The 62,709-nt window shown below is 35.6% G+C and overlaps 1 protein-coding gene across 3 annotated transcripts; it reads right to left on the reverse strand.

The window, feature by feature from the left end:
* Positions 1-26,154: 26,154 nt before the first annotated feature.
* On the reverse strand, positions 26,155-60,588 carry LOC121419901 (dynein axonemal-associated protein 1-like). 3 transcript variants are annotated; one of them, XM_041614382.1, is made up of 22 exons: positions 60,479-60,588; positions 56,394-56,687; positions 54,470-55,322; positions 52,834-53,020; positions 52,429-52,639; positions 50,217-50,275; positions 48,756-48,935; positions 45,328-45,421; positions 44,461-44,784; positions 42,096-42,395; positions 40,802-41,829; positions 39,380-39,552; positions 38,465-38,686; positions 37,284-37,555; positions 35,759-36,317; positions 34,578-34,940; positions 34,035-34,129; positions 32,276-32,426; positions 30,319-30,563; positions 29,032-29,117; positions 28,494-28,563; positions 26,155-28,076 (listed from the first exon to the last, which is right to left on the reverse strand). In XM_041614382.1, exons 2-22 carry the CDS (start codon positions 56,622-56,624, stop codon positions 27,978-27,980), a joined length of 5,802 nt encoding a protein of 1,933 aa, XP_041470316.1. In that variant the 5' UTR covers positions 56,625-56,687; positions 60,479-60,588; the 3' UTR covers positions 26,155-27,977. The 3 variants fall into 3 exon arrangements, with proteins under 3 accessions (XP_041470316.1, XP_041470317.1, XP_041470318.1); XM_041614383.1 differs by having other exon boundaries at positions 60,498-60,551; XM_041614384.1 differs by having other exon boundaries at positions 60,529-60,549.
* Between the last annotated feature and the right edge of the window lie 2,121 nt (positions 60,589-62,709).

Here is a 62,709-nt window from a genome sequence, read left to right on the forward strand (position 1 = left end):
CATGCATGTATGCGGTACGGGTGTCGCGGAAAGGGATTTTGCACACGAAAAGCAGATTTGTAGGGCCTGTAACCCCCCTGTTACACAAAGCTTAGCATTGATCGTAGAGCAGTTTTCTACGTTTGATTCTATTGACTGTAATGCACAATCAATCTTAAAAATCAAGTGTATGATTAAGCGTTAACTTTTGTGTTAGGGGATCCTAATACTAGCGTCCGTGATGATTGCGAAAGGTCCCAAATGTCGCAGTCAACGCATAATGTCGTAGTTTTTCTAACGCATAATGTCACATGTCGCAACGCATAATGTCGCAGCAAATCGTTAACGCATAATGTCACATGTCGCAACGCATAATGTCACAGCGGTATTTTCTTCAGGACTTGAGCTACAGATAAGATATAAAACATGCTTTTACTTAGTATTTTGAGACACGAAAAAGAGAATGAAATTATTTTGAAATCAGGATTACTCTTTGTATGGATATTTGTCGCTTTATTGCCATTTCGTCTACTGCCTTTTCCCACTATCGCATGGTCTGATATCATTTCGTCTACCATTAGTTAGTCAACTATCAACATAGTCCAATAACCATTTCGTCTAATTACCATCTCGTCTAATAGCCAGTTGGTCTAATAGCCGTTGTGTTTATTATCATTTAGTCTAATTGTATTTTTTTCAGTTGGTCCAATATCCATTTTGTCCAATATCATTACGTCTATTACCTTTTGGTCTAATAGCCAATTGGTCTAATCACTTGGTGTATTCTCATTTTCGTCCATGTTCCATTTGGTCTAACTTCAGTTGGTTCGCTATCACTTTGTCTAAATCCATTTCGGCTAATACTCATTTGGTATCGTTGCCACGGGTCCAATCACCAATAGGTCCAATCATTGGTTCTAGGACAATTACCCCACGGACAATCACCCTTCCGGACAACTAATCCCTGACAATTTTACCCACCCGAGGACAATTACCCCCCGGACAATTACCCCCTGAGGACAATTACCCCCCGAGGACAATTACCCCCTGAGGACAATTACACCCCGGACAATTACCCCCTAGACAATTACTCCCGGACAACTACCCCCTGTAAAACTACCCCGAGGACGATTACCCCCTGAGGACAATTCCCCCCCGGACAATTACCCCCCGGACAATTACCCCCTGGACAATTACCCCCGGACAATTACCCCCTGAACAACTACCCCCCGATGACAATTACCCCCGGACAATTACCCCTTAGGAAAATTACCCCCCCCCCCCCGAGGACAATTACCCCGGATAATTACCCCAGAGGACAATTACCAACGGGAACAATTACCCTGCCCCGGGGACAATAACCCCCTAGACAAAGGGAGTGCACAGAGTTAGGGCCTAAATAGTAAAATTACAAGTCGTTCTTGTGTATATTATCTTTGCATATTTTTTTTTTGCTTACTTTATTAAAACTAAAGCCACATCTTAATCTGGAATGTGCACCAATTGTTTCATAATTCTTAGCTTCTTGTTAGATGAATTGTTTTAAAATAACAGGTTTATAGGTTCTTCTTGTCAAAGTAGTGTTGATGGTTTGCGTTACCGACTTTCAATATTTCTACCTGTGAAGGAGTCTTTTTAATGTTTTATCTATTTTCCTGATTTTTTCCTGAAATTAAACCCCAAATTAATCAAGAAAAAAAATCAGATCAGTTGGAATCAGAGAAATTAGGCATTTGTGATTATTACGTCTAATCGTGTCTTTTCATGAATGTTCAATATTATTGTTCTATGAAAACTTAGTATATGTGGGCCAGTTTACACATTTTCTGATGTACATATGCGTAGCTATATAGCGCAAGCCCCCACCCCTTTTTTCATGATGCAGAAGGCATTGCTAAACAAAAAAAAGAAAAAAAGGCGGAAAAGGAAGAAAAAAAGAAGAAAATGAGAGAGAGGGAGCGAGAAAAAGGGAGAAAGAGCGATATAAAAGAGAAAGTTATTAACATAAGATAAAGTAGAAAATATATTAAAAACCTGTGCCACCGACCCAGACCATTATAATGGTTCACGCCCGGGGGGGGGCACTCAGTATATAATAATGTGCAGCGGAGGGGACCCCCATTTTTACACTCAAATTTCCGTTCCAAGGCATAGCATCTTTGTCTTATTGAGAAAAAGAACAAACAAAGCCGCTCCAAGGCAAAACATTTTCTTCTTATCGAGAAAAAAGAAGAGAGAAATCCGCTCCAAAGCTTGTCATATTTTTCGTTAAGCCGTTCCGGTCGCATTGATCTGCTACAATGAGCTGCAATTTTGGTGAAATGCGGCCGCAGAGCGCTGTCCGACCATCACCTCTGCGCGAGCGCACCCGGCGGACGTGCCGCCGGGCGAGCTACATGTGTACATCATGCACGCATGTCCGTTCAACAGGGATGCATCAGCACTGACACGCTAGCGATCCGTTCCAAGGACCCCGTTTTTTGTCTCGCCCGCGGCACACCCCTACCACTTTTTTGGTCGAGTGCCCCCTTCCCCCTGGGGTCACGCTTGATTCGATGCCAGAGAGAAGGTGGGGGGGATTTCCGGGGGTAATTGTTTGGCGGTAACTGTCTGGAGAATCATTGTCATCGGGGGCATTTGCTGGGGGGGGGTAATTGTCTGTGAAATCATTTTCCAGGGGATGATTGTCCGGGGGTAATTGTCCTCAGGGGTAATTGTCCGGGGGGTAATTGTCCTCGGAGGCTAAATGTTAAGAGGTGGTTGTCCGGAAGGTGATTTTCTGGGGGGTAATGTCCTAGAACCGGTGATAGGACCTAATGGTGATTGGACCCATGGCAACGATACTTAGCCGAAATGGGTTTAGACAAAGTGATAGCGAACCAACTGAAGTTAGACCAAATGGAACATGGACGAAAATGAGAGTACACCAAGTGGTTATTAGACCAATTGGCCATTAGATCAAAAGGTAATAGACGTAATGATATTGGACAAAATGGATATTTGACCAATTGAAAAAAAATACAATTAGACTAAATGATAATAAACACAACGGCTATTAGACCAACTGGCTATTAGACGAGATGGTAATTAGACGAAATGGTTATTGGACTATGTTGATAGTTGACTAACTAATGGTAGACGAAATGATATCAGACCATGCGATAGTGGGGAAAAGGCAGTAGACGAAATGGCAATATAGCGACAAATATCCATACAAAGAGTAATCCTTATTTCAAAATAATTTCATTCTCTTTTTCGTGTCTCAAAATACTAAGTAAAAGCATGTTTTATATCTTATCTGTAGCTCAAGCCCTGAAGAAAATACCGCTGTGACATTATGCGTTGCGACATGTGACATTATGCGTTAACGATTTGCTGCGACATTATGCGTTGCGACATGTGACATTCCCGACCTTTCGTTTGAGGACGCGTACGCTTATTTAGAACGGTAGTTCATTTTGGGAGAGACTTTTGGGCCGGTCGTCATGGTCGTAAAACTCCGTCCTGTAATGCAAATTGTGTGACATGGGATTTTTTTTCGTTTCGCATCTGGAACGGAAACATTCAATTTGCGTTTCGTGTGCAAAATTCTGGTTGCTACTATGGTAACAGCGATATATCTGATTTAGGACGACTTTCCAAATCCAAATTTGCTTCCTCCCAGAGCTCGAGAGGCCGCCCGGGGGACCCACTTTCATTGAATGGTGGATACCAGGCACGACCATACGTAAAAAGGGAAAGAGTGGGTATACGTATAGGCCTATGTAGCGTTATGAGGGTGTGAGAAACAATAATTAAAATACTGAAAAGGGATATATTTCCACTACTTGTAGGGTGTCACAACTTGTTGAGAGATGCATTTTCATAATCTGGAAAAGACCTTCCCTTGTTTAGGGTACTTTTCGAAACCCCATGGTCGCGCCTGGTACCCACTCATCAATGGAAGTGTACCCCCCGGCAAACCCCCCATTTCCGCGGAAAAGTAAAACATACTGCCCATTACATTGTGTGCTAGAGGCATATCGTTTATGTAGGAGGTGCTGGCAAAAGAAAAAAACTCCGCAAATTTAGACGGTTTATGGCCTGTTGCATGATGTGTACATGTCAACGCATGGGAAATGATTCGGATTGAGAGGTGATCTGACTCATGGAATCAATTGCCAGTGATCCACAAATAATGCACATTAAATATGCAATATCGATTCGATGGACTGTAATGATCTATATCTAAACCTTAATTCGGTAAGTTTTTCCTTACTCAATATGTACTCGATTTGTTTGAAAAACCACTTTCTTATCCATGTCATAATCTACATTTCGCATGTCTCCAGCCAGCTGGAGTCATAGCCATGATACAGGTACAGTCCCGCCGCGAGCTTCGGCAGGCAAATGGCATGGCATGGCATGCTGGTATCGTATGAAAGAGCTTTGCACACGAAAAGCAAGATCTATAGGGCCTGTAACACAAAGCTTGGCAATGATTGTAAAACAGTTTTCTACGTTTGATTGTATTGACTGTAATGTATAATCAATCTAGAAATTCGAGTCTATGATTAATCGTCAACTTTTGAGTTACCCAACTCTAATCTCGCGTTGTAGAGATTTGCGAAAGGTGCCTATTATGCGTTAGAAAAACTACGACATTATGTGTTGACTGCGACATTATGCGTCGGACGCTCTTGGCATAATGTCGCAGATTGCGACATTATGCGTTGCTGCGACATTATGCGTTGGTGCGACATTCCCGACCTTTCGTTTGAGGACGCGGACGCTTATTTACAACGGTAGTTGACTTTGGAAGGGACTTTTTGGGCCCGTCATCATGGTCGTAAAACTCAGTCCTGCAATGCAAATTGTGTGACATGAGATTTTTTTTTTCGTTTCGCATCTGCGACGGAAACATTCAATATGCGTTTCGTGTGCAAAATTCTGGTTGCTACTATGGTAACAGCGATTTATCCGATTGAGGACGACTTTCCAAAGCCACATTTGACTCCTCCTAGAGCTCGAGAGGCCGCCCGGGGGGCCCACTTCCATTGATTAGTGGATACCAGTAGCGACCACCCGTAAAAGGGGACAGAGTGGGCAGGTACGTTACGTATATAGGCCTATATAACGTTATAAGGGTGTCAAAACGATGTTTAAAATGCTGGAAAAAGGGATATATATTCAATACTTGTAGGGTTTCACAAGCCAAATACTTGTTAAGAGATGCATTTTCATAATCTGGGAAAGAATTGCTTCACTTGTTTAGCATGTTTAGGGTATTTTTCGAAACCCCATGGTCGTGCCTGGTATCCACTCATCAATGGAAGTGGTCCCCCCGGAATTTGAATCTAATCCCCATTTCTGGGGAATGTAAAACATAATGCCCCTCACATCGTGTGCGAGAGGCATATCGTTTGTGTATAAGGAGTAAACAAAAGAAACAAAAGAAACAAAAGGAAACGAGTTCAAAGGTATCGCATATGATGTGTACATATCAACGCATGCGAAATGTTCGGCTGGAGAGGTTGACTTATCCATATGAAATCAATTGCCAGTGATCCACCAATAATCCACATCAAATGTAATATCGATTCGATGGACTGTAATGATCTATATTTAAGCCTTCATTCAGTAAGTTTTTCCTCACTCAATATGTTCTCGATTTGTTTGAAAAACCACTTTCTTATCCATGTCATAAATCTATTTTAGGCCCTGCATTTTGAATATCTCCAGCCATCAGTCGTAATATACATGCATGCGGTACGGGTGTCGCGGAAAGGGATTTTGCACACGAAAAGCAGATTTGTAGGGCCTGTAACCCCCCTGTTACACAAAGCTTAGCATTGATCGTAGAGCAGTTTTCTACGTTTGATTCTATTGACTGTAATGCACAATCAATCTTAAAAATCAAGTGTATGATTAAGCGTTAACTTTTGTGTTAGGGACCCTAATACTAGCGTCCGTGATGATTGCGAAAGGTCCCAATTATCGGTTGTAACACCCCTTATGACTATTTCTGCTCGTTTTGCAGCTTTTCAATTCTGACCTCATCCAACACTTATGATTCATGCTCTTTTCGTGATGGCATGATCATAACACGCATGGTATCATTTTAAAGAAAATTAAATGATCTTTTGAATGATATCAAATATGCATTGTGTAAAATTTGGAGTTGTGAGAAATTAATGGCCAAACTCAGATTTCCAAACTTGTATTGCTCGTTTTGCAGCTTTTCTATTCAGACTTCATCCAACACTTTTGACTCCTGCTCTTTTTGTGATGGCATGATTATAACAAGCATGGTATCATTTTAAAGAAAATTGAATGGTCTTTTGAATGATATCAAATATGCATTGTGTTAAATTTGGAGATTGGAGAAATTAATGGCCAAACTCAGATTTCCAAACTTTTTTTGAGGGGTTTATTTGTAATCATGCTACGCTACCTAAAGCAAACAATTCGACCGCGAAGCGCGAGTTGATATTTTCAATAAATAACTCCCCCCCCCAAAAAAAAAAATGTTAAAAGCTCTTTTTTATGATTAACTGATGCAAGCCTATTTTTTGTGCGGACCTAGACACAGGAAATTTAAGCACTTTTTGTAATCATGAATATGATCAATACATATCCTGCGAGTATGAAGCGTGAGCCGCATATTTTTGATATTCAGGCCTGAAAAGGGATATATTTTAATGAATGTTTGTTGGAAGTAAGTAATCTCCCCTATACCCTAATGTAAACGCGAAGCATGGACTTATTTTTTCATATTCAGGCATTAGATGGTGACAGTCACTTTGAACTTATGTTTATAAGAAAAATATGTGATGAAATGGAAGAAAATAAATGTTTTATTTGAGTTGAATTTGAATTAATCATTAAAAAGATGCGTATATTACTAAATATAATAAAAGCTCGAAGTACGAGGAGAAATCTTTGATTTATATTTACCTAAAATTGGAATGTTTTAGCACAATGGGATTATATATCTCGTCAAAGTGACAATAAGAGCACCAGGAGTGAAAAAGAAGAGAAAGAAAGAGATGCATGTAGGAAAGAAATATATGAAATATTTTGTTTTTTAATTATATTGCATCACACTATGAAAAACAAAATATTGCTTACACATGAATCTCCTTTTCTTTTCTCAATATGTTTCTTTTTCTTTCTCTTCTTTGTCCTTTTTTTCCAGCCGATTGGAGGGGGCACTTGCCCCGAAGTTACGCCATTGTGCAGTGCTTCAAAAAAGTGAGAAATAAATTGTTCGTAAACACAATCACAACATAAAACAAAAAAAAATCATAAAAATCATGCACAATAAAAACATAATAATAATAATAATTGCAACCAAAAAACATGTGTTGCAATCAGACCCCCCCCCCCCCCGCCCATCGAGATAAATCAAATTGTGTTCTAATCACAGATATCTTGGAAATGTCTGCAATAAATTTTGTTTTCTTTCTGGGTTTTTTCATATGAAATAAATCATGTTCGCAATTCATTTCCAAATATTACCTTTTTAATGTAATCCAATGTTTTTAACCTGTCACGTTGGCCTTGGAATTCCAGTGTGTGTTCATGTCTGCACCATCCATGTTAGCCTAAATTTTTTACCAAATTTGGTATTATGAATATTCGAAATAACGAATTTGCACATCGTATGATTGGCAAATACATTTAATAGTGACGCCCTTTTTAGTAACGTAACAATAGCTTGAAAGGGGTTGGTCTTCCTTCCGTGTATCGCTCCGCACAATCTGAAAAGGATTTGTGTTAATCTTATTTTATTTGAATAATCATCTTCTTTGAGAAAATTACGCCAAATTTTTTTAATGGTAAAAAGTTCTTTATATGGAAACAATCGAATAAAAAAAGTTTTAAATTACAGAAACTTGTTACATGCGCACGTCACTTTTGAACTACTTTATTCTAAAGTGGAAGGATATGTTTCCATTATTCTATAAGTTTGGGTGACGGGGAGTTTTTCCGCGCACTCATAGCGAGAGATGCGTCGAGTGCACACAATTTAAGATGGAGGTGCTATTAAAGTGAGTAAACTTATTTTTTACATTTTCACATTCAAATTCTGTATATAGGCCTATGTGGTGTTTGATGTTTTTACCTCGCAATATCGTTCACACTTATTGGTTTTAATACGCCTAATCATTCTAATTTAACAGTCACGTTTGCGGATTTGATACTGATGCGGTTTATTTTAAGTAATGGGGAAGGTGCTACCTGTATTGAATATAAAAATTAATTCTGCTGGAAATAATAGAAAATTCCTAATGCGTTTATTTAGTTCAATTTTCTTCTTTATGTTTTCACTAAGTACAACCTAAGAGTTTTAAAAGATGGAGAACCATCCAACACATTCTCCTTTAAAAGAAGTTTTGTTTCACCAACCTCCTATTCATTGATTTTGTATGTAACTCTGCTGTTGTTTAAGTCTTTTTTTATTTTGTAATTTTTCATTATTCACCAATCAGACTTATTGTTTGTAAATTTGATATTGAATTTCTAATAAGACATAATTATATACAATATATATATATATATATATATATATATATATATATATATATATATATATATACACTAATGGATGCTAAGGAGTTAAATACACATATAAACTTGTCTCGTTGGGTAATCATGTATGGAGGAGTTTTTACAGAACATATTTGAAAAAAAAATGTGGGGAGGTATAATTTAATGTAAGTAAAGTGTGAGATGAAAGAATATATTTGAGTTTGTTAATAATGTACTGTATAGAAATCAATGGCATGAAAACCAGTCATTATTATTATCATTGATGATAGAAAAGGAGAAAAGAGCCTTCCTTGTATTCATTTTTGGAATGCATTATTTTAGCTTGCCTCTTAAAATTAATTGAAAACCATTATTAGAGTTTAAACTTGATTTTATAAACAACAGGATTAAACAATTTCATTTTGAATTAAGTCATAGGATACTTCAAAGTAGTGACAATCTTTTCAAATGGAAAATTAAAATAATATCTTATGTAATATTTGTAAAGTTCCAGAAACCGGTATTCATATTCTTTTTAGCTGTATAGTGGTAACAGTACTTTGGAAAAAAAAATTCTAAATGAATAAATGCTTTGTTAGATGTAAATATTGTTTGAACGAAAAAACATAATGATATGTCATGAAATAGATATGGATTTTGTTAACCGTATTTCAAATTTTCACAAATTGTAATTTATAGACATTATTAAAAAAATATTTTGGAAACGAAAAGCAGATGACTCATGCTTTTTATTTTATGAAAGATGTAAAGGTAGAAATTCGAAGTTATCTGAAAAGAAAATGTAATCAGAAGAGACTTGATTTAAACAGTTCCTGTTTCGTTATTTATGTGACTTTTGCATATGACGATTGTGAATATCATATGAATGAATAAAGTCCATCTTGTGAGAATTAAAGGGAGAATAATTAATTGCACAACAATTGTCCCCCCCCCCCTCCAAAGAAGATAGAAAAGTTTCCATTAAAAACAGGGAAACCGATAAAATGAAAGAAAAACATGAAAATGCTAATATGTGATATTAATTTTGTGTTTCAATATCTATCACAAAAATATTCACTCACTCGTTTTGTTACTTTTGCAAAAATTGCGACTGGGGTAATTTCACCCCATACGCCACGTTCTGTCTTTTAATGATTGGCTCTTTATGTACTTCACCAATCACTTATCTTGTATAATTGAAATCTGGGACGTTGAAACCACACAATCGTATCTTTAATGAAAAAAATATTTATCAATGATATAACTTCCTTCAAAGGTCTATCAAGATGCAGTAATAACATTTGAATAATTTTAATTCTATTTTTATTTGTCATTCATCTTCAGGTGCTACAGGTCATCTTCGATGAGACAACATAAAACAATGGAAACCAAACTTTCTAGGATGTGGGATGTATTCAAGGAGCGATATAAAGTCATTGAAATGTACTACAAACAAGGAATTTTAAAAAGCAGTAAACAAAATAGAAATGAGTTATTGGTGAGATATTTTGAGCGTTTAAATGCAATATACTACAAAATGTTGTCACAACGGGTTAGTATTGAATTAAGCATTGTCAAGTTAGACGAAAATAGGCACATAAGGTTCCATTTGAGATTGATAGAGAGTCTAGAGTTATCTGAATTTAAATCTAACAAGTTAAAACAAGATGTGTTATATAGTTCATGGAAAAGTGGAATGGAATGTAGTAGCACATGTTATATTATAATGACACAAGAAGTGACTGACATGAAACATTTTTATGATGGTAAAGATATAAATTATGAAATAAGCAAATCCTTTTTCATGAGATTAGTCAAGTGCAATTGGGACAAAATTATAGAAACTAATAACATATTCACTAAAATACCGACAGTGGACGTAGAAAGATATCAATTTGACGATAAATGTTTTAAGTATGACAATGACATGACGAAAGGAAGATATGCAAACCTCAGTAAGAATTTGAATTATTTGGTTTCAGAAACTGAAAATGAATTCACTAAAATACAGACAAAGGACATCGAACGATATCGATTTAACGATAAATGTTTGAAGTATGACAGTGACATGACTAAAAATAGATATGCAAACCTCATTAAGAATTGGAATTATATGGTTTCAGAAACTGAAACTGAATTCACTAAAATACAGACAGAGGACATCGAACGATATCAATTTAACGATAAACGTTTTAAGCATGACAATGACATGACGAAAGGAAGATATGCAAACCTCAGTAAGAATTTGAATTATTTGGTTTCAGAAACTGAAAATGAATTCACTAAAATACAGACAAAGGATATCGAACGATATCGATTTAACGATAAATGTTTTAAGTATGACAATGACATGACGAAAGGAAGATATGCAAACCTCATTAAGAATTGGAATTATATGGTTTCAGAAACTGAAACTGAATTCACTAAAATACCGACAGTGGACGTAGAAAGATATCAATTTGACGATAAATGTTTGAAGTATGACAATGACATGACTAAAAATAGATATGCAAACCTCACTAAGAATTGGAATTTTCTGGTTTCAGAATCTGAAAATGAATTCACTAAAATACAGACAAAGGACATCGAACGATATCGATTTAACGATAAATGTTTTAAGTATGAAAATGACATGACTAAAAAAAGATGTGCAAATCTCAGTAAGAATTTGAATTTTCTGGTTTCAGAAAATGAAAATGAATTCACTAAAATACAGACAAAGGACATCGAACGATATCGATTAAACGATAAATGTTTTAATTCTGACAATGACATGATTAAAAGATGTTATGCAAACCTCAGTAAGAATTTGAATTTTCTGGTTTCAGAAAATGAAAATGAATTCACTAAAATACAGACAAAGGACATCGAACGATATCGATTAAACGATAAATGTTTTAATTCTGACAATGACATGACTAAAAGATGTTATGCAAACCTCAGTAAGAATTTGAATTTTCTGGTTTCAGAAAATGAAAATGAATTCACATCTGTACAATCCAACTCGTACTTCACGATCTGGAAGTGACAATTTACTTTTAATTCCTCGTACCCAACATTCTTGGGGTATAGATCCTTCTCACATGCGGCGGCTAAGTTGTGGAATCAACTACCTTAGCCATTCCGCTGCATTAGAGTGCATGACACTTTTAAAGTGAATCTCATAGACCTATTTCTTCAACCTTTACAGTTTAGTGCCTTTGACAAGTAAATCCAATCTTTTGTTTAGAAATTAGTTTTGTACACATATAAAGTACACTCTAAATCTTGTTTTACTTTTGGACACATGTAAAGTACACTCTAAATCTTGTTTTAGTTTTGTACACATGTAAAGTACACTCTAAATCTTGTTTTTCATCACTCACTGGTCTGGCTGGCTTTCTATGGGGGTGCTAGAGCTCCTGTGAGTTATGTGCTGACCGGGCTTGCCCCTTAAATTGTCGGTGAACGGAGCAGCAGGTAGGAGGGCACCAGCCCCCACCACGATCTAGCTAGGAATTCCGGTGGGTGATACGAAACTGTTCTTTTTTTTTATTATGTACTTGGTTGTATTTGTTAAGATATATTTTTTATTTGTTTATATTTGTTGTTGTTTTCATATCCAAATGAACTGTTGCTGGGCTATCCGAATGATAGTTATTAAAATACAGACAGAGGACAATGAAAGATATCGATTCAACGATAAATGTTTTAAGTATGACAATGACATGACTAAAAAAAAGATCCTCAAACCTCAGTAAGAATTTGAATTATCTGGATTCAGAAACTAAAAACGATTTCCCTAAAATCCATTTAAATGAACTCTCTATAAGAGCAAGCTTAGTAACTGTGCAACTATTAAAATAATGTACAACAGTGATCATTCCAAGAAGAATAATTTCTTCAAAAATATCTTGACAAAACTAGATGTATAAAATTAAATCTTAAAGGATCCCACACTAGATATCACCGGGAAAGGGACAAAAAAAATCTCCTTTAAATTAATATCCTTGATGAAATCATTTGTAATCATTGAAGATGACCTGTAGCATAAAGAATACTTTTATAGAGTGGTAAACGTTGATATGTAACATTGCTCTGTACGGGATGCGAACTGAGGATACGAACGGAGGATGCAAACATAGGATGCAAAGATAGGATCCAAAGATAGGCGAACTTACTTACGGCAAACAAATGAAGGATAGTGATGGAAATAAAGGGTCAGGGGTGGGTGCTCTTCAAAGCCTGTTGTGAGTATCAAAAGAGGAAAATTGTTTTTTTTATTTACTAATGTTGCAGGCATCCACACAACTTAACTCATATCATATAGTTACCCCACAGTGCTTGGTATTAACCGATCAAAACAGTCTTTCAACTTAAGGTAATACAGTGTGTCACAGTGTGTTTACAGTGTTTTCTCATTGTTTACAGTGTGTTCATTGTGTTTACAGTGTGTTCATTTTGTTTACAGTGTGTTCATTGTGTTTACAGTGTGTTCATTGTGTTTACAGTGTGTTCATTGTGTTTACAGTGTGTTCATTGTGTTTACAATGTGTTCATTGTGTTTACAGTATGTTCATTGTGTTTACAGTGTGTTCATTGTGTTTACAGTGTGTTCATTGTGTTTACAGTGTGTTCATTGTGTTTACAGTGTGTTCATTGTGTTTACAGTGTGTTCATTGTGTTTACAGTGTGTGTGTTTACAGTGTGTTCATTGTGTTTACAGTGTGTTCATTGTGTTTACAGTGTGTTCATTGTGTTTACAGTGTGTTCATTGTGTTTACAGTGTGTTCATTGTGTTTACAGTGTGTTCATTGTGTTTACAGTGTGTTCATTGTGTTTACAATGTGTTCATTGTGTTTACAGTGTGTTTATTGTGTTTACAATGTGTTCATTGTGTTTACAGTATGTTCATTGTGTTTACAGTGTGTTCATTGTGTTTACAGTGTGTTCATTGTGTTTACAGTGTGTTCATTGTGTTTTTGATGTGTGTTCATTGTGTTTACAGTGTGTTCATTGTGTTTACAGTGTGTTCATTGTGTTTACAGTGTGTTCATTGTGTTTACAGTGTGTTCATTGTGTTTACAGTGTGTTCATTGTGTTTACAGTATGTTCATTGTGTTTACAGTGTGTTCATTGTGTTTACAGTGTGTTCATTGTGTTTACAGTGTGTTCATTGTGTTTACAGTGTGTTCATTGTGTTTACAGTGTGTTCATTGTGTTTACAGTGTGTTCATTGTGTTTACAGTATGTTCATTGTGTTTACAGTGTGTTCATTGTGTTTACAGTGTGTTCATTGTGTTTACAGTGTGTTCATTGTGTTTACAGTGTGTTCATTGTGTTTACAGTGTGTTCATTGTGTTTACAATGTGTTCATTGTGTTTACAGTGTGTTCATTGTGTTTACAGTGTGTTCATTGTGTTTACAGTGTGTTCATTGTGTTTACAGTGTGTTCATTGTGTTTACAATGTGTTCATTGTGTTTACAGTGTGTTCATTGTGTTTACAGTGTGTTCATTGTGTTTACAATGTGTTCATTGTGTTTACAGTATGTTCATTGTGTTTACAATGTGTTCATTGTGTTTACAGTGTGTTCATTGTGTTTACAGTGTGTTCATTGTGTTTACAGTGTGTTCATTGTGTTTACAGTGTGTTCATTGTGTTTACAGTGTGTTCATTGTGTTTACAGTGTGTTCATTGTGTTTACAGTGTGTTCATTGTGTTTACAGTGTGTTCATTGTGTTTACAGTGTGTTCATTGTGTTTACAATGTGTTCATTGTGTTTACAGTGTGTTCATTGTGTTTACAGTGTGTTCATTGTGTTTACAGTGTGTTCATTGTGTTTACAGTGTGTTCATTGTGTTTACAGTGTGTTCATTGTGTTTACAGTGTGTTCATTGTGTTTACAATGTGTTCATTGTGTTTACAGTGTGTTCATTGTGTTTACAGTGTGTTCATTGTGTTTACAGTGTGTTTATTGTGTTTACAATGTGTTCATTGTGTTTACAGTATGTTCATTGTGTTTACAATGTGTTCATTGTGTTTACAGTGTGTTCATTGTGTTTACAGTGTGTTCATTGTGTTTACAGTGTGTTCATTGTGTTTACAATGTGTTCATTGTGTTTACAGTGTGTTCATTGTGTTTACAATGTGTTCATTGTGTTTACAGTGTGTTCATTGTGTTTACAGTGTGTTCATTGTGTTTACAGTATGTTCATTGTGTTTACAGTGTGTTCATTGTGTTTACAGTGTGTTCATTGTGCTTACAGTGTGTTCATTGTGTTTACAGTGTGTTCATTGTGTTTACAGTGTGTTCATTGTGTTTACAGTGTGTTCATTGTGTTTACAGTATGTTCATTGTGTTTACAGTGTGTTCATTGTGTTTACAGTGTGTTCATTGTGTTTACAGTGTGTTCATTGTGTTTACAGTGTGTTCATTGTGTTTACAGTGTGTTCATTGTGTTTACAGTGTGTTCATTGTGTTTACAGTGTGTTCATTGTGTTTACAGTGTGTTCATTGTGTTTACAGTGTGTTCATTGTGTTTACAGTGTGTTCATTGTGTTTACAATGTGTTCATTGTGTTTACAGTGTGTTCATTGTGTTTACAATGTGTTCATTGTGTTTACAGTGTGTTTATTGTGTTTACAATGTGTTCATTGTGTTTACAGTATGTTCATTGTGTTTACAATGTGTTCATTGTGTTTACAGTGTGTTCATTGTGTTTACAGTGTGTTCATTGTGTTTACAGTGTGTTCATTGTGTTTACAGTGTGTTCATTGTGTTTACAGTGTGTTCATTGTGTTTACAATGTGTTCATTGTGTTTACAGTGTGTTCATTGTGTTTACAGTGTGTTCATTGTGTTTACAGTATGTTCATTGTGTTTACAGTGTGTTCATTGTGTTTACAGTGTGTTCATTGTGTTTACAGTGTGTTCATTGTGTTTACAGTGTGTTCATTGTGTTTACAGTGTGTTCATTGTGTTTACAGTGTGTTCATTGTGTTTACAGTATGTTCATTGTGTTTACAGTGTGTTCATTGTGTTTACAGTGTGTTCATTGTGTTTACAGTGTGTTCATTGTGTTTACAGTGTGTTCATTGTGTTTACAGTGTGTTCATTGTGTTTACAATGTGTTCATTGTGTTTACAGTGTGTTCATTGTGTTTACAGTGTGTTCATTGTGTTTACAGTGTGTTCATTGTGTTTACAGTGTGTTCATTGTGTTTACAGTGTGTTCATTGTGTTTACAGTGTGTTCATTGTGTTTACAGTGTGTCACAGTGTGTTTACAGTGTTTTCTCACTGTTTACAGTGTGTTCATTGTGTTTACAGTGTTTTCTCACTGTTTACAGTGTGTTCATTGTGTTTACAGTGTGTTCATTGTGTTTACAGTGTGTTCATTGTGTTTACAGTGTGTTCATTGTGTTTACAATGTGTTCATTGTGTTTACAGTATGTTCATTGTGTTTACAGTGTGTTCATTGTGTTTACAGTGTGTTCATTGTGTTTACAGTGTGTTCATTGTGTTTACAGTGTGTTCATTGTGTTTACAGTGTGTTCATTGTGTTTACAGTGTGTTCATTGTGTTTACAGTGTGTTCATTGTGTTTACAGTGTGTTCATTGTGTTTACAGTGTGTTCATTGTGTTTACAGTGTGTTCATTGTGTTTACAATGTGTTCATTGTGTTTACAGTGTGTTCATTGTGTTTACAATGTGTTCATTGTGTTTACAGTGTGTTTATTGTGTTTACAATGTGTTCATTGTGTTTACAGTATGTTCATTGTGTTTACAATGTGTTCATTGTGTTTACAGTGTGTTCATTGTGTTTACAGTGTGTTCATTGTGTTTACAGTGTGTTCATTGTGTTTACAGTGTGTTCATTGTGTTTACAGTGTGTTCATTGTGTTTACAATGTGTTCATTGTGTTTACAGTGTGTTCATTGTGTTTACAGTGTGTTCATTGTGTTTACAGTATGTTCATTGTGTTTACAGTGTGTTCATTGTGTTTACAGTGTGTTCATTGTGCTTACAGTGTGTTCATTGTGTTTACAGTGTGTTCATTGTGTTTACAGTGTGTTCATTGTGTTTACAGTGTGTTCATTGTGTTTACAGTATGTTCATTGTGTTTACAGTGTGTTCATTGTGTTTACAGTGTGTTCATTGTGTTTACAGTGTGTTCATTGTGTTTACAGTGTGTTCATTGTGTTTACAGTGTGTTCATTGTGTTTACAATGTGTTCATTGTGTTTACAGTGTGTTCATTGTGTTTACAGTGTGTTCATTGTGTTTACAGTGTGTTCATTGTGTTTACAGTGTGTTCATTGTGTTTACATGTGTTCATTGTGTTTACAGTGTGTTCATTGTGTTTACAGTGTGTTCATTGTGTTTACAATGTGTTCATTGTGTTTACAGTATGTTCATTGTGTTTACATGTGTTCATTGTGTTTACAGTGTGTTCATTGTGTTTACAGTGTGTTCATTGTGTTTACAGTGTGTTCATTGTGTTTACAGTGTGTTCATTGTGTTTACAGTGTGTTCATTGTGTTTACAGTGTGTTCATTGTGTTTACAGTGTGTTCATTGTGTTTACAGTGTGTTCATTGTGTTTACAGTGTGTTCATTGTGTTTACATGTGTTCATTGTGTTTACAGTGTGTTCATTGTGTTTACAGTGTGTTCATTGTGTTTACAGTGTGTTCATTGTGTTTACAGTGTGTTCATTGTGTTTACAATGTGTTCATTGTGTTTACAGTGTGTTCATTGTGTTTACAGTGTGTTCATTGTGTTTACAATGTGTTCTTTGTGTTTACAGTGTGTTCATTGTGTTTACAGTGTGTTCATTGTGTTTACAGTGTGTTCATTGTGTTTACAGTGTGTTCATTGTGTTTACAGTGTGTTCATTGTGTTTACAGTGTGTTCATTGTGTTTACAGTGTGTTCATTGTGTTTACAATGTGTTCATTGTGTATACAGTGTGTTCATTGTGTTTACAGTGTGTTCATTGTGTTTACAGTGTGTTCATTGTGTTTACAGTGTGTTCATTGTGTTTACAGTGTGTTCATTGTGTTTACAGTGTGTTCATTGTGTTTACAATGTGTTCATTGTGTATACAGTGTGTTCATTGTGTTTACAGTGTGTTCATTGTGTTTACAGTGTGTTCATTGTGTTTACAGTGTGTTCATTGTGTTTACAGTGTGTTCATTGTGTTTACAGTGTGTTCATTGTGTTTACAGTGTGTTCATTGTGTTTACAGTGTGTTCATTGTGTTTACAATGTGTTCATTGTGTTACAGTGTGTTCATTGTGTTTACAGTGTGTTCATTGTGTTTACAGTGTGTTCATTGTGTTTACAGTGTGTTCATTGTGTTTACAATGTGTTCTTTGTGTTTACAGTGTGTTCATTGTGTTTACAATGTGTTCATTATGTTTACAGTGTGTTCATTGTGTTTACAGTGTGTTCATTGTGTTTACAGTGTGTTCATTGTGTTTACAGTGTGTTCATTGTGTTTACAGTGTGTTCATTGTGTTTACAGTGTGTTCATTGTGTTTACAGTGTGTTCATTGTGTTTACAGTGTGTTCATTGTGTTTACAGTGTGTTCATTGTGTTTACAGTGTGTTCATTGTGATCATTGTGTTTACAGTGTGTTCATTTTGTTTACAGTGTGTTCATTGTGTTTACAGTGTGTTCATTGTATTTACAGTGTGTTCATTGTGTTTACAGTGTGTTCATTGTGTTTACAGTGTGTTCATTGTGTTTACAGTGTGTTCATTGTGTTTACAGTGTGTTCATTGTGTTTACAGTGTGTTCATTGTGTTTACAGTGTGTTCATTGTGTTTACAGTGTGTTCATTGTGTTTACAGTGTGTTCATTGTGTTTACAGTGTGTTCATTGTGTTTACTGTGTGTTCATTGTGTTTACAGTGTGTTCATTGTGTTTACAGTGTGTTCATTGTGTTTACAGTGTGTTCATTGTGTTTACACAATGAACACACTGTAAACACACTGTAAACACTGTAAACACAATGAACACAATGAACACAATGAACACACAGTGTGTTCATTGTGTTTACAGTGTGTTCATTGTGTTCATTGTGTTCATTGTGTTCATTGTGTTTACAGTGTGTTCATTGTGTTTACAGTGTGTTCATTGTGTTTACAGTGTGTTCATTGTGTTTACAGTGTGTTCATTGTGTTTACAGTGTGTTCATTGTGTTTACAGTGTGTTCATTGTGTTTACAATGTGTTCATTGTGTTTACAGTGTGTTCATTGTGTTTACAGTGTGTTCATTGTGTTTACAGTGTGTTCATTGTGTTTACAATGTGTTCATTGTGTTTACAGTGTGTTCATTGTGTTTACAGTGTGTTCATTGTGTTTACAATGTGTTCATTGTGTTTACAGTGTGTTCATTGTGTTTACAGTGTGTTCATTGTGTTTACAGTGTGTTCATTGTGTTTACAATGTGTTCATTGTGTTTACAATGTGTTCATTGTGTTTGCAGTGTGATCATTGTGTTTACAGTGTGTTCATTGTGTTTACAGTGTGTTCATTGTGTTTACAATGTGTTCATTGTGTTTACAGTGTGTTCATTGTGTTTACAGTGTGTTCATTGTGTTTACAGTGTGTTCATTGTGTTTACAATGTGTTCATTGTGTTTACAGTGTGTTCATTGTGTTTACAGTGTGTTCATTGTGTTTACAGTGTGTTCATTGTGTTTACAGTGTGTTCATTGTGTTTACAGTGTGTTTATTGTGTTTACAGTGTGTTCATTGTGTTTACAGTGTGTTCATTGTGTTTACAGTGTGTTCATTGTGTTTACAGTGTGTTCATTGTGTTTACAATGTGTTCATTGTGTTTACAGTGTGTTCATTGTGTTTACAGTGTGTTCATTGTGTTTACAGTGTGTTCATTGTGTTTACAGTGTGTTCATTGTGTTTACAATGTGTTCATTGTGTTTACAGTGTGTTCATTGTGTTTACAGTGTGTTCATTGTGTTTACAGTGTGTTCATTGTGTTTACAGTGTGTTCATTGTGTTTACAATGTGTTCATTGTGTTTACAGTGTGTTCATTGTGTTTACAGTGTGTTCATTGTGTTTACAGTGTGTTCATTGTGTTTACAGTGTGTTCATTGTGTTTACAATGTGTTCATTGTGTTTACAGTGTGTTCATTGTGTTTACAGTGTGTTCATTGTGTTTACAGTGTGTTCATTGTGTTTACAATGTGTTCATTGTGTTTGCAGTGTGATCATTGTGTTTACAGTGTGTTCATTGTGTTTACAATGTGTTCATTGTGTTTACAATGTGTTCATTGTGTTTACAGTGTGTTCATTGTGTTTACAGTGTGTTCATTGTGTTTACAGTGTGTTCATTGTGTTTACAGTGTGTTCATTGTGTTTACAGTGTGTTCATTGTGTTTACAATGTGTTCATTGTGTTTACATACATACATACATACATTTAATATTTATATAGCGCTTTTCCATGTAAACATGCTCAAAGCGCTTTACAGTATCATATTATAATTATGTTGAATATTCTGCTCTCCAAGTGCTAACAATATTAATCAAATGGATATTACAAAGAAAATAAATAGGTCTTTAGTTTGTTTTTGAATAATTGCAGTGAAGGACATGAGCGGATGTTGATAGGGAGATTATTCCAAATACTGGGACCTGTGAAACCTATGCATTGTTGACCTTTCTTGGACTTCATTCTTGGGACTTGTAAAAGAAAAGGGTCTGTTCTAGAACGTAATGAATATTGACTTTGTTGAACTGGGGAAAACAGACATGATATGTATTGTGGTGTTAGGTTATTCATGGACATGTAAACAAGCAATGCAATCTTATATGTAATTCTCTTTCTTACCGGTAACCAATGAAGTTCTTTGAACAAAGGAGACACATGATCATATTTTCTAGCCATTGAAATAATACGAGCTGCACGATTCTGAATTCGTTGTAGTCTATCTAAGTCGGAAACATTAATATTAATCAAAAGAGAATTTGCATTATCCAGACGGCTTAAAACCAGTGAGCGAACTGCATGATGGCAAGCCTCATACGTCAACATTTTCCTGACCCTAGATATATTGTATAAATGAAAATTAAGTGTTTTACAAAGGGAATTTATTTGATGAGTCATCGTCAGTGACGAATCAAATTGAACACCTAAAGTTCTGACAGATTCGGCAGGTTCAATGATAGCATCACCAATTAACAAATGAACACGGTCAGATAAATAGTGCCTAAGTTTCGGCGAAATTATCAAAAGAGACTCTGTTTTTTGTTCATTCAATAGTAACTTATTTCTTATCATCCATTCATTAATTTCCTGAACACATTTCTCAATCAAGGTGTGATCATTACAGTGTGTTCATTGTGTTTACAGTGTGTTCATTGTGTTTACAGTGTGTTCATTGTGTTTACAGTGTGTTCATTGTGTTTACAGTATGTTCATTGTGTTTACAGTGTGTTCATTGTGTTTACAGTGTGTTCATTGTGTTTACAGTGTGTTCATTGTGTTTACAGTGTGTTCATTGTGTTTACAGTGTGTTCATTGTGTTTACAGTGTGTTCATTGTGTTTACAGTGTGTTCATTGTGTTCAGAATGTTTGCAGCGTGTCGATTGCGTGAACAATGTGTTCACTGTGTTTGCAGTTTGTTCACAGAATTGAACTCGATGTGAAATAACCTTCAGCGTGATTGACATGTTAATATCTTTACTCCACACTGTGGACAAATTGTGTAACACTGCGTTCTTTCCAGCGGGGATACAGATTAGTGGTTGCCTGACATGGTAAAAATTAATTTTCCTGACCTCACAAGGAAGTCCTACCTGCACCTTCTCGTGGTGAAGAGTGTTAAGATATCATGATCCGTCATGTGACATCAGACATCTTATGAAATTTGTTAGAATAAATCAAGTGGACCATCTTAGCATCTCAAAATGATGTTTTGTTACTCCAGATATATTTCTTGTGATTTAGAAATCGAATAAGTAATATTGAAGCAAAATGTAAAATTTCTATTCTATCTCTTAACGAAACGCACTTGTCACAACTCAATGAGTTACATTGATGGCAACATGAATTCATGATATCAACCAACGTAGGAGGGCGCTTTATTATCAGAGTAATTGATAAGAGTGACAGAGAGATAATGAGCAAAGAAATAAAATACATATGAATATTATTGATCAGATCACAGTAGTGGGGGTCTATGAAAAGTAGAACTGCCAACTTCAATTAGAAAAGATCCTATTTTTTAATTCTCTTTATTGTATTTTCAAACTGAAAATATTATTTATAAAACACACTGTATATTCTTACTGAAATAAATATTATAGGTCTTACTTAGCTATATCTTTTCTCTTGTAAATTGTATTTCTTCAATTACATTTTTTTTACCTTACACATCAGGGTGTATGATAGTGAGGGCGAATGTATTTTGATATGAAAATAAACAAAACATGTGTATCAAAGGGTCATTCATACAAATTTAAAATTTCAATTGGACATTTCCCTTAATAAAGTTCCCTGGGTTAAAGAGGTCAGAAAGTAATTAAACATAAAATGAAAAGTGGAAGGGCATTGGATTGTTCATAAACTCTGGATTTTTGATAAATTGCCATTTCTAAAGCGTTTTCAGATGCTTTTCTGTATTTTCCTATATTGTCAATAAGCAAAGCATATAATTTTGGTACTACACTCATCTTGCATTTGTTTCTAAAATAAATTTTAAAGTAGATTTATAAAGTAATTTACATCAACTAAAAGAAGGAAACATGAATCAATTTCTTCATTCAACATTTTCAAATATATCTTTTAATAATCATCTTTAAGATAACGGTACTTGAAATGAGAAGAAACAACAATTTTAGAGCAAATTGCAGCTCAGATCAATAGAGTGATTCAAGCTACACGCAGCAACATATATACAAAATACAAGGGTTTCACCAGAATATTTGAATGGAGGGTGACCTTACTTCGACATCATTTTTGTCTCGTGATAAAATATGGATGTTATAATAGTTACAAAGCCAAGCACTTTCTATTCAATCTCTGTTTGGGGTTATTTTGCAATTCTTTATCTTTCAATCAACTTTTTTTTCCATTTTAATTGATTTTTATTCCAGTTACTTGAAAATAACAAGATATTAAAAAATCATATTGAGAAAGACAATGTAGATATTTGTAATAATTGTTATGTTTCCAATCCAAAACAAATTAATCATTTCCTGCAATACATTAAATAATATCAGCAAAATATGAATGGAAATTAAATTAGGATACATTTGACATTTAAAGTAAATTATAATTTCAAGTTGGAGTGATAGAAGCACAGTTTGGTAGAAGAAGAAAGTATGAAGAGGCAAGTTGAGACTCGAATTGAATTCACACACTTCTTCACATTATTTACATGTCAAGAATTTGGACGGAGATTCGTCAAGATGATTCAAAATATAATCCACACTTTGAAATTGATATAATTTATTTACATTTTCATGAGTACAACTATCAAAGTTTTTATATGTATGTAGGTTTGATGGGTATTCCAAAGTTCATTAGTACAATTATCCAAGTATGCATTCTTGTTTGATTTCATCAAACCTTCATTAATATGATTTACTTTTTGCTGGTTTTATTTTAATCAACTACAAATGTTTCAAGTTGAAATGATTTCCATTTAAGCAGATTCTTCAATAACATCCATAGCACTATATTACATTTATATATCTATACATACCTCATCTTATATTTACAAACAAAACCTCAATTAATCTTATTTAAATATATGGAAGTATATACAGATAAATATATACATTATGTACAATATCTTCAGCATAAACTTAATCTATTTCATTTGAATTTGATTTAGCTCAAGCTATGGTAATTATTTCTGATCATATATATAAGGGTTCCATTCTAGATAGATTTGCATCAAACGCTGCTTGATTTTCAACCAATCCAAAGCACATATGAGGAACTTGCCTTTCATTATTTAGCTGCTAGCTGCTTTAAGAAGCAACTTTTTTTTCTATAAAGTGCCTTTGATAATAAAGAAAAGTACATTTAAATTAATCAATTAATGCTTAAAAACAGATTAAAAGAATGAAATAAATGATGAAAACAATGACAAACAATACCACACTTTCAATAAAAGTCCTTCTCTGTATCCATCTTTCACATTATAACCTTGTCCTTATAATGCAATGCTTGTGTAATTAGTCTGTCTTTTCATATATGAAGTCCTAAAAAATACAAATTAAATTCACAACAATCTTTGGTGAAAAAAAGTGATAAATGAAACAAGTGTAAATCACACAATATCAAGAGAATGGGTACTCAATCTGAATATCAAAACTCATAAAAATTCCAGTTATAAAGTGACTAAAGCTTTGATTGAAATGGATTAAAAGTTAAATTCACAGCATGTTATATCATCAAAAGTATAAAAGCCACACAACAACAGAATCATAAAACAATAAAAAGAAATCCCCAGAATGAATAAGTTGTATGGACAATTTGTATGTTGTAGCTCTGCAGAAGGAATAACCGTAGTTTCTGGGGATTAATTCAACAATTTCTGACATTTTTAGTGGAGCCAACACAGTTCAGCAGATCAACCAATGTACAGAGATTGAAGCATTTTGTCTTCTGAGTAAGATAACATTCAAAGAGTCAAATTATTACCAGATTATTGAAAAACATGTTACATATCTCTTATAAGTCAAACATTTATATGGTCAAAAAGATTCTACTATTAGTTAGTTTCCTATGCATGAATATTCCATGCTGAAATCAAATAGAAATATTCCATCTAACTACAATTATTAACCTCATTGTAAAATCATTCCAATTTAGATTGCCTTTCAGGTGAAACAAGTGGAATGCCTCTGGCCGTCTCACCTGCATCACGCGATTCAACATAGCAGCAGTGCCGACTTTCAAAACTACTATAACTCGCACAAGATGTTCAGTGATACTTGGTTACTCTTATTTCCACGTTTTATGAACTAGACCAATATACTTACAGAGATAGGATGGTAATTCAACAAATACCCCCTATGTGGCCAAAATTCATTGACCTCACATGACCTTTGACCTTGATAATGTGACCTGAAACTTGCACAGGATATTCAGTGATACTTGATTACTCTTATATCCAAGTTTCAAAAGTCAGATCAATAAACTTGCAAAGTTATGATGGTAATTCAACAGATACCCCATTTTGGCCAAAGTTCATTGACCTTTGTCATGTGACCTAATATGCGCACAGGATATTCAGTGATACTTGATTACTCTTATGTCCAAGTTTTATGAACTAGACCAACATACTTTCAAAGTAATGATGGTAATTCAACAAATACCCCCAATTTGGCCAAAGTTCATTGACCCTAAATAACATTTGACCGTGATCATGTGACCTGAAACTTGCACAGGATGTTCAGTGATACTTGATTACTATTATGTCCAAGTTTCATGAATCAGATCCAAAAACTTTTTAAGGTTTGATTGTAATTCAACAGATACCCAAAAATTGGCCAAAGTTCATTGACTCTAACTGACCTTTGACCTTGGTCATATGACGTGAAACTCATGCAGGATGTTTGATGATACTTGATTGACCTTATGTCCAAGTTTAATGAACTAGGTCCATATATTTTCTAAGTTGTGATGACATTTCAAAAACTTAACCTCAGGTTAAGATTTGGATGTTGATTCCCCCAACATGTTCTAAGTTCATTGACCCTAAGTGACCTTTGACCTTGGGCATGTGACATGAAACTCTAATAGGATGTTCAGTAATACTTGATTAAAATTATGGTGAAGTTTAATGAACTAGGTTCATATACTTTCTAAGTTATGATGTCAAAAACTTAACCTTAGGTTAAGATTTGATGTTTACGCCGCCGCCGTCGGAAAAGCGGCGCCTATAGTCTCACTCTGCTATGCAGGTGAGACAAAAAATGATTGAATGGCTATCATACTCTACTATTCATTATCTTTGACCATACAAAGATAATGAAATATTAAGCAAATGAAGAAGTGTTTGAAACAGAAAATTGTCAAATAGCATAAAGAACAGACAAGCTGAATGTTTTTTGACATGCACTCATTGGAGTAAAATTACACAGCACTCGAACAAAGCAATTTAAGTAGAGCCGAAAATATAATAGACGGTTAATGAAGAGTTGTGACTGATTTTACTTTGATGAGTGCATGTCTGATCTTAATGATATCTTAACCATAAAAAGGACTGGGGGCTATGATGGCCCCCTCAACGTTTCACACAATATTTCCATGATACAAAATGATTAGCGCCACAAAATTTTAGGACTTTTTGTTTAAAGTCTCATGCAACTTTTGAGACCAATTTTGTGACATACAGGTATAGCATCGAGACATAATACGCACACATAAAAAACCCGCCAGTAAAGTGGAAAATGGAGTTATTGGTCAAGCAAGAAAATAGGAAGGTGGCGACTTCACCTTTGACCTTCTGGCCTCAAAATCAATAGTATTGCTGAGATCTATGCTAGTATCATACACACCAAATCATATGAGCCTACAGGTAGGTTAAGTCAAACTAAAGTTATCGCATTTACAAGGACTTCAGAAGGGTACAATCAAAGTAGGTCACTGTGACCTTGAACTTTGGACCTTAAAAATCAATAGGCTTTCTGGGATCCATGCTGGTATCATACACACCAAATTATATGAGCCTAGGTTAAGTCAAACTGAAGTTATCACGTTTACAAGGAAAATTTAAGGGACTGACAGAGACACCAAGCATGATACCATAATACATCCCGTCTAGGACAGGCGTATAAAAAAGTGTTTTGGAATAAACAGGAAAATCAAACAAGCTTCATTCTGAAATTTTCATGGAATTTGGAGGTAAACTAACTAGATTTATCACTGAAAGTGATTAATACCCCCGCCCTATGTTGTTACCATGACAACAGTTTCCGACAGATAGAAACAATGTGTTGACACATAGAAACAATGTGTCTTGCCCATCTTTACCCAAATACCAATGTGTGAGCCAAATTTCAGAAGAATTGGTTGAAAATTGTAATTAAAAAAAAGCAATTAAAACTGCAAGTTTTTTACCTAATGTTACATTGCCATAGCAACATGATTTCTGAAAAACACAAAATATATATCTTAAACATCTTTACATCAATGTGTAGCCAATTTCATGAGAATGGGTTAAAAACTAAGAAAGTGGTTTGAACTGCAAGATTTTTACCTTATTTTTGCCAAAATATACTGTTACCATGACAACACAATTTCTGACACATGCAAAAAGTGCATCTTGCACATCTTCACCCCAACATCAATATGTGTTCCAAGTTTCATGAAAATTGGTCAAAAACTAAGTAATTTCAACGCAAGTTTTTGCAACAGATTAACCGACCGCCGTAGGCAGATTCCTATATACATGTACCCCCTTCAAACTTTGTATGGCAGGGGTAGAAAAATTAATAGCATTTTGTAGTTTCAGTTACTAGTATTTTATCACAAAACAACAGGAACTATCACTGAACGTCTTGCACATCTATACCCCAATATCAATATGTGTTCCAAGTCTCATGAGAAAACTGAGCAAGTAGTTCGATGTGCAAGATTTGCAACGGACAGACCACCCGCCCGACCGTACACTGATTCCTATATACCCCATTCAAGCTTCGTTTGGCAGGGGTATTTTACATGAACAGCAGAGTGGAAAAGATGATGGTGGCATTAATTCACTAATTCTATTGCATTTTCTTACATGAAAAAAATAGAATACTTCACATTTTGCTTATTTTACAAGGAAACATCTCTCTTTAATTACAGTAGGAGTTCATGGAGAAACAAAAAACACAAGAAATTTCACTATTTTTATCATCAAATATCCCCCAATATAGTCGATGGGTAACATCATCGGTTCCCTCACTTGCATACCGACCAAGATGTGCATCACTGTTGTGTGGAATTAAGCAAAACCTTAAAACATAACTTTCTTATTCAACACCCAATTTCAACAAAACTTTCAAGGTTTGCCTGTTTTTTTTTTTTAATTTCAAATCATTGTTGAGGTGGACTTGACCTTTAACACTCAAATGAAAAGAAAAAAAAGTACTACTTTCATAAGCTGCAACTATCAAGATTTTAATTTAATAGATTTTTTTAATGTCTCTTAAGTGAAGACAAATGCAAAGATTTTGAATGTGATTTCATTTTGTCTTTTTGCACATCTTCTTCTAATGTGAACTCAACACAGTAGCTGAGTTAAATTTCATTTCATTCAACTTGTTATCAATATACATTACAGGTACATGTACAGTACATCTGTATTTATGATAAACCAATCAAATTGCTAGATTCCAGTAGCTTCTCATTAGCTTTATATAATTACCATTTATGATAAATTTGCTAGACCCCTGGATCCCTTAACATAAACATTAGCGATTGATCATACAGGTGATTGCAATCAATTAATGTAATCAAATCAGCCCAAATATCAAGATGAGAGAAATCCTAATGAGGCATCGTCTGATACAATCTCTCCTTGACTCCCTGGTATCAACTCATTAAAAAAGAACTCAAGATGCTTGATTGCCTGTTAAAATAAAAAGCAAAGAAAGACACAATGGAAAGCTAGGAATCAGTTTGTATTCAATATTGTTGTCTTCTCTACTTTGTTCCCTCTGCCTCTCTCCCTTTCCTTTCTTTCATGTTACAGAAGCAGATACTTTGAGTGCGTTTGTCTTTTTGTAAATGTATGATACATAACTCACTGACAGTTGTATGAGGGATGGATAGAACTAGGATGAAAATAATTATGTTGTTGACCAATTTCTATAATATTATATTGGATGGCTCAGAATGCAATACTAGAAATATTACAAGAGTTTGGGCAAATGGGACTCCGACTTCTGACCAATCCCATAGCAAGATTCTTAGTGTGTGGAATATAAAAACCTTTATCACACAAACTAATAAAACATATTTTGCAACTGATCAGGAGGTATCTTACTTCTTTGGTATCCTTAGGTCTCATGATGTGCTTCCCATATTTGTTGATAACAGATTCTTTATCCAGCATGCTAAAATAGAATACAAAGATGAGTTTTTATATTGATGTCATTCAGATATAGGACAATTCTTCTAAAGACTTTCTCAGGAAATCATTGTTAGTTAACTATTCTTCAATGCATAATACACTGCAGTTAATATGGAGTGTGTAAAGGTAAAAGTGAAATCTATTCATACCTCTGGGTTTCTCATAGGAGACGCCTTAGACTTCAAAATAAAAAGTGTCAACTCTTACAAGTTTTAATGAAATCATGAACATATAGACAATTACTAAAGAGGATTTAGGCACTTAAAAATTTACAATGACTAAAAAATGATCTAAAAAAATAAGACTTTTGCCCCTAAATTTACACGATTTTGTTTACATAAAAAAGCTTTTACAGCAAGAATAACCTTGTAGGTTATCTATTTCCTTCTAAATGATATGAATTGTTTTAATCAAATGATCATTTTCTGTCTCAAAAATGGTTATTACTTACTTTCCAAGAAGAGAACCTAAACAGCTAACAGCATTATCTCTTTGTATTGCTAGAACAATGCTTGGTCCATGACAGAGAAGTTGACCCTACCAACAAACATGGGAAGTAGAGAATTTGCAATTACTTTATAATTTAGGTTGATTCAGAAAATTGTGTGCAAGGTTATGCACAGATTACTTTTGAATAAATCATTCCAAGATGGATTGCTTAACCTTGGAAGATTCTTTTTCCTCATGTTTGAAGCAAAGTGTGACTGTGTGTTCAGTCACCTAAATTATTTGTTGTCACTTGATTTATGTAATTGAAAATCAGAATCATATCACTATTCATAAAGCATGTATACCATCGATGATGAAGCTTGCAGTCTAACAAGTGAAGGTTTACTAAAACAGTTAATGCTTTGATAATGTCCTTGGTTGATAATTGTAACTCAATACTGTATGGCCTTCAAAAAGAGAATTGCTTAGGGTACAAAGAATTCAGAATACAGCTGCGAGGTTGATAGTTGGTGCTTGTTCAAGATATCAGATCACACCTATCCTAAAGAAACTTCACTGACTTCCAATTGTTAAACATGTTGATTTTAAAATTCTCATTCTGTGCTTCAAAGCCCAGAACTATCTTGCTCCATCCTACATCTCAAACTTGATTCAAAGGCACAATTCAGTACGTACACCTTGATCCTCTTCACATACCTTCTTACAGTATATCCTGTTAATTTACAAACATATGGTAATGGAGCATTTGCATCTTCAGCACCAGCAACTTTGGAATTTGGAACTTAAGAAGTACATCTTCCCTTTATCAGTTTGAGAGCACTTAAAAGACCCACCTTTCCAATTTCTAGTATTATATGTATGCTATTTTGTTATTTAGACTCTATAGTTATTGTTGTAGGTCCAGTAGATGGTATAAGTTAGTTTACTATATTTTATTCTAAAGCGCGTAGAGAATTAAGTATTAATTATTATGCGCTTAATAAATCTAACATCATTATTATTATCATTAATATGTCTTGATTGTTGGTAAAGAATAATTTCTCATGTAAGATGAACATGCTAAATGATTTGATAGAAGCAAAAGCTGCCATTCCAAGGGTCACTTATAATTATAATTTGCTTAAACACTAAGGTATGGCATCAATCCTCACAATACATCATCCAAAGTTATATACTTGTTTTGTTGTTTTGTAATAATTTACTTCTCCATCAGTTGGTTACTAATGACAGATAAATCAATCTTTACTATTAAAAAAAAAAACGAACAACAAAGGTTTGATTATCTCACCAGATTGGGGAAAGCCCCACTGTATATTGAGACATACTCCTTAGCCTGAGCCTGGGTAAACCATAGCATCCTAGCACCAACGATGATGAACCCACGATGACGGAGACAATCAATGACATCAACATATCCCTTACGATGACCACTGACATTGAGAAGCTGAAGAGGTGGGGTCAACAGGATGCAATTTGTCTGACACAATGCACTATGGGAATGAAGGGTAAGGTCAGCAGTACTTGTACCAACACCTGTATCAAAATAAAACATGATGGTACAATCAATGGAGGATGATAAAGTATGCTATGACATTTGTGATGATAGTGATTCTTTTACCAGATTGCAAAAAAAAGAATGACTGCTTGTAAACAAGCAACAAGAGGACCAAAGGCTTCATCTCCTCTCCAAGGGACCTGGTTATGAGGATAAATAAATTAACAAATAGCAAAAGCATGCCCAGTGGGAATTAAAGAAGGGTTACCAGAATCCAAAACCCCCATGTGAGTTATCACATTCCTACGCATGTGACAATGTACTACAAATCTATCTTTACTGTATAACCCATTATAAAAAGTAAAGTGTTACAAAATGACCCTAAACACCGGATCAACAGCAAAACGTTGGCTGTGGAACGAGTCATGAAGGGTTTTTATTTTGCCTATTTCATAGATTTTCTGCTTTTTATAAAAATAATTATAAAGTTTGGAGAACTAATATTAAAGATTATTGAACATCACATTGTTTGAGTTTTACTCCCAGGTCTACTCTGAATAATATCAGTCCTCTAAATTAAGATCTTTTTAATTTCTTAATATTTTAGCAGTTCATCTTCCATAAGATATCCTGCCCTATAATTATTCACAAAAACAACACCATATGATATGATAATAAAACACAATGTTTATTGACCCTACATGACCTTTGCCCTAGATACTGTGACCTACTCCAGACAATCAGTGATACTTGATTACCATTATTTCCACATTTCATGAACTAAATCCTGAAACTTTCAAAGTTATAATGGCAATTCAACAAATACCCCCAACATGGTCAAACTTAATTGACCTTAACCCTATATAGCCCGGGCTATTTTGAAATTGCATAGCCGGGGGGGGCCTATTAGGAACCCCCCCTCAGATCTCGGCCGTTTATCGACCGATTGCGACCAAATTTGGTGTGTGGGTGTCTCATTATGTATTTTACAAGAATGCGTTGTCAAATTTGTGATATTTATTATCATTTTTTATTTATCTAATTAATTATGCAAATATTCAAATTTTTTCAAGGAATTTTCATTTTTTTGTAGTTTTCCCCCCATTTTTTGAGAAAATGCAATGGAATCAAGCATGTTAGTAGCCAGTCATGTAATCTAAAAGACAGCTCACTCAACTGTATTGAAATTGTATAATTATTAGATTATAATAGTAATTAATTATGCGCATATGCTAATTTTTCTCAATAATATTCTTGTTTCCTTCCGTGTTTCCAAAGTCTTATGTATTTCTTTGTTTTTAATTTATTATGTATTTCTTTGTTTTTTTTAATCTAGAACAGTTGGTGATAAACAGAAAGAAAACCAGGAAAAACAGAAAAAAACATTCATCTGACAACACTTCTTGTAAAACCCATACATTGTACACACAAAAGTCAATGGAAATTGCCATTTTCGGTGACATTGGTCACGAATATGTGCTATATCTCCGCAAGTGTACCCCCGATTTTCGCAAACAGGGTCTCAAAATGTGCGGGAGATGTAAAAGAAAAAGGTCATGAAATTTCAACGTACTATTTTGTGCATTTAGAAATTATTGCGAAAAATGTCGAGGGGGGCCTTTTAGGGCCCCCCCCCCCCCGGCTATATAGGGTTAAATGACCTTTGACCCTGGTCATGTAACCTGAAACTCGGGCAGGATATTCAGAAAAAATAATGCATATAGTGGGCAGAGGTAAAAACTGAACTGACCTATGCTCCTTGGGCTTGTGTCTCCATTGTGTGATATTAAACTCTCAGATGAAGATAGACTGGTGTCTCTGGGTGATCCTATCCTTAGCATGAAACTTCTCTTAGAGGCTTGACTGGTTCCTAACACAGTATCTACAGCTGGACAGGCAATCTATAATGACAATAAAAGTTGTTAAAAATAGGAATATACTGAAGTCTTGTTATTGAACAAAATACCTTAAGAAATTAACATATGCCCATCTCTTGCCTATTTCAAAATAGTTTTAAAAAATAAATTATTAACACCTATAAACGCTACAATATTAATGAGAAAATTGCCTTATAGCCTACCCACATCTGTAGATATCTAAATACCCTCTCCCTATTTTATAATTACTATGCTAAGGTTTGGGAGCTAATCAGTTGAAAGGCCATTGACCTATGCTGGTTTCCCCCATATTTTGAAAAGGGATGAAACAACGCTGCACCAACCTTTCACATAGCAGAATTTTTGCGAATAATTGCACATTTATGAAATTTTACCTGTTTTGGTAAGCATGAAAAGCTGCAAGCATCTATGACCATGGTCTGATGAAGCTCGCAGCTTTGCAAGGGTAAGTTTATCCCAAAAACTTAAATTTCATGATTGTGAACAAGAATGTTTCCCTATGTCATCACAACAATCAAATGAACTTTTTCAGTGCAAATCAAGAAAAGGTTAATTCATTTTTCAAAAGGTAATATTCAGAGATTGTAGGGATGCCAGTTGATCAGATGGCCTGAAAATCACCTTGAATACAATATTTTGTACACAAAAGTAATAAAACTATGGCATGAAAATAAATGGCCAGAGCCTGAATTCAGGCTTTTGCCTGAAAACTGGCATCCCTGTAATTACATTTCATATTAATCAAAATATGAAAGAGCAATCTTCATTTCATACTTGATATCCTATTTGTAAGGTGTCAATGAAAAGACAAAAAACATTATGGTAAATATGAAAGGTAATATTCAATAATCTTTGAAAACTAGCTTTCTCAATTTGAATTTTTTGTGTCAATACAAACTGTACAATGGGTCAAATACATGAAAAGCAGCGACTGCTTCAAGCACAAGCAAAAGCTAGCCAAGCAAAAGATTAAGCTTCAGCAATTGCTTTATTTTGTATGCATAACTCCTTGCTAGTGCTTGAACCCTTGAACTTGCCTTCAGAAAGCAATTGCTAGCGGTTTGAAAAATAGCCACATAACCCTGGTGCAAACAAAATTCGCAGAAAAGGGAGGACTCAAACACAAAGGTGTGGCAGTGTAAATTACCGCTTCTTTCCTATAACATCTTTTCCTCAGATGTGTCAAAGTAACTCGTTTCTTTTTGATAAATTTATACATGTGGCATTTGGTTTGCATTTATCAGGAACACAACAAATACATGTAGGTTACAGTACACCGTGAGGTTCTCTCTTACATGTAAGTGCATAAACATGATTAAGGACGTGAATACCCTGATCAAGCAACGCTCAAGCTGCTCTGACGGAGCTTGAAAAAACCCAAGCACATGCTTAAACGCACAAGCGAAATGCTAGCTTCATGCATACGCTTTTTAGCAATATCTTAATCGTCAAGGAAATGCTAGCAGTTAAATAGTGATTGCTTGAACTTACTAGGAAAAGAATTTGCTCACTAATTTTTATGCATGCAGAATCAAGCAAAAGTCAAGCAAATGCCTAGTAAAAAGAAATTGCTAGTTTTTTCATGCATCTGACCGTATGAAATGAACAAACCTTATCAGCCTTGAGATCTGATGTTAGTCTACAACATAATCCTTCAGGGAAGAATAAAATCTGCTCCTCAACTGCCTTCACATACGTCATGGAACCTGCAATCATTCAAAAAGTTCCATCAGCTCTTACAGTTCTTATAAATTAAGAATTGGCAGACAATAATTATAATAAGAGAAAGTCGAAATTGATTGTTATATCACTTTAGATATATTCTGTTTGTTTCTGTTTGTGGTAACTCCCGTAGGAGCTCGGCAAGACAGCATTTTTTGCTGGTAAACGCCAAGCTGGTATATAACCAATTACCTTGGAAACATTTTACGTCTAGGTTAATCAGTCAATAGTGGCTGACGTAATAGATGAAAGATATCACTCTTGGGCCTTTTTAGTGGAGACAATGGCAGAGTTGGGATTCGAACTCACAACCTTGCGATTATGAGTCCAATGCTCTAACCACTGGACCACACGACCTGTGTATATATGCAGAAGAAATGATGAAATCCACACTTGAAGACCAGCACACTGACAACCAAACAAAGTACATACCGTGAAGTGCATTGTTGATTGGGTCAGCACCAAACATGCCTCTCCAAAGGAACTCATTCTTCTTCTTTGCTTCTTTTGGATTGTTTGGTCCAAGAAGACTCAATAGCTTCCTAACAGCATTCTCCCTCTGTAGGACCAGGACTAGGACTGGACCAGATGTAAGGTGGTCCAGATGCATGTTACAGATGACTGAGTTCTCTGCCTCCCTCTCTGGTACCAAAGCCATGGCCTGCCGATCATTAAGGGTAAGAAGACGAAGGGCCACAATGATGAAATCTTCTTGACAAACTCGTTTGAGGATCTTGGAGAAGTTTTTGAGTGCTCCTGGTTTGATCACAAGTGTTGTCGTGATAGGTCTTGGGCCTACATGTACAACCAAAGTTAAACAAATGAAAAACAACACAAGTCATGGTTTTGATTCTATTTCTGTAGAATCCATAAAGATCAATTTATTTCACCTTGTGAAGTTTTCAATCAAAGTACAAGCAAGATGAAAACATCTCAAGTAAAATCCTTGTTAAGCGTCTGGCTTTTAATGGTTCCTTCAAAAACTGTAAAATTGAATTTTTATATTATACAACTTCTAAGTTTTTATTTACAAGTACTAGTAAATAAAACAAATACATGTAGTATTTAAAATGACAAAGATATAGTCTTTCATACAGAAACAAATAATATAGATTCATAGAGCATAGAAATTATTTACTAAAGTACAAGTATATATTCTACTGCGCTACATAAGACTAAAATAATAAAAAAATCCTAAAATACTTGTTATTAATGAAATACATGTGTTTTGAGTTGTTTATGGATGGCCAATGAAATTTAACACTTTTTTTTCAACATGTTTCTATCATCCTTCATCAATATTGTAAAGATGAAAATCTCAATTAATGCTGTAGGTTCGTATTGAAAACAAAAAAAGGAATAAATTCTAATAATAACTTTTTTAAAGAGAAAAGATATTAATTTATGTTACAGCCAATAGAAATGGGGTAGTACAGGTTTCAAATGAGGGTTTGACGTCATTTGTAAATATATTTCGAACACTTAGAAATAGAATTCAAGGATATAAATCACACACATGATGGGCTATGTATAAGTACAATTTCTCCTGTTTAACTCAATTTGACCAAATACCCATTTGCAATCATGTAGTCTTAAAGCAAAGAACAACAAACCTGCAAGCATTGTCTTGAATATTGATTCTTCAACCAGCACTGTTCCTTTTGTCTCTCCTGCATTGGCCTTATACTTTGTCTTCTTTGAACTCATGCCATGATCTTCAGCCCATGCAAACCTTGCATTAGAGAGTTCCTCAAGGCTAGGGCTACGTAATGGAGGCTGGTAAGGTAGGTTAGCTCTCATACTGGGATCAGCAAAAAGTTCATGATCACGGAAGAACATTGATGCCTGACGGAAAGCAATCTCAGCAGATGCTGACATCAACCTCTCCATGCAGACCTCTAGTTTGGCCCCACGCCTGAAGTCATTTGGATGTGTTGGGATCTTGAGTACAGATCGGACATGGTGGAAAGCATTAATCCCACGCAAGACACAGATAACAGCAGGGTTAGAGACCAGAGTATGGACACTTGGTTGCCAGCTACGGTCACCAACCTCAAACGGTGTTAATTCTTTAGCTTGGAAAGCAGTCAAGGAAGGTAAGAACTTGATACCAAGGAGTTCTAAACCTTCACCAGGATTGGCTCTAGGTGTCATCAGGTTGTTGGTTGATGTCTGGAAGATAACACACAAAGAAGTGATCACTGGGCTGTTACAATATTGTATCACAAACTCTAAAACATGCTTCATAAAAATACTTTGAATACAATTATTTATAAGCATTTTGCTTAGCCAAGTAAAATACTTAGTAATTTGCTCTGAATTGAACACAGGATCAACAAAGTTATGAAGTCTGAAACACAGGTACACTAAAAATTCACTGACAGAGATTAGAGCATGTGGGCATGTGACTTTTAATTATTTAGAAAAGCATCCATCAGAGTACCATGCTTATTTCTCACTTTCCTCCATAACTAAATGGCTTATATGTTTTATTAATTCATACAAATACTTTGGTGATCATTCGTTCTTCCTATGATGTGTCTCAGAAGTAGAGAGTCTGCCTCAAGAACAGACATGGGTTTCATCCTGACTGAGTCATACCAAAGACTCAAATACTTTTAAAATGGGACCTTTCTTCACAGAGAGAAAAAAGCATAAAGAATGATACCATTCAAAGTGCATTATGTGCTGCAGTTTCTTAATAAAAGCTGTTTGATTAAAACTAATGCCCCAAAAATGTTTTTGTCTGCTTTAATGGAAGTACAAAAAATAGTTTGTTCAGTTATTTCCTTTTTTTGTTTATTTTTCCCCCATCTCATGTATGCTGTTCTACTGCAAACATTTTTTTCTCTCTTTTTTTGCCTAATCATTACACAGTCTAAATTGGCAAAGGCATGAAAATAACATAATCACTGTTAAAAATGCAAATTGGTGACTTCTCATTAAAATAAGCATTTATCATCAAGTTTGAGTTATGTTATATGTCATATCCATAATATATCATAATTCTATTAATATGAAAATGAGTATAAAATTAATGATTGTTGCCAATTTGAGGAGGTAAAAAAAGAATCATTTTGACCCTGTGAAAATAATGTACCTCTAATAACAATGATATATCTGACTACAATCACTTACCACTGGATAGACACCAAGCAGCTTCCCAAGTGTGTTACCAAGGAGTTTTAATGTCTTAGCTCCTGAAAATGTAACAACAACAATCTGCTCTAACTCTGGATTAGAGTAGAATGAAGATGGTACAGACACTCCATGATACACATCATGCTCAGGAATACGACTGAAATCACCACCAAGATTGGAGAGGAGGTTGTCAGAGAAAGGCGTTACATGGAAACACAAGCTGGATTTGAGGTTGGTTTCTGCATTCCCTTGGATGGATGACAATAGACCTGTCAACAAAAGATTTAAAATTAAGATTATTATCAAAATAGTAAAAGGTATTCCCTTCAAGAGGTTTCATCAGTATACTATTACTTTCCAATTCTCAACAGTGTATTAATGGACAAATTTCTGTTTCTGCTGAAGAAACTCACCTAGGAAGTCAGCAGAATTAACGCCAAGACAGTATAACAAATTACATAGGAAACATTTTACATCGATCACTCATACTGGATGACCTTGTAGATAACATGAATTACTCTCAGAAATTTTTGGTTTAAGTGGACAAAATGGAAGAGCAAGAGTTAAACTCACAATCATAAGCCAAATGCTCTAAGACCTGGGACCACACGACCCTTGAATTGAGAAGTCAAGTATGTTGAGGTTAAAATGTGATATCTATGACTGATATAGATCCTAATCACATGATAGGCTGGAATCTATCATATGAGCAGTCATTTATCTCAACTTACTTTGCTAATAACTGGTACTAATTACTCCTTATAATGACCAGCCATGGTTCTGAAATGAGGATGGTTTATCAAATGAGCATCCCAAACCTCTATCTTTAAAAAAAAACAATACACATTATTTTTCTCTGGGATTAGAATAATTACCTACATTTATTACCTTTAGAACAGTCCAAACACTCTTGTTAATGACTCTGGCCTGTTGGAATTATTTCAAAGATACCTTATGAATGTGATAATGTCCAAGACAATGCGTATTAATTCTATTCTACTCTACCACATCTATTCTTACACTATTCAAAGGATTCCTTTTTTTTAACTTTAATCTGGGTAAATCCATTGATTTATTACATAGAGGAGGATTAAGGTTTATCATGTGGTTAGTCTAGAAAAAGACTGTAAAAGAGACCATGTTCAAACACTTTATTAACCACGTGTCCTGATTCCTACCTTGTCTAGATAGTTGGATCATAAGAGCATAGATTAATCCACCAGCATTCCTCATAGTATTCTCTGCTCTTAAATGAATCAAGATTGATGGAAGAGGAGGGTTAGTGGAGGCAGGTAAACCAGCTTCTAGACGCTTTCTCAATGCTTCTTCACAATTCTTGGGTGAGGTTGGAGTAGAACACGACATTGGACTAAAGACAGAAACTTGTTTGCCCTGTAAACCTGGATATATAAAATCATTTAGAACTTAGTCAAACAAGTTAGAATTGATCTTGAAAATCATAACAAAACTCTTTTATTTCCTGAAAGAGGATGTGTAACATTCATAAAAAATAGCTAACCCTGTCAAGAAGTAGAACCACAATTAAGATTGGTTTCTCCTTTCAACGCAGCCACGTTTTACATTCTGAGAATTGGTTTGATTCATGTCTAATTTCTCATTTGTTTTATGAATGCATTTATATGGTAAAAAGCTAAATAAATAATAATAACAACTATGAATATACTGACAAGTCTTTCAGGATGTAATTAGCACACAAACTATAATTATTAATTTAGACTCAACAACATGATGTCATTTTCAAAATTTAGGTTTTCTTTTCTTTTGTTTCTGTGCAATAATTGGAATTTAAAGAAATCGCGAAAATTGCAGCTTATTCGACTTATCATAGAAAAAGTTTTGTTAGATATATACTAGATCTTTGGCACTAGGTTCATTAAGATTAAAATCTAAATTTACTATCATTACCATGGAAACCTTGATTGTGATCAACTGCTGAGCCCTGTTACCATGTTAGTTGCCATAATGACACCTGTGCTGGTAAAACATTCCAAACAATATCTTCTCAATCTTATTTTCCCAATTTTGCTGGTCCAGCTACAAGATTTAATGAATTGCATTGTTTGTAAGATTACCTAGTGAATTAGCTCTTCTAGAGTTGAGTCTGACTCTCTTGATTCCTCTCAATTGATAACCTCTCTCCTGACAGCTTGATAAGATCACACCAAGACACATAGGAGGTACCAGAGGAGACACCGATAGAACCATATCACCAGTGGTGCTGGCTACTAAGGTACTAGCTGACAACCTATGCAAGGACAGGAAGAAGTACTAATCAATACACCATGATACTGAAAGTCAGAGCAGTGTTAATCATGCAGGAATTGTCTTCTCATTGATAATTCTAATATTCATCACATACAAAACAAGGAATGCAGGAAACCTTGGAAAGGCGTAAAGGCCCCAATCAACAAAGATTGTTTCAATTGTACCAAGGTATAAAACCATGGACTAAGGACATCCTTTCACGCATAAATTCAGTACCCTTTGCCCATTTATAATTGAACGGTGCATAATCTATGGTTTTGTATGATGGTACAACTAAAACCAACTTTGTGAATTTGAGTCAAGTAGTGACATTGAAAGGCAATATGTACAGTGTGTTTCCTTTAGTGTTTCCTCTCAGATACGTGTGAGGAAAAATAATGAGATGATAGCAAGACGTTTGTTATGGTGCCTAGTAAATGATACACATCCTTTTTTAATTAGAAACATTATTTTTCAACATGATATAGTTGATAGAATTACTGAAGTTGCTAGAAATTATTTGAATATCCAAACAAGGTGTGAATGGTCACAAATAAAAAAATCTAAAAAAAAGTTGAAGAGTGTTGAAAAAGTCTGAAATAGAAAGAACTCTCATACTTTTTGTACAGAGGAAAGCCAAAAATAAGCTGAAATTAAGCTGGAAAAAAAATCTGAAATCAGCTAGAAATCTGTACTCTCACACCCCTGATTAAATATAAAATAATTCTATGACAACCTAGCTGAGATTGTGTGGCTACATTTCTACAGGGTATTTTACAAAGAGCAAAGTCTGACTAAAAGGTAAAAGGTACATGATATTCAATATGGGATTTAATTGATGAACATGTAGCATGCATCCCTTGAGTATGACCTGATCAATACAATAATGCACTATATACCACAAACAGAATTCCAGTTATGATTTTTTTCCCAAGTTGAATCTTTGTGAACATCCTCAAGATATGCAAATATCAAAGTTCAAACATTTGTTGAATCAACATTTTTTTTTTTCATTTTGACCTATGTATCAATTACTACAAAGAACCGAAAAATAGGTGGAGTTTTCAAAAGCATAGTGACATCATTAATAATGTGCTATTAAAGTGATAAGCACACCAACAAAATCATGTGCTATTCCTACAATGAGGGAAGGCATTCTTATATTAGGTGTGGTGAATACTCTCAAGCACTATGAAAGATGGATTTTGCATATTATGAATATTTATTATTATTTTGAAATTTAATCTTACCCTGTAGATTCCAGGTCTTCATTGCTACTGCTTGACCAAGAATCTTTCCTTGATCCCTTGCGGCTTTTCTTCTGTTTAGGACTCTCTGATCTTACTCTCCTATCCAGCCGTGATGGTACGGAGTCTGTAGCTTCAACTAAGCGATCATTAGTACCTCTTGCACCAAACCAAAGTGAGAGTTCATAATTGATACGGCTTGGATTCCGAGGACAGATAATAGTAAGGTCATCACGAGTGGTCCCACCATATAAGGCCATCAAGGAATATGGATCTGTTCTTTTTGCAAGTTGAGGATCAGAGGGCCCCACTGCATCTAGCCATCGGGTACGGGCCAGGTTGCCTCTGATACCAAGAACGACTACCGGCATACCTGATTCATTACCACACTGCTTTGGTCGAAGGACACGAGGACTTGATAGAAGATCTTTAGAGTTGTACATAAGCCTGAGACCAGAGATGTCAAGTCCTTCCTGAAGGAGACGATATAACACCCCTGCTTGTCTGGACGGAAAGTGATATATTGCATCATGAAAAACAGTCAAAGTGTTCTGTATATCACCATTATTACTGTATTCATCGTTAGTCAACTGGTCATATACCGATTCCTCTGCATCCAATGTTCTCCAGAAGAAGCCTGGAGTGGATGTGAAAGCACCTTCTACTGCGCAAGGAGAAGTACTCAGTGACACGTAAGTAGCAAGGGGTTTGCTGCTGACTTGAGGGTATGGTGGGATATATGTTCCAGTGTCTGTAGCGCCCTCTCGTGTTGCCTCCATAGGAATGGGTTTTAACTCTAAAGGTTCACCTGAGAACTCCTGAGCAAACCTGAAGGCAAAGGGCATCCATGGGGCCAGGGTATGAAGGTTCTTGCTGGTAAGGAACTTGGAGACAGTCTGCTGGAAGGGGGTCATGTCACGCACCTCGTTTCTCAGCTTGCCTTTCTTGGCTTTGATGGGTGAGTGCTTTGTGGAGTCCATACAAGGAGGTGTGATGGCCACCAATAATTGTAGTTTTCCATCTTTCCATATCTGTTATAACAACAAAGTAACGTGCAGGAGTAAGTCATTAAACATGAAATGAGAACAATGACTTCACCAAATGAACTTTGCAAATATATTGGTAACATAAATATCCTGGAAATCAGCCATGTTGCTAATGTAGTAGCAGCAGCAGTAGTAGTACTAATCTATTGGATTTGGGAACCAAGGCTAATCTATTAACATTTTAAATTCCAACTGGTTTTATACAGGAGTTACTGACTTGTTACTATTAATAAACCCCTTAGATACTTTACCTGTTGCAGACCAAGGACTCTGAAAGGAGTACTATCTATCCCACTTGCACCACATGTAGCCTGAACAGTAGGGTCGTTTAGGTAGTCCAGGTCCTTAGGAACCAAGGAAAGGAACCAAGAGAGAAGGACTATATATGTTCCAGAGATCTGGCTATCCAGCTTCTCTAAGGGTTGCTTTCCAGAGCTCTTGTGGAGGAGAATATTTCCGACCGTTGTCATGGTGACAGTAAGGAGGGCTGTTTCATGAGTCGGCTTCAGGATCGAGGGTAATAGGTTAGATTCTGGTTTGTATGATGCTTCCTGTGTTTGAAAACAGTTAAAAAACATTATGAAATAAGAACCTTTAAATCAACAAAACACAACAAAATAACCATGTCCACCTAATGCTATAGTCGCAAAAAAAAATAACTCCAGACTGAAAAAAAAAGATAATATTATTACAAATGACATGAGTCAGTTTGTGATGTTTGGATGACTGTGGCATGATGAAGTAGAGTACTCCAAGTGATACAGTGTATATGTTTGGATGACTGTGGCATGATGAAGTAGAGTACTCAAAGTGATACAGTGTATATGTTTGGATGACTGTGGCATGATGAAGTAGAGTACTCAAAGTGATACAGTGTATATGTTTGGATGACTGTGGCATGATGAAGTAGAGTACTCAAAGTGATACAGTGTATATGTTTGGATGACTGTGGCATGATGAAATAGAGTACTCAAAGTGATACAGTGTATATGTTTGGATGACTGTGGCATGATGAAATAGAGTACTCAAAGTGATACAGTGTATATGTTTGGATGACCGTGGCATGATGAAGTAGAGTACTCAAAGTGATACAGTGTATATGTTTGGATGACTGTGGCATGATGAAATAGAGTACTCAAAGTGCTACAGTGTATATGTTTGGATGACTGTGGCATGATGAAATAGAGTACTCAAAGTGATACAGTGTATATGTTTGGATGACTGTGGCATGATGAAGTAGAGTACTCCAAGTGATACAGTGTATATGTTTGGATGACTGTGGCATGATGAAATAGAGTACTCCAAGTGATACAGTGTATATGTTTGGATGACTGTGGCATGATGAAGTAGAGTACTCAAAGTGATACAGTGTATATGTTTGGATGACTGTGGCATGATGAAATAGAGTACTCAAAGTGATACAGTGTATATGTTTGGATGACTGTGGCATGATGAAGTAGAGTACTCCAAGTGATACAGTGTATATGTTTGGATAACTGTGGCATGATGAAATAGAGTACTCAAAGTTATACAGTGTATATGTTTGGATGACTGTGGCATGATGAAGTAGAGTACTCAAAGTGATACAGTGTATATGTTTGGATGACTGTGGCATGATGAAGTAGAGTACTCCAAGTGATACAGTGTATATGTTTGGATAACTGTGGCATGATGAAATAGAGTACTCAAAGTTATACAGTGTATATGTTTGGATGACTGTGGCATGATGAAGTAGAGTACTCAAAGTGATACAGTGTATATGTTTGGATGACTGTGGCATGATGAAGTAGAGTACTCAAAGTGCTACAGTGTATATGTACGATAAGCCTTTGTCATAGACAGCTGTCAAATTTAACAGCATTCAAGGAATCCTCCACTATACGTATACAGTGACTGAATACATATCTTTTACATTATTTCCTTATGATGATTCATATAACATCAATTCGTTTATTTCCTTTTTACTCTGAGCTCTAAATTTTATTATTTCCATTCCTCTCTCAATTGATCATTTGAATATATTTATTTAAATATTTTTTGTTGTTTTAGATAAATTTATAAATTGCTTAAAGTCCTTTTACAATTTCCAGCAGGCATCTTTGCCAGACGTAACATGGCCTGATGGGTGTCTCATAAAGCTGTTTGTAAGTTACTTTATGCATGACTGGTGATGCTGAATAATATATCCCTATGTAGCTGACTTAATACCTAAGAACATATTAACAGACGTGTGAAAAGCCATGCCATACTTTACAAACAGCTTTCTGAAATGCCCATCAGAATTGAAATGGCCTTTGTTTTGTTTTTTGACCGAGAACAAAAAATACTTTATGCTTTGCCATATCGATGCACTTGACTTGTGTATTCTCTTAAATTCTCCATTATGGCTGCTATGATTAATAGTGCTTTGGATTTGATAAAGTAAAGAATTATTTATGTATAGGACTGCCACATTATGCTCCTAAAACCAAAGATAAATAAATGTTGTTGAAATTTTGTGAAATCATGAAACCCAAGCTGGAACACTGAAGATTGCCAATACAGATATGCACAATTATTATTTCTTTGAAAACTGACTGGAATGCATACTTATTTCTCAACAATCAAAGCACTAACCAGATCAAAGATCACATCAGTTGCCTTTGCAATCTCCTTGTGCTTTGCTGACATAGTCATTTGAAGACGTAACGTCTCAAGTTTCTTCTGAAATTTCATATGTTCCTGACGTTCTTTTTCCTTCTGTTCCCGGAGCTTCCTGGCCAGTACCATGTTATGGTCCCGATCCTGGTCCTTCTTGTTTGGTATCTGGTCCTTGTGGTTCCCTTGGTCCTCTCCAAGACTAGTCCTACGTTGTGGGGTAAGATTACCCTGGCTAGAGGGTGACTGGGGAGGGGTTGGAGGAAGTTGAAGGTTGTAGGTTTCCCTTGGTACTGGTATTGGCTAAATGAACAAACATATATCATCATTATGAATGAAGGTAAATCATCAGAATATTCTGACTATTTCTTGATATTAGTTGAGAAATCTAGTAAAGACTTTGTATGTGAAGTGTCATCAAAGAAACACTGTAAGAAACCCAAATCGACTACAAATTTGCTTTTAATCAAAGGACTTATGCTTTATTTGGAATTAAATACAGATTTATTACAATGCTTAGTTAACAAGTGAAGGTAGACATACCTCTATGGAGTTCTGAAAAATATCTTGAATCTAAGGAAGACTTAATCTCTTAGCTTTAATCAATAGGTTAACAAAGAAATTTTCAGTCAATTTCCTAATTAGGAGAGAGATTTAATTTTACACAGCAAGAACTGTGTGTAATTTAAAATGTGAATTCTTGTTACTTCATAAATCACGACTGGTCAATAGAATACCAGTCATTAGCCTGTTGGCTAACATAACTGATTAGTCACATGATTGATTTTAGCTAATCTTATGATAAGTGGCCTTATCATACTTTTAAGATTTAAAGAGATTTCATACCTTTACTACTGGTAATGTCTGTGTGCTGCTTTCTGCCCTTCCTTCATCATGTACAATATGTATGACTCTGTGTTGCTTAGCAACAAGGTTCCTCCTTTATACATTGATGAAAATAGGTAGTATATCCAATTAGAAGCTTGTCAGATTTGAATTATTTAAGCATGTATACTGAATACATGTACCTCATGAGAAAAATAACCATTTTCAAGAAAAATAAACAAGAAAAGGCAAATGATTATAAATAATTGTATCAAATATCAATATTGACTAAAACTTTAAAAATATGTCAACAACTTTCTGAAAATGAGCATAAAATAGACCATTCTTAAATATCGGATGCTTTCTAAAAATCAGCATGAAATCATGTATTCTAAGCATCATAAAAATTCATCTCATACAGTCAAAAGGTAAAATTTGAATTTTAAAAAAATTGAAAAAATAAGATCAAATTAGAATGCATCACAAGTAATGGTAATAAAATTTTCTTTAAACTTTCATTGAAAGTTTTTCTCTGGCAATGATGCTCAAAAATAAAATATCATTTTGGCAGTAATAACTATTTCAAATGGCTTGTAATGCACAAAAGAAATAGTCTTTGTTGTAATTTACTGAGCCATCTGAAATTAAAATATCTGGATGCAATTCTACTGAAAATGTACATAATAAACGAATGTATGGAACTACACAAAAATGGTCAGTCGAATTGATTGAGCTATTTCTCATTGTAATACAAATTGTGAGGGTATTTAAACTGCAATATATTGCAGAGGTCCACTCTTTCTCCATGAATATTACAGGCCTGTGAGTGGGGTTTCAAAACAAGTGGAATGCCTCTGGCCGTCTCACCTGCCTCACGCAGTTAAATATAGCAGCAGTGCTGACTTTGAAAACTACTCTAACTCGCACAAGATGTTCAATGATACATGGTTACTATTATGTCCACTTTTTATGAACTAGACCAATAAACTTACAGATATGATGGTTATTTAACAAAAAAAACCAACATGGCTCAAAGTTCATTGACCTTTGACCTTGATCATGTGACCTGAAACTCGCACAGGATGTTCAGTGATACTTGATTACTCTTATGTCCAAGTTTCATGAATCAGATCCATAAACTTTCAAAGTTATGATGGTAATTCAACAGATACATCCAATTCGGCCAAAGTTCATTGACCTTTGACATGTGACCTGAAATGCGCACAGGATGTTCAGTGATACTTGATTACTCTAATGTCCAAGTTTCATGAATCAGATCCATAAACTTTCAAAGTTATGATGGTAATTCAACAGATACCCCCAATTCGGCCAAAGTTCATTGACCCTAAATGACCTTTGACCTTAATCATGAGACCTTAAACTTGCACAAAATGTTCAGTGATGCTTGATTACTATTATGTCCAAGTTTCATGAATCAGATCCATAAACTTTTAAAGTTATGATGGGAATTCAACAGATACCCCCAATTCGGCCAAAGTTCATTGACCCTAAATGACCTTTGACCTTGGTCATGTGACATAAAACTCATGCAGGATGTTCAGTGATACTTGGTTAACCTTATGTTCAAGTTTCATGAACTAGGTCCATATACTTTCTAAGTTATGATGTCATTTCAAAAACTTAACCTCAGGTTAAGATTTTGATGTTGATTCCTCCAACATGGTCTAAGTTCATTGACCCTAAATGACCTTTGACCTTGGTCATGTGACATGAAACTCTAATAGGATGTTCAGTAATACTTGATTAACCTTATGGCCAAGTTTCATGAACTAGGTCCATTACTTTCTAAGTTATGATGTCATTTCAAAAATTTAACCTCAGGTTAAGATTTGATGTTGACACCGCCGCCTCCGTCGGAAAAGCAGCGCCTATAGTCTTACTCTGCTATGCAGGTGAGACAAAAATAGCTGAAAAAAGCTGAAAATTGACCCTACTATTTACTTCTCGTCTTTTGCTTTTTAGAGGTATCTTGCTTATCATGCTCTTGAATGTCTGTATGCGCTCTTTTGAAAGTTGCAGCTTCAGTTTGATTTTGGAAGAAACAGTATGTTCAACAGACATTTTGAAAGTCATAGAAATATTTCCAATGATATATAAACAACAAAGACCAAACTCCAAAGTCAGAAAGTTCAAAACACTAACTTCATAAACATCCCGAACACTAGACCAAAAGCTTCAGTCTCTGTATTTTGGTTGTTCCGCTGAACTGCGTTAGCTCACTCACCAATACATAGACTGAAGAGATTGGAGGCCCGTAGGTACAGACAACGTATTTTAGCAGTAACGTTGGATCTAACAGCGGAAACCCGATTTTCTGATCGTTTTTTGTACATAAAATGTCACATTATGAAACAGAAATCACATCCATATTTACGAAAAAAATGTTTAAAATTCAGAAATATCGTACCTTAGACCGCAGTTACCGCTAATTCCTTTGAAATGATGATCGAAACATCGTCATCTTCGATACTTTCGTTGGTCATCGTAAGTTGCCATCTTGGATGACGTCATAATCCTTACAGACGTATTTACCAGTCGCTACCTATAGCGATTTGTGCCGCTGCTTTGCGCTTGTACATGTTGATGTGCGTGCGTTCGGAACTTGTCGCTCGCATTGACTGGCCAAGAAAGATATCGAAAATTTAATCGGAAAGCCTTGATAAAAGCACAACTCATATCCATTTACCTAGACTTGTTTTCCAGCCGTTTTGGATAAAATAGCGGAATTTTGACTTGGAAAAAAAAGGAAATGGAACACAGGAAAGAAGCGGAAATTGAAATCGGTCTTAAAAATGAAAATAGCAGATTTCCGCTAAATAGCGGAGATTTCACAGGCCTGATATTAAAAAGAATTTGAAGGCTTAGAGGAATGTAGGCCTACATGCATTTAACCAACACTCATTATCATGAAAGGTTTAATGTTCATTGTGGGTTGACAACTCTATTCTAAGTAGTAGTTCTTGTGAATGAGAAGTGATCAATTTAACTGTACAATAAACCCCAACAACAGGGACAAATAAGGATTTATCAAAATTGTAATCACATTAGAACTATTGTATTCAAATGAAGTTTGTAATCACTTTGAAAGAGAAATACCAATGCACGGTGTTGAGTACACTGCTATTTAGCAATCTTTTTGGATTAAAGGAAAAGCAAATCATTGGGACAAACTAGTTTGAGTGAAAATATAAAACTCAAAGTTCTAAATGTGTGACATTACACATTTTAGTCGCATTGCCTGTGTGACCCCAATATCTATAACTCTCTTAGTTACAACTTTCTAAAAATTCAATTGATCTGTTTTGTTTTGTTTCATACAATTCAATTGGTTTCAACTGTTTCAATCTCTTTTAATGCAAAGGAATGACATCACAATAAAGGAAGAACTAGTGTGTATTACTCACACAAATTGAAATATCAAGACTTACATGGGTTCTCTATCTCTGGTAGCAGCTCTCTCATTGTCACCCGTTTGATTTCCTACAGAGGTCAAAGATGACTGACCTTTGACCTGACCTAATTTCTGCATGATCTTCCTCCTCTTCTCATGCCAACCAAGGGCAGAATCTTCATCATCACTACTGTCATCACTAGAACTACCTTCATTCCTGTAATACAAAGAGAACAATGCTTTAAGGCTGACACGTTTAGATGAACAAGATAAGCAGATTTTCATTATTTCATTTATTTTGTGGATTGTTCTTGTGAATCTTACACTTTCCTAAATTTTCAATCTTTTAATCCTCTCCCTTGCTTTCTCTCTAAATGCTTATAAAATGGCATTCACATATACAGGGTTCCCACAGAAATTCGAAAACAGAATTCAATGACTTTTCCATGACTAAATTGCTGCTTTCCATGATTTCCTGTGACGTCCCAGGAATTGGGATATCAAAAAAATGGGAAAATGGAAATCATGAACACCAATTATAATAGCAGAGTATGATCACAGAGTATGAGAGTTGCGAGACATGACAAACTGGAAAGCTGCCATAGCCAAGAGGTAAATCCAATATCCATGACTTTTCACAAATTTTCCAAATTCCCTGACTTTTTCCAGGACTGTGGGAAGCCTGACATTGAACAAATATGCGTGCTTAAGGCCTGGTCCCGCTTGCTGACAGACACAAAATGTATTAATAACGGATACAGCGGTTAAGCGAAATTTTAGGGTGGCTCCATCCATATTCATCTGCTCCAGACAATGGGTAAACAATGAAATCACACTGGACGGATGCTCAATGGATATAGAGCACATGTGCAAAGTTTACACAACAAATACACAACGTTTTCCAACAAACGGCAAGGTTCTTTTCTGTTTTACATCCTCTCTGCATCCGTAAGTGCAGTTGGACCAAGCCTTTAAGAGATCTAATCATTATTCCTGTGGCTGCTATTAAGTCAAGCATTTTCTTCATGAAAGGTAGCTCATGTATTCTGATTTTTATCATTTGATGTGAATTTTATCTATCAATTATCCAACTGTCACATTTATTTGGTGGAACCGGTGTGTTGGCTCAGTTGGTAGAGCGTCCGTCTCACAACCGGGAGGTCGGGGGTTCAAAGCCCAACCGCGTCAGACCAAAAGACGTTAAAAGATGGGAGTTGCTGCTACCCTGTTTGGCGTTCAACGATTAAAGGAATAGAGCCTCGTCGATCTGGCACTGCACAGCGGCTGCTCGGCCCACAAACAATTGGGCAAAGCAAATTTTCGGAGTACCGGTATTTCAAATAATAAATTATGGTTGGATGGATTCAACAGGAAAAAAATTTAAGCATATCTTCTTATGACCCTTTTTCAGTACATTGAAATCTCTATGATTCATAGATTGCTTTAGAATGTTAGGAAACTCTAGAATATCTCAAATGATCTACTCAATGATACTCACTGTTTAGAATGTAGCTGTAAGATTCTTTGAACTGCTTTGGATGGGGCATTGCTAGACAGCTATAAATAAGACATAAAAAAGCTGTGATTTACATGTGAACGGAACTAAAATTATAAAGTCTCTGCACATTTCTAATTGGTTTAACATCAAGCTGCGATAGATTTTTTGAGTTGTGTTTGACTTCACATCATTCTGCAACCCCCGTCGCGTAAGACCAAAACACATAAAAAAGATGGGAGTTGCTGCTACCCTGCTTTGCGTTCAACAATAACATCAATCTGGGGTTGCACAGTGGCTACTGGGCCCACTATCAATAGACCAGTTCATAGATAAAGCAATTTGGTCAAATAACCTTTCTGTTAACATGCCTTACATAGCACGATGCAGATATTGCATAGAACAGGTGACTAGAATAGCACAACAATCAACATTCTACGAAGGCATTTCTACTTGGAATGCATTGGCATGTTGTTATTAACAATGTACATGTACTTGGCCAACTTAAAAAACCTGTCACTAGTGGACTCATTTTTTTGGGGGGGTAGGGGTCATCTAGTAAAAAACACATTTCAAAGAAATATATGAATAATCATGACATCAAATATGGTGCTTGTCTCATTAAATATCAAACCACCATGTCACCTTAGTACCAATGACATTCTTCTGATCATGCATATAATTGAACTACAAACTGGCTTATTGGGCAAAATGAATTTCTATCATTTCTATTTCAGATATCTATTTTAATAAAACATAGCTTTCATTCTTCAATATTATCATCATCATGAAGTTTTATACACAGTATCCCCATCAGTGACAAACACTGTTCTCCCAGGGGGGCCTATTACATGAAACAAACAAATAAGGACAGAAAAGGACAAACAAAATACAAAGATAAACAAGTGGAATGCATCTGGCCGTCTCACCTGCATCACGCAGTTCAATATAGCAGCAGTGCTGACTTTGAAAACTACTCTAACTCGCACAAGATGTTCAGTGATACATGGTTACTCTTATGTCCACTTTTTATGAACTAGACCAATAAACTTACAGAGATATGATGGTTATTCAACAAAGAAACCCAACATGGCCAAAGTTCATTGATCTTACATGACCTTTGACCATGATCATGTGACCTGAAACTCGCACAGGATGTTCAGTGATACTTGACTACTCTTATGTCCAAGTTTCAAAAATCAGATCCATAAACTTTCAAAGTTATGATGGTAATTCAACAGATTCACCCTATTCGGCCAAATTTCATTGACCTTTGACCTTGGTCATGTGACCTGAAATGCGCACAGGATGTTCAGTGATACTTGATTACTCTAATGTCCAAGTTTAACGAACTAGACCAATAAAGTTTCAAAGTTATTATGGTAATTCAACAGATACCCCTAATTCGGCCAAAGTTCATTGACCCTAAATGACCTTTGACCTTAATCATGAGACCTTAAACTTGCACAAAATGTTTAGTGATGCTTGATTACTATCATGTCCAAGTTTCATGAATCAGATCCATAAACTTTCAAAGTTATGATGGGAATTCAACAGATACCCCTAATTCGGCCAAAGTTCATTGACTCTAAATGACCTTTGACCTTGGTCATATGACATAAAACTCATGCAGGATGTTCAGTGATACTTGATTAACCTTATGTCCAAGTTTCATGAACTAGGTCCATATATTTTCTAAGTTATGATGAAATTTTAAAAACTTAACCTCAGGTTAAGATTTCAATGTTGATTCCTCCAACATGGTCTCAGTTCATTGACCTTAAATGACCTTTGACCTTGGTCATGTGACATGAAACTCTAATAGGATATTTAGTAATACTTGATTAACCTTAGGGCCAAGTTTCATGAACTAGGTCCATATACTTTCTAAGTTATGATGTCATTTCAAAAACTTAACCTCAGGTTAAGATTTGATGTTGACGCCGCCGTCACCGCCGCCGTCGGAAAAGCGGCGCCTATAGTCTCACTCTGCTATGCAGGTGAGACAAAAATCAATTAAGTTTGCAAAAGTTAGGTGTTAGACTTGAGTTAATAAAAGGTCTATGAGTTCCTGCATTTCATCAAACAAACAGTCGGTGCCTTCACTGATAAATGTTATAAGCTACTAAAATCACTAGATCTCACCAACTCACACAAATCAATCAGTATTTGCTTGATGACACACTCCCCATATGTTTTAGTAATCTAGACTTACCTCATCTTCATCCTCTTTTTTAGGCCTCAAGTCCAAATAGACTGTTTGCTTGCTCCTCTGAAGATTCATTACTTTTCCTTTACTAGCTATATTTGAGGGCTCTCCTACATCTAAAATGGAATGGTCCATGACAGTAGAGGTCCCTGTAGAAGCTGACTTGTTTTGGGTTCTTTCACTCGGCTTGGGAGGGGAGGTGCTGGTGTTGTTGAATCTAGACCCATAGAAATGAAATGATATGAAACATTCTTTATTCTGTACACTATACCACTGTGGGGTATCATATCTAATACTACTGTCTTTACTAACAACTATTAACCTATTAAAAAATTTAACAATTTCTATATTATCAATCAAGCATTTGGTATCAAAATTATTATATCATGAGAAAATGATGAATGTGCCTACCTTTTAGGACTAGTCTTCTCTTCCCAGACCACTTTAGGAGGTGGTTTGGGTGGTTTAGCTGCTAGACCTTTCCCCTTTTTCTTCCTGCCTTGCTGAGAGTGTGATGGAGTGAGGTCTGCCTTGCTAATCTTCCCTCCAGACTGGTCAATACAAAGCTGGGCTAGCTTGTCCATCAGGCATGTATTATCTGTTTAGAAAAAATATCAATAATAAGAACAAGGGATATTCAACTAATTTCCACTGATGTTTTCAGCAAACAAGATGTGCCTACAATGTACATGTATCTAATGAATTCACAACACAGTACACTCTTGTAATATTAAAAAGATATCAACCATTAACCCGTATAAGATTGGGGGGAGGGCTGAATCAGCCCCCACTCAATTTTTTTTGCAATAAATCTGCCACGCAAAGTTTTTTGACCGCGTCGCTCGTTGATTTTTTAATTTTAAGTCTTGCGCAACTCTTGGGACCAAAATTGCGACTCCAAGGTATGCGGTTCCAAAATTATGAAACATTTCATGGCATGCATGCAGACCCAAAATTACTCAAAAACATGAATTTGTGTACATTTCCAATACAAATAGTGTTATTAGCCAAAATTCTTATATGCATCATTATTTTTCCTTTTATTAATTAAAATCAATGTCATCTTGTTTATGGTCAAAATGAAGTCCCCAACGATTTCCATTAAAAAAACAATAAAAAGAGTCAAAAAGGAAGAAATTGTACATAAAAATTTTGAAAAAAAAGCATAGGAAAGGAAAATAAATTAGATGCTGAATTATTTTACATTTGATCAGATTTCTATAAGAAGTCTGTGAACAAAAAAATGCATTTTAGGGGCATTTAGAATAATTAGAGCAAACTTTTGATTTCATGCATAAATTAGCAAAACTAATTGGCCAAGAGATTTTTGCAGAATTTAATCTTATAAGTTTTGTTGATTATGCCATGGGTAATGTGCATGCCAATTTTTGTTGCGATGGAACGATCAAAATGGATAAGCAAAAGGCATAAAAACTTAATGCTGTTGATACATGTACCTGACTGACCTTAGTAAAGCCTGCAGACTTTTATAAAGCTATTCAATTTTGAAGAAAAAAGTGCCAACCAATCCTTAATTTTGTTATCTTTCTTGTATCTATTTTGATCTGTCAGTGAACAACCATCATTTGTTAATTCACCTACATCATAGAGCTCTCTGCGTTATGTGACCAATCCCTATCGCACAATAGTATCAGCTTTCACATTATTATTCAAAAAGACAAATATAAACAAATGATCAATATGAGTGGATCCTACCCCTGCAACATTTTCTCTATCTTACTGATTTTGTACATATTGCTAAGCTTTGAACATATCTTTGATGGGCTTGAAAAACCTTAAAAATATAAAAAGCTCATTAAGAGCTTAATTTGAAAATTAAGACCTAATAAAGTGGCAACATTATTTTACCTAGAAATAGTTCTCTACAGGAATTTAGAGACTGTTATCATACAATAAAAATACCATACCATAAAAATCTAAAATCACCTACAATTGAACTGAGCTGCCATTTGAGACATAAGGTTTTAACAGCAGTGGAACGATATACATGTACATTACACTCATGAGGTCTGTTTGAGTCACTTACCCGTGCTACTTCCATCTCCTTTCCCTCCTGGTTGACCTCCTGACCTCTCCATGACATTTGACCTCTCAGGAAAGGCATCAATCAAGAGGTCAAGATCAATAAAATCCACTTTCTCTATTGCCAACGTGGGAACTTCTGCAGGAAGCATGGCTTCAATTATGGCATCACTTTCGCTTTGCTCCTGGAACACCTCTCGATTATCTACAATTCTTGATGGATCTTTGGTCAGCTCAGCCAATATGGTTTCTACAGGCACAGATTCCTGAGCAACATCCATGATACTGTCACCTGGATCAATGTCCTGAGGTAAGTTCTCAAGGTCATCCTCAAAATCCAGTCCAAAGCTTTCAGCAACAACTGATGAAATAACAGTCTGAAGGCTACTTCCGGATTGTCCAAGGCTGCCTTCAGAGTTACCAAAACTGCTGCCAGAGTGTCCAAGGATGTCCTCTCCATCATCAAAGTCATCGATGGATGGAATCATATCTCGAGGAACAAGTTCCTGTGCAAGGAGAGGAGAGCGGACAGTCCCATCATCAGATCCTGTCGAAGACATGGACATCAAGCGCCGGTTGAATACCCTAGGACTGGTTGGTTCTCCACTGGTTTCAGTCTCAACAAGCTTTGGCATGGATGATTTGAAGGAAGCAGGATTTCTGTAAGGGCTGGAATCCTGACTGATTTTGATGTACTCATAGGTGGGTGCCTGGACTGGGATGTCTTCCAGGTCCTGAGTGGGTTCCAATGCCTTTCGCCATGCTTCAGGTGTCAAGGTATCTTCAGTCGGATCTCGGTCCGAATGTGGTGTTTTCATAGAACGATTGAAGACACTAAGTTCCTCATCAGAGCTCACCTACATTGTATATGAATGTGTAATAATAAAGCAAAGTAAAGATATCTATGGTCTGTGTACATTGATAACTCTAGATTAAACTTCATACTAATTTACAATAAATAGACCAAAACTAACAAGAGGTTTCAATCAGTCGGAGGTACAAACTATTCCTATCCCCCCTTTTAACTTTAAGCACACCAAAACCAAAACATTCTCTATCTGCATAACATCCTAGATGGGGTTTAAAGGAGAATGAAAATGAAACCATTTCATAGCTTGTGTAAAAAAAAGAAAATCAACGAAACAAATCAATGAATTCTTGAGAAATATTAAACAAATAATAAGAAAGTTATGAGCATTTGAATGATGAGATCACAAACTTATGTGGACATCTTCCCAATGGCAATATGACCAACATGTGTGATGTCACACATGCACAACTCTTCCCTTTGGACACTGAAAATAGGCTATCAAATATCTCTTTTTTTCTCAATCTCATTCTCTGTGATGTAATAATTAATGTGGAACCTCTATGATGTGCCATTTCATAAAAAAGGATAAAAAAACATGTTATAGACTATATAAAATTTTAAACTGAAATATTAAACTGAGGAGAAGTTGTACTTGTGTCACACCATAGGTCTTGGTTGTATCGCCAATAGAATCTCAATATTAAAATACTCCGAACATTCTTATTTTTTTGTTCAATCTTTCTGAAACTTTCATTGATCAGTCGGATTTTTCTCTTTTACATAAATTGATTTCAAAGGTTTCCTGTTTGATAGCAACATTTATAGTGATCTATTGTGTACATTTATTAAATATTTCAATTTTTGCAAATTTGATACGTGGTATATCTCTTCATTGAATCATGAAATACTCACTGGCAATTCCACATACATGTATTCATGGAGGATGTTTCATGTTGTAATGAAGAAAAATTAAGAAACTTCATATTTCAGGTTTTGACATATAAATGAAATTGTGTGTGTGAGAGATTTGTTCTATAAAATGATAAAGTTTAATCATTCCTGGACTAGGATTTAATCTTAATAAAATATATGTAATTTGTGGAAGTAAAGAACTTACACTTGAAGCTTCAAAGTCAAGGGAAGGAATGCTAGCTTGAATATCTGCAAATATTGTGTCCATCTTGGGTTGTAGCTCTGAAACCTCTGAGAAGAGATTTTCATCAAATGCAGCAGAAATCTTGCTATCATTGTTACTCTCCTTATCAACAATATCAAGAAGATGTTTGATTTCATCATATAATTCTGTGGATTGGTTGCTAGAGAGAGCCTCAAGAATGTGCTCAGCCATGGTTTAGCTTTAGAGGGATGGCAGCAAGCTCTTAAATGTTGACAGTCGGCATGAGAAAGTTATCTGTTAATATAAATTATTTCCAAATTGTGTTAGGCAGACACTTTCATGAATATATCATATGTTCATTTAAATTGTCTCAAAATGACTTTACTAAAGAAGGAAGACAATCATTATTAGTCCATAAATTGAGTCAATATTAATATTATAAAGACATTATTTGATATGCATACACATGTCTTCATAATCATTGATTCATTTTTCATCATGACATAAAAGAATCAAACTATACATATTAAACAAAGCATGCCTGTTAATGAATGTTTTGATGACTTGGACCAGTGGTAGATCTAGAAAATTATTTACCTCAGTCCTGACCAAGACCAGTTGCAATCTTGAAAGAGATTGTGGATTAGCTTCGCAAACGGACCGGAAAAGAGTCTGTTTATATCAGAGCATATTAGATTTCCCCTATCGTTCACAGAGATTTATGTCAATCCCAAAGTTGGTTTTAAATTCCTGACCAATGTCAGTTAGTCTGAAGGCGGCAAAGACCCTAAAAAGTGATAAATACAAGTATTTGAAACTGGTCTAAAAACTGCAGGCTATCTGTGGCAATATTTTAGACTCAGGTTAGTAATTCAAAAAGTTAGCTAGAATTTCACTTTTTTATTCACTTTTTCATGCGCATGCGCAAGGGTCAGAGCTCAGACACTCCCAATGTTTTGAAATCAGCAGGGAATACGTGTGAGGAACTCGATGTTGGCTCTAACTCACCAATTTTTAGGCTAACCGGAGGATAGATATGGAGTCAGCCTGTTTCGGGTACACGTGTACTCGCCTGGTCAAGTCAGTGTTATTTATGTACGTATGTGCGTGCATCGCGTAACGTTGGCAAAGAATATAAAACAAGATGGCGGCGTAAACATCGGGCAAGTCTCTTCCGTCTTTTTATAATATTTTTCTCATTTTTTTATGAATTCTTGTTTAAAAATAACCAGAGCGTAGAAATGCCGGAAATGAAGTTTTATCCCATGTATGATGGGGGACCTAAGGCTACGCACTTTGTTTTAAAACAATAAAAACTATCCCAATTTTAATATTTCAACAAAAACATTTCACTAATTTGTGGCAAATATTCTAAAGATCATTAACCAAGAAGAAAATATCTCAAAACTCACTAACATGAAAATCCCACTGTGTTTTCAAACACGTCTTGATTTCGCCGCCCAATGTAGAAGGGGTCCTAAAACTACACACTCGATTTATCATGCAAAAAATACTATTTCCTGTGCCTCAATTTCTAAAATGTATTACCATTATTATATAGAATAAAATGAAATTAAAGCGAATATAACTCAAAAATTCCAAACAGTTGTTGGTTTTCTCTGCATTCAGAGATTTACTGCAGCCTCTGTAGAAAAAATTGAATATTAGGAATCGTTCGTCAGTCTGCAGTCACACTCACAGTTCCACACACAGAGTGCGCATCTGCCATAGAAACTGCATGCGCGATGAGTGGTGCGTAGCTTTAGGACCCGCGCAGCTTTAGAACCCCTAGACCAAAAGCTTCGGTCTCTGTTATGTTGGATGTTCAGCTGAACTCCGTTGGCTTCACTCACCAAATACAGAGACCGAAGTTCTAGCACGATCTGTACAGGGGACTCAATGGCCATATGTTTATGTACTTAAGATCGGATAAAATGGGGAAGTGAATTTGCGCGATAGCCGAGGTAAGTCACTGTTTTTGTTCCTTTTAACTTGATTTTTCTCTGTTTTTTGGCAATTAATGCCAAGAGGGAATATTAATTTGCATTTTGGTTGTGTTAATTTTCAAAATTTTTATTCATTAAAGACATAAATTGAAGAGCCCCGACGGGGTGATTTTGCATTGCAAGTCCCTTAATGGTGGCTGCACGATAGCGAGCCGTCTGTGTACGAGGAGAAATTTAAAAAGAAAAAAGGTTAAAAAACTCCTCGAAACAGACAGCTGCCAGCTGTCTATAGTATAGAACCCCCTACCATACATGATTTAGGGCTACATGTAGATCTTTTAGAAGGAAAGTACAAATCTCGGGGGTGAAAGTTTCAGGTTTCCAACTGTTGACTCCTAGTCCTACCTCCTACCTGCGACCTGAGCTCCGGCCCGCTTCGGCTTTGCGGGCCGGAGCTCCCTGGGTTAATCTACCGTAGACCAAAAGCTTCGGTCTCTGTTTTGTTGGTTGTTCAGCTGAACTCCGTTGGCTTCACTCACCAAATACAAAGACCGAATTTCTAGCGCGATCTGTGCAGGGGACTCAATGGCCATATGTTTATGTATGATGGGGGGACCTAAAGCTACGCACTTTGTTTTCAAACAATAAATACTGTCCCAATTGTTATATTTCACCAATTTGTTGCAAACATTCTAAAGATCATTAACCGAGATGAAAATATCGCAAAACTCACTAATATGAAAATCCCGCCGTGTTTTCCGAACACGATAATACGCCAGTGGCGGACTGTACCAGCCTGGAAGAAGAAGAACACCTCTTGATTTTGCCGCCCGATGTAGAAGGGGTCCTAAACTTAAAGCTACGCACTCGATTTATCATGCAAAAAAATAGTATTTCCTGTGCCTCAATTTCTAAAATATATTCAAATTATTATAGGATAAAATGAAATTAAAGCGAATATAACTCCAAAATTCCAAACAGTTGTTGGTTTTCTCTGCATTTAGAGATTTACTGCAGCCCCTGTGGAAAAAATTGAATAGGAATCGTTCGTCAGTCTGCAGTCACAGTTCCACACACAGAGTGCGCATTTGCCATAAAAACTGCGTGCGCGATGAGTGGTGCGTAGCTTTAGGATCCGCGCAGCTTTAGGCGACCCCCTATTACTTAAGATAGGATAAAACGGGGAAGTGAATTTGCACGACAGCCGAGGTAAGTCACTGTTTTTGTTCCTTTTAACTTCATTTTTCTCCGTTTATGGGCAACTAATGCCAAGAGGGAATATAAATTTGCATTTTGGTCAAATTGCGGCCTTTCTCAACAAAATCCCTGAATCGTGTGCAAAGTGAATGAGTGCACAGACATGGTGTACCATTTTTTTTTTCAATCTGAAAATGACAGCCCAAGGTTTTTTCAAGAAAATCCTATATTTTCTTTCATTTTTTCATGAGAAATTTGGTACACTTACTCACAATAATATAAGGAACATTATTAATTGAAAGATTTTGTGAAATAAGGATTTCATGTTAAATCTTAACTCAAATTGTTAGGTGCGCAGACTTGGGACCCACCATCATACAACTTGGCTCTTATTTAAATTTGATACTTTAAATCATTTTTTTCTTAATTCAAAATAGAGATCAAAAAATAAAAAATTTCTTGCCATATTACTTTCCACCAATAGAGGGCGTACACAAAAATATGCCCAAAATTCAAGTTTTTGAGCGCTCTGGTGAATACAAAAATTATTCCCAAGTTACTAATGAAAAATAAATTGCAACTGTACGGAAATTAGTAATTTTGGTCACAAAAGTGATATTTTAATGACTTTTTAAAGTGTGTACTCTGGACAACATTGGCATACCAGGCATAGTCCTACCTGTAGATTCCTCACACTAGTACAGGCAGAGTGGTAGCAGTGAACAAGTGGGTTAATCTACCGTATATTGTGAATGCAAGTCAATGCAAATTGCAATTGCAAAGGCCAAAGCAAAGCAAAGCGTCCCTGGCTACGGGGCCGACGACGGACAATTCAGGTGGAAAACTATTACTTTCAGTTAATTGAAGATAGTCTACATATTATTAATAGCATGCGGAGTATTCATTTTATTCAACTGATATACCTCATAACGTTCAACATACCTCAAATTTCCCAAATCACCTTGAAACAGAATCAAAACATCTCGAGCTACCTCCTCGGTCTTGCCTTGACCGCCATCTCGATATCTGAGAGCGATGTTCTAAATACACTGCGCCGGCGCAGTACGCGCATGTTCGATGTACCTGTGTAATGGATGCTAAACGTGTCCTGTGCAAATTCATTCTTCCAAGGGATACATGCTCCTCATTCTGGTATATACATGTAGGTCCATTCTTCCTTTTCATCTTCGAACTACTATTTTTTTCATCCGAGCTTTCTATCATCCTCCCCTTCTCGATCCTCCTCTTCATCATCACCTTCAGCATCATCCTTACCATTATCTCATTATTTCTTTTTTATTTTATTGTATGATTGCTTTTTGTTCGCAATGGTAATTTTACTTTTTATGTATACCTGCCTTCAACCCCGCATTAAATTCGCTTGTTACTCTTTCATTGTTCACTTTTTTATTTATGTACTGCTTTTCTTTGAAATAAAAAAATGATTACAATCAATCCTCCTCTCTCTCTCTCTCTCTCTTCCTGTTTTCTCTTGTCTTTTCTCCATGAATATTTATTCTTTAATTTTCATTTATATACTCCGTTTCCTCCTTCGAGTTTACACAGAGATGACAAAAATCATTTGTAAGCCGGACAGTCACTAGCGTACCTACGGGGGGGGGCAGGGGGACCCTGCTCCCCCCCCCCCTTAACGAGGTCACAGCCCATGCAAGGGACCTATCTCTCCCCCCCCCCCCCCCCCGACAATGTTTGTTGATGTTTATTTTCACTGCATGCCGCCACTGTCATCGCACTGCTATTGATATACAGTGCGTATCAAAAAAAGTTTACACTTTGAAAAAGCCCTGGGAATTAAAAAGTATACAACATGTGGGTAATTTTTTCACATATAATCTTGGGGTTGGGTCTCATCTATCTAATTTTGACAGAATGTTACACTTGAATGAGCACTGTCCATTTTTGTAAAGCTCGCAGAAATCTTTTTTTGCGCAGAAATGCTCGTTTTCACGATGTGTAAAGGGGGAAAGGGCGAAATCAAACTTACCGAAACATTTCTCATACATTTCCCTTGCACAATTGAAATAAAACGAATATATTCAAGCATTTTGTATCAATTTTGCCACCCAAATTGAAATTTCAACACTTAGTAAGCACAACCTTTACCCTAAGTTGTGCCAGCTGGATCTGAGGACATAACTGAATCTGAACCAAAATTTGTATCAGACATCTCCAGCATTTTTTCACTTTAATAGTTTGTATCATTTAAAATAGGTTTTCATTTAATACTTGTTACTCCACACTTTTCCCAAGCATGACAATGATTAACAACATGAAAATGAAGCCTAAGCCATTTCATGTAAATTACAGCTCAGTGTATATAAAGCAAATATCGTCACGCTGCGATGGCCTCGATTTGTGGGGGAGTAGGGTGGGGCGCAATGCACTCTTCGAAGTGTTTTGGGCAAGGAAACAGGTTTTAAAGAGGTAAAAGATATCATAAAATCAATTTTACTAGCAAAATTCTACGCGTTCTTCATGATTAAGGTCTACTCTTATTCGCAGAAATATTTCAAAGTTCTGTGCAAATCATTTTTCACTAACTTTTCAAAAGTAAGTGGTGCTCACTCAAGCGGAAATACTTTTCGACAGTTATATCGTCATTTGCTTAACTGGATCTTTACCAATGTTAAAATGTGGAAAATCTTCAGGATATTACAAATAAATAACTGTACAGGATTTTTTTGCTAAGTGTAATTTTTGTTTTGATACGCACTGTAGTTTTGTTATATATTACAGGCCCGGGGGATGGGGGGGGGGGATGCGCGACCATGGGGTCTCGTAAAGCACCCTAAACACCTATTTTCCATATTCTAAAAATGTATCCCTTAACAAGTATTGGCGTTTGAAATCCTACCCTTAACAATATTGGAAACAAAACGATACTCTTGGCAAACATTCCCTGAAATGAACCCCTAAACAATTAAGTACAGCTAATGCCCGGAGCTAATGTTTTATTATCATGTCATGGGTCCGTCGGTCGTCGATTTTACCTTCACACACCATTTGGTTTTAGAGCCCCACTTTCCACACCTCGCGCAAATCGGACTTTAAACACGTAGTGCTGGCATAGGCGGCGGAAGCGAGGGGGGGGGGGGGACGTGCACCATATTCTTAAAGACCAACATATGCATACAACTGTTTTGTAAAATGTC

The sequence above is a fragment of the Lytechinus variegatus genome, chromosome 8 (assembly GCF_018143015.1).
Source record: "Lytechinus variegatus isolate NC3 chromosome 8, Lvar_3.0, whole genome shotgun sequence".
Lineage (NCBI taxonomy): Eukaryota > Metazoa > Echinodermata > Echinoidea > Temnopleuroida > Toxopneustidae > Lytechinus > Lytechinus variegatus.

Coding starts and splice junctions, on each gene's coding strand:
- LOC121419901 (XM_041614382.1), bottom strand. CDS start 56,624: ATGGCTGAGCACATTCTTGAGGCTCTCTCTAGCAACCAATCCACAGAA. Junction 50,276..52,428: donor AAAAAGAGGATGAAGATGAG/GTAAGTCTAGAT, acceptor TCTTATTTATAG/CTGTCTAGCAATGCCCCATC. Junction 34,941..35,758: donor ATTCAAGACAATGCTTGCAG/GTTTGTTGTTCT, acceptor TTGTACATGTAG/GCCCAAGACCTATCACGACA.